Raw genomic sequence first — 72089 nt, forward strand, 5'->3', positions numbered from 1 at the left:
TGTGGTTTGAAATAATTGAATTCATCTCTCGAAGATATTGCTTCTTGGAATGTTTTGGGATCATCCTCAACTTGAAGAGCCATAGGTTATTTCCATGTGACTTCTTCAAGGTTTCCATCTACTAGGTAGAGTGTCTCCACTTTAGAACATGTCTTATTTGATCCCAATTCCTTAAGTCGTACGCTTCTCTGGGGCAATATTAGATTGCTCATCAACCTTTGGATCTTTCTCTTTAAGACATTCTCCAACACTTGTGGGTTCTTGAGAATTCCTATCACAATATAACATATTCTCAAAGAACTCCACTTCTCTTTATTCAATTATCACATTAGACTCTAAGTTTAATAGCCTTTAGGCCTTGATATTTGAGGCATAGAAAAAAAATGCACACTTTAAGGCCCTTGGACCCATCTTGGTCCTTTTAGGCTTCGTGCTCTTGAAATAAGCAAGGCACCCCCACACTTTAAGATTATAACGACCCAAAATCACTAATATGGCTTAACGGCCTTGATTAGTGTGTCGGGAGGGCATAATTGGTTTATGTGTGAATTTATTGATTTAATGCATGATTGTATGATAAGCATGCTTGTGTGATTATATGAATGTAAGTGTGGTTATATGTTATATCTGTGAGAACCACATTATTATGTGGGTAGATCTGCAGAGTGCGACTTGAGGCGATCCTAGGGAGCTAGATAGCGGGAAAGTCACAACGGGGCTTAATATTTGACTTTGGACAAGTCAGGGGTAGTTCAGGTATCGGGTGGTTATTTAGACTATCGGGTTATGGAAATAAATATATGGAGATATATTTGAGGTTAGGAAGCTTAAGCGGGAATTTTGGGGAATTTTACCATTTTGCCCTCAGGGACGTTTCCGGTACCCCGAGCCTTGTGATTAGCTGAATCACTTAAGGATAGACTTAAGAGGCTTTAGAAAGCAGTAGAAAAAATTAGACCGATACTTTTCTCTTCCTCTCTTTCTCTCTCAAAGGAAAAATACATAACCTAGAAATTGTAGCTGAAATTCTGAGGATTGAAGCTGGGATTTAGAGGATTAGCTCAAGGGTTAATTGGGGATTCAATCAGGGACTAAGGTAAGGATTGATTCCCACTCTCTGTTGTTTAAATTCTATGATTTTGGTTGTGTTCTAAGTGTTTTTTGGGTTTTGGATTTGAAGATTAAATTGAAGCTAGAACCTTGGAAGTTAGCCCAGAAATCTTTTGGAGGATTGATTCTGCATTTAAGGTAAGCTCGAATTTATGGTTTAACGGCTGAATTTTGATGTTTCCATGGCTGGTTTTTGTGTTCTTAAGTTAATAAGTTTCAGAGATTGAAATAGATTTTTGATGGGTTTCTAATCTAGATTTCAGCTAGGTTGTGTTACTGGAATTATGTGGGAAGTCTTTGGGTAATTGAGTTGTGGAGTTTCAGTAGTTTAGGAGGAGTTTGAGTGAGGTTTGAGAGTAAAAAATGGAGGTTTTTTTAGGCACAAAGGGTTGGGCCGCGACTCTGTTCTAGAGCGCTGCGACCCTATGAAGCAAAGGAGCCAGGGAGGCTCGGTCGAAGGGGAGCGCCGCAGCACCACAGGGCAGGGCCGCGGTGCATGTCTGCCCTCTAAGGGGCTTGGTTTCTATTTTAGGGGCGGGCCGCGACTAGGTTTCAGGGGCTGCAACCCTTAGGTGCATCTTTGGTCTTTTGGGAATTTTAAGCGCGGGAATCTAACCTAGGGTGCTCGGGATCGATTCCACCCCTGTGTTTGGTGGAATTTGATGACCCGGAAGCTAGCATTGTACCCAGAAACGTTTATTTGAATATTAATGGAATCCATTACCCTGGTTGTGACTAGGTGTTAAGCTAGGGCTCGGGAAACGGATCGTGCTCGAGAGTCGTCGCTCGTAGTCGGTGAACGTGGAAATTAAAGGTAAGAAAAATGCACCCGGTTGTGTATTTGTAGTGGGACTAAGGGTTCCCTAATATGTATACTTTGAAAGGATGGTATTATGCCATGTAAATAGTAAACCACGACCTAAGAGTGCCCAAGGTTACCCTAGCGCACAGGGTGCGGCTCGACCACAGGTAGCCGAGGACAGCTTATTATGCACTGAGCTCGGTTTAAGCGGGTCGGAGTCAGTGGGGTAAACAGAGGGTGCGGCCTAAGTTTTCGGCCCTGATAGTCACGTAACTTGATTGTTATTAATGCTTGGTTGCATCTTTGATTCTGAATACATGGTTTGTGGTTAATATGAATGCTAAGTGTTCGATCATGCTTATAGGGCTATTCATCTGTTATTGTTGTTTGTGATGCATATTATGTTTTCTTGCTGGGCCTTGGCTCACGGGTGCTACGTGGTGCAGGTAAAGGCAAGGGAAAAATTGATCAGCCCTGACTTGGAGGGCTCTGTGAGCTGAATGTACATGACCAGCTGCTCAACCGCCATGGTTGTGAGGACGACAGGAACATGAGAGCTATAAACATCTGTTTTGCCTTAGAATGGTTGATAGTTGTCTGTATTTTGGAGATTCTGTAAACCGTCTTTTAAACACTATTTCTTTTTGGGATCCCATGTGTAAAACTGTTTAATTATATAAGATGTATCTTTTGAGAACAAGCCCTTTTAAACCCTAGCACATTTATTGTTAGTGACACGTTTCTAACTAAATGACTTGATTAGCAAGTCCTGCACCTTTATAAGTACATAGTGTAGCGGGCCTGGCTATCCAGGGCGTTACAAAGATAGCCTGAATTAGGCTTCTTTCCTCTCCATAACTCATATGGATACACATTATTCTTTTTCATAGGAAGTTGATTCAATATATGACACGCAGCAAGCAAGGCTTCACCCCACAAATTATAACACAATTTAGCATGTAAAAGCATAGAGTTAATCAACTAAGATAAGTCTTGTTCTTTCTTTTAGCTATTCCATTGGGTTGTGGAGTGTATGGTGTAGTGAATTCATGTATAATGTCATGTTGTTCACAAAACACATTGAAATCATTTGAAAAGTATTCAACACCTCTATCACTTCTAAGAGTCTTTATGTTCCTTTCCAATTGATTTTCTACGTCAACTTTATAGATTTTAAATGCATTAAAAGCCTTATCCTTACTCTTAAGTAAGTACACATAAGTATACCTAGAGCAATCATCTATAAAAGTTATGAAGTATCTATTTCCTCCTCTAGTCAACATGCCATTCAATTCACATAAATCATTATGTATTAAATCTAGTAAGTTTGAACATCTATCGACACTTGGAAAAGGTTTCTTTACCATTTTGCATGTAACACATTAATCACATTTACCATGCTCATTCACATCATAATTAATCAATCCACATTAAACAACTCTTTTAATTGTGCTATAACCTATATGAGCAAGTCTATTATGCCACAAAGTAATAGAATTAGAATTAATGACATTGCAAGATTTATATGTCATATCATTATTGTCACTATCAAGAGCACAAAGTTTGATAATTCCATCACATGTATAACCCTTTCCCACAAAAGTGCCCAATTTAGTCAAAGTGAGTTTACAAAATTCAAACTCCTTTTTGATATCAAATTTATTCAATATAATTCCACTTATAATGTTTCTAGTCATATCGGGAACATAGAAAACATTAATTAGGGTCACTTTCTTTCCATCAGTGAAGAATACATTAATGCAGCCCCTTCCAAGTACCATGGATCTCTTTTCATTTCCCATTGGGACTTCAAGTCCCACCTTTCCACTTTCAAAGGTTTTGAAAAGAGTTTTGTCATAGTTTGCATGAATGGTGGCACAAGTATCATACCACCATCCTTGCAACTTTCCTTGGATTGCATTAACTTCACTGAATGATGCAATGATCTCAACATCAAATGCATTGGCCTTGGTATCTTTACTTATGTTTTCAATGATCTCAACATCAAATGCATTGACCTTAGTATATTCACTTTCTTTTGCAATGATTTCATCATCAATTCCACAAACATGTTCACCTTCTCTTACGGTTGCATTAGTCTAATCACTTCATGCATGAACTATGTCAATTCTCTTTAGGGTTATCATACATTCCTCATTGAATGCATCAAATTAAATTAAGGTCACAAAGATCTCATCATCAATTGTATTGAGCCCATTCTAATTATTGTTAATTTTGCAATTACCATATCTCACATGATGATCAATAATTTTACAAACAAAACAAGTACATTAATAACCCATGAATTATTTATTAACATTCACCATTGTACTCTTAATATAAATAATGATCTCAAACTCACAAAAATATGGCAGAAAACACATTTCATTCAAATTCTTGAAATCTACACATTTAGAAATAAAGAACTTGATGATACTAATCTCGTTAAGCATGTAATCCCATTGAGTTGTCTCATCATTTGTTGATGAAGAATTTGAATCCATATCCACATTCATGTAGAACATTTCCAAATAGAACATTCTTTGATCTTTCATGGTTATATGTCCAAAAAAAAAAACCAAATCTTGAAACAAGGATTTGAAGGTTGTAGAAGATGAACTTCCCTCGTTGTTTATTATGCAAAACACAACATGAAAGTAATTGGAATAGAGATTTTTTATTGTTGGGAATATATGGCTTTACTCTTTGCAAATCAACAGTGAATAATGATAATAATGCAATATTCCAAACCCTAGATGTTAATCAATATTCAAATTTAAAGTATGAGTGCAATTCTTGATAATCAAAGAAAACACGTTCATGATATGAATATAAAATGATTAAATGAATAAGATAAACTTAGATACATTTAATCATCTATACCAATAATGAAAAACATAATAGAATGACAAAATACAAGATTAGGGTTAGGGAAATACAACCTTTCTATTTAGCAACTTGAATCTTCAAACTTGGAGAACTTCTAAGGCTTATACATAATATGAATATTCTTGTCCGAAATCTCTATTCGAATGCTTCCCAATTGCTTGAAGCGTCAACTAAGTAGAATAAGATTTGGGATTGAACAACCCTTGAAACTCATGCAAGTCAAGCAAGCTTGGTGAGTTTCTTGGAGAAATTTTTTGTCTTAGAAAGCAAGGGAGAGAATGAGTTTGAGAGAGAGAGTTGGAAAGTGTGATCAAGGCTTCTCAACTCTAATAACCCATATATATAGTGTAGGCATCATCATTAGTCTAACCAATAGGTTAGAGCATTTAAAACACATCATTTGGAGCATTTTACGTAAACTGTATGACACTAAAAGACCACCCAGGCAACGTATCACCTATATGCAAGCGATATATCGCCTGTCAGGCTTAAGCGATACGTTTCCTACACATCGCCTACTAGTAGGCGATGCATCGCATGCTAGGGCTTTTGAAGCCCTTCGCATTTAGGCGATGTTGCGACACTTAGGGGGCGATGTATTGCCACCCTCTGTGACTTTGTACCACTCCAATGGTCCTAAAATTGCTCCAAATTCTACCAAATTTTTTGAGAATGTTTGGATATCTCATTGTATCACTTTAGACCCATAAAAGTCAATGTTAGTTGCCTTCTACACAATCTCATGTTTTCACTTTTCTTTAAGTGAAATATGTTAAGTGTTTTGCACTTCAACGTGTAAACTTCTTAACCATTATATTTAACCAATCTCAACATCTTATATATTACATCTCTCATCTCCAAGGATACTTATGTGAAACACATACTGCCAATGTAAATTGAAATTGTCAAAGAATATAAGAAAGAACAAAAACAAAGTGCTTGGCAAGATAGATCCCATCAACCACTTGGGAGGTTTTATACCCAGACTCAACAGGGACCTAGCCATGTGGAAAATAGGTGCCTAGCCATGTGCAAAATAGGCACCTAGCCTCAAAAGATTAAACAGGGATCTAGCCATGTGGAAAATAGACGTCCAGCCTCAACGGGCACCTAGACATGTGAAAAATAGGTCCTTAGCCTCGCATGCCTCAACAGGGACCTAGCCATATCAAAAAATTGTTGTCTAGACTCATGAGCCTTAACGAGCGCCTCGCCATGTGCAAAACAGGTGCCTAGCCTCATAAGATATATATGAAAATACTTACGATATATATATGTATGAGCAGTGAACCTTATAAGACAACATTCAGATCTATAAGGACAAGCTACCCTTATAGAGTATGTGAAAGTAAAAAGGTCCCTCAAAAGTGACTTCCTCACAAACACACCAACCCTACAAAGGGATCACGTCTTAGAAGACAATAGGGGAGCCAAATGAGATCCCTTCTTCTAGATCGACCTAGTCGCCTTACTAAGGGAAAATGGGCCATGAAAATAAGTGTTGGCGAGGATTAACAAGTACTATTTCCCTATAAATGTCCCGACCCAAGGGGAGATCACATTAGGGACCAAAAATGCCCCGCATAATATTCCCAGGTCGACTAAGGACACCTAGCCTGAAAAGGGTCCCAAAGAAGACAATTGCGGAAAGGATCTCAAAGAAAACCCTTGCAAAAAGGGTCTTAAAGATGACGCTTGCAAAAATAGCACTATGCCTAATAACTGGAATGACGCTTCTCGCTAAAAATAAAAAGTCAAAAGCATGCATATGACAAGTATAAAAAAAAAAGAAAGAGGATGGGAGATAACCAAAGGGTCAACACATCCTTAAAATAAAGCAACACGCATACATAAGTGGAGTTCAAATGCTCTTCCAATGAGCATGGAACACTAACGATATGCCAATTGTGTTTCTTCAACGAGCAGGTACTGGTAGACCTCGTAGTTGAGTCGACCTGCTACTCTGATAGTGGAGAGGAAGCCAACAAGAAGAAAGGATCACAAGAAATAATTGTTAAAGCGCTCTTCACTTAGAAATCTGACAAGTGCTGAATACATGTACAACACCCAGGGCAACATCTTAAGAGCACCACACGAGAGCTCACATTGTCCAGACGATACTTCTTAGGCCCCTTTTGGTAGTGTGCCTCAAGCTCCTTCATGCGGCCCGATGTTTTGTGCAGCAATGACACCAGTGGGATTTGTACAAAAAATTATTGCAATGATTAAATTTCAAAGGAGTCCTGAGGATCAACACTTATGAGGTATGTTTCTCCATATCTCTTAAAAAAAAAACACACTTATACATTGCATGTCATAAACATGGCACAAAACGAGTCTATATGAACACCTAAATGACCTCTCATACACTGAGGGCAAGTGTGGACGCCAAAATATTTTTACACCTAAGAGATCTTCAGTATGTTTCCCTTAAGGCGTCAAATAAGTTTAAGGAGCAGAAGGATACCACTCGACAAAAAGCATACCTTGCAAGTCACCATGCACAGCCCTTCATGATCCCGTGAGGCCCCACATCTGCGAGGTTCGCGTGCCTTGCGAGACCCTCTAGCTTTGTGCATTGCTACCATGATGCACCCCCGCAAGGCCCGCTTGCCTCGCGATACCCTATTGCCTCGAACGCTGCCACCATGTCGTGCCCCCACGAGGCCCGCGTGCCTCCTGAGACCCTCTTGCCACGTGCGTTGCCACCATGCTATGCCCCTGGGAGGCCCGCGTGCCTCGCGAGACCCTTTCACCTCGCACGTTGCCACCATGTCCTGCCCCCGCGAAGTACACTTGCCTCATGCAACCACCTCGCCTCGCCTGTGGCCACCATGTCGTGGCCCTGCAAGGCCTATGTGCCTCGTGCGACATTCTCACCTTGCGTGTTGCCACAATGCTACAACCTCGTAAGGCTCACGTGCCTCGCAAGAGCCTTTCGCCTTGCAAGCTGCCACCATGTTGCTTGCAAGGGGCCTCACATCGAGAGACCCTTCATTAAGGGCCTCGCTATGTGAGGCCGGGTGTGCAAGGTGCCCGTGCTTGGTTGTCGACAAGGGACAAGGGGCCTCGTGTTGAGACACCTTTCATTGAGGGCCTCGCTATGTGTGGTCGGGTGTGCGAGGCACCCACACCTGGATGCCACCGTGGGACAAGGGGCCTAGCGCCTAGATGCAAGGTGTCCTTCATTGATGGACTCGCTATGCGAGACTGGGTGTGCAAGGCATCCACGGCTGGATACCACAAAGGGACAAGGGGCTTCACCCTTAGATGCAAGGCACCCTTCATGGAGGGCCTTTCTATGTGATGCCGGGTGTGCAAGGCATCCGGGCCTGGGTGTCCCTGAGGGTGATGGGCCTCGAGCCTAGATATCATCGAGGAGCTACGAGACTCACATAGAGCAGATAAGACACCATTATGCACAAGGGTATGGCTATGCAAGGCTAGACAACCCTCTATGCATCAACGAGACCCATGCTACCACGCTAAAGAATCCATAAGTCATTTAACACTTAGTCAAAGATAATGAAACTTGGAACAATGGTGTATCTTAGACATGTGAGAAAACTATCAAGCACGGGGTACACGTAGGGGCATGGGATGTACGACCATAAGGAGGACAGAGGTGTGACTCTGCATCCATATCACACATGTAGTGGTGGTACGAATTAGTAGAAAGGGTGGAGGCACTACTTGCACTCCTCTGACCATATACCAAGGCTTACACCATAGCCTCCTGCACTACTACGTCTTGTGCCTCTGCCCTGACAATGTAGTTATGTACAATCTTGTCTCCGGGGACCACAATGTATCAGGAACCATTAGAGCTCCACTATAAATAGATCTTCACCCCTTCAACAAAGTGGTTAAAAAATTCATTATGTACTAAGGGTATTGAGTAATATACAAGCATATCTTCTCCATTGTTGTTCAAAACTTTTCTTCTTCAAATTTTTTCTAAGTTCATCATTTTCCTAGATATATCTTAGAGATTTCTAACCTTATATCGTTGACGAGTTCTGACCATCAACACAAGCAAAGTCAATGGTGTCAATTGCATATGATAATTGCCATGATGTTCCTGCTGCAACTTTATAGAATGTGTTGAAAGATGTAAATGTAATATTCTTAGACTGAAGGAAATCTTTTAAACTTGTAGATTATTATTTGTACTAACTTGTATTGTTAAACTTTGTAGCTAGTTTTTCATCTTAACGAGGGAATGAGAAAGGAAGTGATGAGTTCAGTAGGAATCAAGTGGAGAGCATTCAATAAAAATTTTACTAGAAGATTTGTAGCTCCTTTCATTAACAACCAACAATTATTTGAAGAAAATCTCACTACATTTGATGTGCCTCCAAAAGGATATAGCATTCTTGAGGAGGAATGGAAAAACTCTGTCACCAAAAGAAAAAGTAAAGAACTTCAAGCAAGTGTACAATACCAAGTTTCAATTTTTTTTATTAATATATTAATTTATTGAAAAATTAAATTGTTCCAATTGAATTAGGATTTTAATAAAAAACAAAAAGAGAGGCGCGTTTCTTTGGAGTATCCTCATAGTTCATCACAACGCAGTTATAAAGAAATAGAAATTGACCTTGTAAGTGAGCTTTTATTGTTGTGTTTAGCTTTTGTAATGATTTATATATAACTAATTGAGTTTTATTTTGTTATGGAAAACTAAAATGGGCACAGATGAGCCAACAGACCGATCTATACTTTGGAAAGAGACAAGGAAAGATGCATCTGGAAATTATGTAAATGAACGCGACAAACTTATAGGAGATGCCATTGTATGCTCTAAATTATTATGAACTAGGATTTTTTTTATCCTTCATTATATTTTATTTCTATATTTATAAAATTGACTATTGCAGGATGACCTCCTAGATAAGAGAAAAGAGGGGGCACTTGTAAAAGTTGGGACAAACAATATATTGACACAAGTGTTAGGGAATGGTGGACATCCTGGTAGAGTAAGAGGCCAAAGTCATGGCATTACACAAAAATACTACTTTTTGAAGCCAGTAGAAGGTTTTAGTGTACTTCAACCATATTAGTTTCAATTTCAACAACACCAATCAGAAAAATACTTAGATAAATTTAAAAAGTTAGAGCAATCCTTTGAGCAAAGACTACGTAGTTAAGCTGAACAGTTTGTAGTAGAACGAAAACAAGAAAGAGAAGAACGAGAAGGAGAAGGAGAGTTGTTTTGACAAAGTTCACAAAATTAGCAACTCAAATTTCATCAATAAAAGGAAGTGAAGTGAGTTTGCCAACAAGTGAGGCCCCTATGCCAATGGAGGTTGTAAATGAGTCTTTAGTTTGTTCAAAGGTAATTTCTTTTTCAACTCTTCATAATATTATCGAAGAAAATATCTATTATGACCCATATACTATTTTTTCCTCATCTTGAGCCTGCACAATAATCAGAAGTCTAGATTATTGGAAAAAAATTGTGATACTGTTGCTACTGGATGAATAATGACAACAAGCTAAAAAATTCATTATATTGACTTAAGAAATGGTAACTATCGTGGGCTATTGGATGAGTGATGCAATGACGATGCTAAGCTTATTTTTCCTATTAGGGATGAGATCGTTTTAGTACGTCATGATGTCGGCTACTATGTTGAGTGGCCATCTAATCTGATCGTTCCTTACATTTCAGATTTGGTAAGATATAGACAAACAATAATATTTAGTTTTGAAATTATTTTTCATGACTAACATGTGTTACATTCATGTTGAAGCCCCCTAAGAAGAAAAAGAATTAAAAAAAGATTGGTTCACCAATACCTATTGCCCCAATGACAAAAGAGAAGCCTCATCATTCCCAACGACTTCCTAGTCAAAATGAAGTAGTATCAAGTAAAGCTAGTGCCCCTATAGTCTTCAAGATTCATAGAGGGGTTCCTCACGCTCTCATTTTTCTATTAACTACTTTGAAGTATGTGGAGTCAAGTTTCATAGTCAAAGTTTTGATGGAATTTGAGATATTAGGTCATGAAGATGAATTATACATCTCACAAGAAGAAATAGTCAAATTTTTCTTAATGGAGGAGATTGGAGTATCATGTTTATTGTTATATATCAAGTAAGATTTTTAAAATAATTATAAGTTTGTAGATCACTTTTTTTTTCCTATAAATTTAACAAAGATATATTTTTCTTATGTAGGAATTTATACTTCCAATTATTGAAAAGATAGATCAGTGACTTTTTTTGTTTTGTTAAGCCAATTTGGTTATCAAATATTGGCTCCATTGAAGAAGAACGAGTTGAATGGGAATCAAAGTGTATGATTGATTCAAATCTGGGTTAGATGTGGTTGTTCCCATATCATTTGGGGTATGTTTTTTTACTTTTAGTATTTTTTTAGTGATGATACAAAATATTAATTATGAAATATTTTTGTGTTTCTGTTAGAAAGCATTGGTTGCTTATAATAATTGATTTTGATCACCAATTGTGCTATTTCTTGTATTCTCTTGACAATTTTCCACTAGATGAAATCAAATCTCTTATTTCTCGGTAATAATCTAACCTATTAACTATATACTCTTAAATTCATTTAAAAACTAACATCATTTAAATGTTTATGTTTTTATTGCATAGTGTCTTTCAACATTTGCACACAAATAATGCAAAAACTAAAGAAGACGCATGGAGAACCATTATGTTTCCTAGTCAACCATTAAAACCAATACAATATGGACTCTATGTTATGAGGATGATGAAAGACATCCTGACAAAAGAGTTTTCATTGCGATTGCTAACTAGTAACATAAGTGATAATATTTATTAATAAAAAATTTCTAGCTTTAGCTCAAGATTTAGTATATTAATTCAACTCATGTAAAGAATTTTGTTTTAGTGTACGAAAAGAACTCTTACACAAAGGATGAGATCAATGAAGTACATGAAGAATGGGCATAATGCGCCATGGATTTCATGAGTACAACATAGGCCCGCTAACTTTTGTTAACATAGACTTTCTAGGAGATATACACACTTTTGTTGTCTAACTATAGTTACAATCCTTATATGAGTCATTTTTAATTAACTTAAGACTCATTATTTTGGATACTTAGTTCAAATTATAGTATTTTATATTATTGTGATATTTTTTGTTTTGTTCAATTTGTTTGGGCATAATACTATTTTTTCATGAAAAAAAAACACTATAAGTCGTTGTTGAATTGACTTATCATGTTTTACACAAGAGGTCGGTGTGCCACACCGACCTACCTGTAGGAAATACATATAATAGGATCTTTATTTATTTTAGTATAATTTACATATTATCAAACAAACATGTGAATTCGTAGAACATGCTTCTATGAAATTGATACAAAACAGAGTAAAGTAAAGAAACTTACATTACCCAGCAAAACTGGAACAACTCCTATCTTCAATCTTTCTAACCCTTGATTCATTTCTGTAGCAGAGTATTATCAAGATATTGAACTAGATCAACAACACCATCTTCCTCACCAAGCCTTTGATCATCTTGGAACTAGTGTGGGCTGATTCTCAACATATGTGATAGAGATCTAGAAGAAAAGAAGAAGAGAGTGAGTGGCCAAGAAAGGATTAGAATGGCTAGGTTTTAACTTACCCAATGAATCTACTGAGAATTACTTAATAAAACCCTAGATATCATATTTCTTATATTGGCAACTTAATGTGCTTTATTTAAATTTAAATTAATTAAAAATAATAAACAAAAAAAAAATCAAAGCCTTGGGATCCCACCAATGGACATGGGTCCAATCTCTTTGTTTTGAATTTAAATCCCAATTGGGTCTAAATTCAAAACTTTTTTATTTATTTATCTTTTAATTAATTAATTAAATCTTTATTCAAATTAACTAATTATAATTTGAAATTTGATTTAATATTATTTACTTAAACTGACACCAATTTATCAATATTAATAAATTTTCCTAATGATTCTCTTTTATTCGCTAAATCTCTTATCTTTGCAAAATTTTCCAAAGATGACCTAATCTACTTTAAAAATCCTAATTGATAATTAAATCAATTAATTGAGACATTCTAGATGATTTACTTAAATATGATGCGGAGACCATGGATCCATGAAATCAAGCTCTAATAAGTTACCGTTAATTTATTTACGAATAATTTCACTACCTTATTAATTCCTCGTGATTCCACTATAGAATCAAAATTGAACTCTTGAATTCATAGATCGTATTTTCCAAACCACAAATACGTTATCGATTGTTATAACCATTACAGTCAGTCAATCATCTATCGATGACTTACTAACTAGTTGGATGCAAATTACCGTTATAACCCTCATCAATATTTTATCCTTAACTCCCACTAAGTTCCTTATAAATGATATTTCCATGAACTTAATCATAGAAATGAGATTTCAATCATTTAATCATTTGAACATAGCAATTAAAGAAATCATATTTTCACTTCTAATATAGAAGATATAGATTTCATATCAATGAATAATACTCCAACTCAATTACACCACTAAATCTACAAGATGAAAGTATGGGCTAGACCATAAGGTAAGCTGGTAATGAACAAGTCAAAAGATTTAAATAATATAATTAGTAGAATATTATAACTCAGAATTAAGATCGACTTGACCTATAGTCACGTTGTGACATTCATTAAATTTGATAACAACAATACTTATTTATCTATCAATAATCAATATCGGTCCTAGTCCGATGTAACCAAATACATCCAATCTTATCTACTTGGTCAATGCCTTGGACAAGACATCACACGCCAAATGCGTAAGTAGATCATATCCTAGATTGCATAATATGTGAAAATCCAATGCATTAATCTATTCTTAAGACTCGTTCTTTTGAACATATAATTACAACTATAATCCCTTGTGACCTAGTCACTATAATTTTTACTATCCATATGTTTAGGAGTTTATAACTGTTTGTATTATTCAAACAATCATGTAATAAAACAAGCAAGCAACACGGTTGTCAAACTAAATGATTTCTACTACTTTTATAGACAATATAAAATCGCGTTACATGTCCGACATGGTTTTATGAGGGCATAAAACCCAACAAACTCCCATATGACCTTTTAAAACAAATGGGACATGTTTTTTAAAATCATTCATTCCACGTGCTTCACAATTATGCTCTCTGCTTATACTTTGTAAAGGGATACGAAAGATTGCCTTCAAATGCCATCTTAATCAACTTCACATCACGTTTTTGCCACACATCCTCGATAATGTTTACTTTCTCTCTATATGCTTTGCTCTTTTGTGGCTTAGAGGTTCTTTCGAATTAATTATTGCCTCATTATTGTCACAAGACAAAATAAGTGGTTTATCCATTTTTGGAATAACTCAGAGATCCATATAGATCTTCCTCGGCCAAACTATTTCCTTAGCTACCATAGATGCAGCTATGTACTCAACCTCCAAGGTTGAATCTGAAATGGCAGATAGCCTAACACTTTTCCAAATCATAACTACTGAGATGGCAGACAATTATGCATGTTTAAGGATATTAAATTTGCTTATAGGTCTGTTTCTCTTAAAAAGAGCAGTTTCTTAATTTTAACCCAATAAGGGTATAATTTTCATTATATTGTGTTATGTGATTGAGATCACTTTATTATGTGGATATATATAAGTTATTCGGTACGAGAAGATCCTAATGACCAAATTAGCAGAAAAGTCACAATGTAGTTAAATACCCGACACGGGGTGAGCCTAGGGGTATTTTAGTAATTTAGAACATTACCTGGACTTATCGGGTAATGGGAGGTAATTTGGTGAGTATTGGGTTTGATGGATTGAGTTGGGAACCTTTAGCGGTTAGTAGAAATTTCGGGAAATGACTAAAATACCCTTGAGTTTGCTTTGAGTATAAGTTTACGGTAAGGGGTAAATTGGTCTTTTGGCCATGTGCTAGATAATTGAACCAAGGTTGAGTCACATACTGAGTACCTCTCCCTAGTACACATTATCTCCCTCTCTCTCTTGCTCTCTTGGATCCTTTCTCTTGGGGTTTTAGGGTCACGCTTTTGGCTTATTGAGTTGTGATCTTTCGTGGTGGACAGAAAGGTGAGAAAAGTTTTAGGAAGGGAATTATAAGAAATTAAGGGCACCTTCAACTTGATGGTTTCAGATTCTTCATAGAGGTATGAACTTTAAACTTGCTTAACTTCTTGTTCTTGAGTTCTAGAGGTAGAAAACTTTATGTTTGGTATGAATTTGTGGTTGGATTGGAGATTTTGTGAAGTAATATATGTTTAATTATGTCTTTTGAGGTTTAGTTGTACTTTGTGGTGTTCTGGTGGCTGGATTGTTTGGGTTTGGGTCGGATTGCCATGTTTTGGTTAGGAGAAAAACATTAGAATTATGGGTTAGTGGGGTTACGTCGTGCACTATTCTCGGAGTGCCGTGACCTACATCAACTCAGAGGCGCTGTGGTTCTTCTGAACCACCATGGCGTCACGACGCATGTACTGTGCCTTTGTGGCATGAGGCTATCTTCATAGAGTTTCGCCATGACTCTTTAGTGGCAGGTTATGGCTCTAATTAAGGAAATGGCCAAATAAGGTTTTGAGTTGCGGGGACTCAAACCTTTGAGCTCAGGAAGGATTCTACTACCTGTTTTTGTAGAATTCGAGATCCCTGAGACTAGGACTCGATTCAAAAGCCTTTCTTCATTCATTATTAATGGTTATTCATGATTATGGTTGTGGCTAGGGTTCACCGCTAGACTCGTAGGGGGGGGGGGAGATCATGATTGGGGTTGCCTTGCCTCACTACTTAGGACCTGAGGTAAGAAAACTTTACTTGGATTGTGATTAGGGCTTGAGCCCCAGTTATCAAACATGATTATAACCGTGCTTAGAATGCTTTTTTAAACATGTGTTGACTATTTTGTTCATATATGTATTAAGTGATGTCTGCTTACTGGTTATATTTGAATATAGAAGGTCGGCCTATAAGCCAAGGGCGACAATAGAGTGCGGAACGCAGGCCTGAATGATAGGGCCAATAGAGCAGCTTGGATGATAAGCTCAGGGAGTCAATAGCATGTGGAACGCAGGCCGTAATTGTAGGGCCTGTATAGTAGCTCGACTTATAAGCTGAGGGCGGCAAAATGTGTGGAATGATGTTCATTAAGAGGAGTCCAGTGTGAGTGTGCAGTCCCTACTCCCCAGATGAACCGTGAGCTAAGTGCCTGAGTATGCATCTTACTCGGTTGGGCTGCTCAGCAAGACTATTTCCTAAGCTGTGTAATTTAAGTGAAGTATAGTTAAAGGTGTGGTCCCCACTTTCTTGGCATGAACCGCGAGTTGAGTGCCTGAGTAAGCATCTCGCTCGGATGGGTCATTCGATAGGATTGTTTTCCCTAGTCTGCGTAATTGATTATAGGATTATAATGAATATCTTTGTAAATTGTGGAATGTGTTTACAAGTTATTCGATTGATATAAATATACCTGAATGTTTGTGAAGCATGTGCTTATTGTTTTTCATTATATGAATTATTGTTGTACTTGTGAGGTTTTCTTTTTGGGCCTCAGCTCACGGGTGCTCTATGGTGCATGTAAAGGCAAAGAATAGCTAGACCAACCACGAGATGGAGGTCTTCGGGGCATTGTATACATGTTCGGCCTGCTCGACCACCATGACCGAGATCACTTGTTGGAACTAAGGTTGAACCCTGATTTTGCCGCTTAGGCGGGCCCTTTGTATTTTTTTTATGTTTCAGTTTATATACTCATTTTGGGATCCCGGGCACAGAGTTAGACCTTTTTAATGAAATGATTACTATTTGACCAAAAATTTTAATACCTAATCGTCGAGTTAGTTTTAATTACACATTTAAAGTTCGAACGACTCGTTTAGTTAGTTAAGCACTATTTTAAATACACAGTGTAACAATCCTAGATTAGTTGGGTGTTATAACTTTGTATCAGAGCGTTCTAGGTTCAAGGTTTCCTGAAGACTAACTAGGCATGTACACTTGTTGCTAAAGATAAGCTCGACTCAGGGTTTGGTAATCATTGATGTGGTTATGTGTTTAACTGCTTAATGGAAAAGTATATGCCTTATATGCATGCTAGAATGGCGAGCTTGGTAATTACATTGTTAAGAGCAAGGCTTATATGAGTAGCATGTGCATGTATACTAGCATTATTCTTGTATGTGGATGTCGTGTTGTTTGGTTTTTCTTGTGAGCTAGATTCTGGATATGATTATCACGCCTGATAGGTCAAGTCATTGACTGCTGACAAATTCGAAAGTTATGTACCCAAGGCAGTCAGTGGGACCAGTCGATATTTATATCAAGGTTGGAAATAATAATCAAGGCCAGAACCCTCAACCTGTTCCTTGGAATTCGCAGCAGGTGTTTGCAGATATGCAAGCAAGATTGCAGAGGGAAGAGGAAGAGATCACGTGGTTGAGAGAATAGGTTTTGCCAAAGAACGCTGCTTCATTTGTATTGCTAGGGGTGGCACTAGATTTTGTTCAACCAGGGCTTGAGAAAAGATGGGAACTGTTGTACGTGGGATTGAAGTAACAATACCGTCCAACTTTTCAGGGAGGCCTAGATCCATTCAGGGCTGAGTAGTCGATGGGCATGATTAGCTCCATCATCGATTATATGGGGGTGGTAGGCAATGACAGAGTAATCTATGCCACATATATGCCATGGGATGATGCCCGAACTTTGTGGGGAGTTGTATCCCAGACTCGAAATGTTGTTACGATGGGCTGCGAAGAACTCATACATTTGTTCAATGAGAAATATTACAGTGACGCATATAGGACTACGACGTCGAATGAATTTATAAATTTGGTTCAGGAGAACGTGACAATGACAAAGTATGTTAATAAATTTGATGGGTTGGCCAAATGCTCTTTTGACTTGGTGTCAACGGATGTGGCTCGGAAAGAGCGATTATCCGAGGATTTAAATTTTGGATAGCTCAGGGCATCAGGATCACTTCAGCGCATGAGATCTCTACGTATGCTCATGTGGTAGGGAGGGCCTTTGCTAATGAGGGCATAGGGAACAAGATATGGAGGGAGAGTGTCGTGGGGTGCGAGGCTCAAATAGGGATACCCCTATTTACTTGGTCGGACAAGGGCGGAGGTGCCATCTAGGAGTATGTCGAGTGAGGTCATGCTTCTTATGTTAGGTGGTTGGGCACCTCAGGAAGGATTACCCAAGACTAAGGAAGAAAGAACCAAAGAGGGTGGACAACTGGACTCCAGCTGGAGTGTTTACTCTGACACAATAAGAGGGTGAGACTAGCCCCTCAGTTGTGACATGTGAACTTTCTAATTCTGGTTCTTCTTATACTATGCTGGTTGGTTTCGGTATTGTGTATTTCTTTGTATCTAGTAGAGGCATAGATAGATTGTTCAAATTATGTGATTATTACATTATGGGGTTGGTGTTGGGGTTTTATGCCCTAATTAAAACCCAATTTCTTTTTAATCTCATTTTATTATAATAAAAGAATAGAAATCAATTTTTGACTTGGTCAATCACTTTGCTCACATGTTTTGTTTTCATGATTATTTGTTTAATATGAACTTCTATTAAATTCTGAGCATATAACTAATCATATTTATAGTGATGTAATCACAGTAGAATATAAATATGATTATATGTTCAAAAATAAGTTAGTCCTAAGATTGGTCAGTGCACAGGATTTACACTGACTTGCCAATCTACGATATAATCTACTTACACATTGTAGTGTTATTTTCTTTCTAGAACATTAGCAAAGTAGATAAGATCAGATGTATTTTTTACATTGAACTGGATAGATATTGACAGTAGATAGGATAAGTAAACATACTGTTATTATGTATTCTAGTCATATAATATAGTTGACAATAGGTCAATTCAATCTAAATTCATAGTTATTAGTATTCTAACTGGTTGCATTATTTGAGCTCTTTGACTTTTTTATTACCAGCTTACCCTACAAACTAGCCCATACTTATATCTTGGGAACTCGGTAGTACAATTGAGTGGGAGTATTTATCGTAGATATGAACATCTATAGCTTCTGATGAAAAAGTAAAATGATGGTTTCCTTTTAGTTTGGTTCGAGTTGCTAAATGATAGAGATCTCATTTCAATAATTAATATTAGTTTCCTTAAATGTCATTTAAAAGGAACTAAGTGTTTTAAGGATAAAATATAATGAGGGGTAAAACAGTATTTTATTCCCATCTCATTGTAGACCATCTATAAAGAATTGAGTGATAATCATGGTTGTAACAATGGATAACTAATAAATTATCTATATTGCATATAGAGTGTTCTATGAACTCAAGAATGCAATTCCGAGTCTTTAGTGGAGTCACGAGGAATTAATAATTTATTAAATTTATGATAACTTATTGAAGCTTAATTTCATAGGCCCATGGTCCCCACCGTACCTTGCATTAAATAATCTAGATAGTCACATTTAATTGATTTAATTATCAATTAGAGTTATCAAAGTTGACCATGTCAATTTTGTAGTTTCACAGAGTTATGAAATTTAGACAATAAAAGAGATTTTAGGGCATATTTATTAATTAAGATAAATTGGTGTCTAAAATTATAAATAAGTTTAAATCAATGTTAAAATTATAAAAAATTAATTTGATAAAGGATTTAAATAATTATTTAATTAATTAATCAATAGAAAACAATACGCCCTTGATTTTAAGTCCAGCAGACTTATAATTAAATGGGAAATTTCACGAGCCTAAAGCCATTGATAATTTTGACCTAATGGCTGATATTATCTATTATATTATTGATTTTTTAATTAAAATAAGTGACCTAATTGAGCCTATAAAAGTAATGCTAAGTGGGAGTTAAAATCAGAAGATCTGGAGATGCACAAATGATCTTAAGACCTTGTTTTGATGCTTTAGGGTTTGACTCTCTCTACAGCAAAAGTCATTTTCTAAGCCTCAATATTCTTTTCTATTGTTCTCTTTGTATTTGTCTCATGTGTTGAGAATTGCTCACTCTAGACTAGGTGATTCTAAGGATACTATGGAGGATTCTGAAGAAATTTGAAGACTGGTTCAATTTCTCTGTGATGCCATGCGACAAAAAGGAATCAATGGTTAGAGAAACTGAAGAAATGACTTATTCATTCCTATGCACATAATGTAAGTGTTCTTATCATTAGCTTTGTTTAAATTCAATTATAGAAACATGTTCTAGGTTTTTCTTATATTATTTTGTTTAATATATGATTTACATGAAAATAAATAAGATCCTGTATTATTTTTCCCAACAGTTGGGACCCTTTTTCCTTCTTAAAATTGGTAGTCTCTATGAGATGGATGAAATTATTAGTAGTAAGGGGCTATTAGTTGATTTGATTGGGCTGGTTATAGAAGATCTTGATATGATGCTGGGCATGGATTGACCAACCTAGTTTGGGGCAACCATAGACTGTAAGAAAAGGTGGTGACCTTTCATTTTAAAAGAAAGGACCAGTTAGCGTTCACGGGATTCCTAGCTATTGTGGTGGATACCACCTGGATTGTATCAATTAGACCAGAGAGGGCTAGATTGGCCAGTGAGGCTTCAGATGGGTTTTCCAAGAATCTACTGAGATTGCTATCACGTTGGGAGATTGAGTCAACTACAGAACTGACAATGGATAGAACTGATATATGAGGCATTGTACAGAATAACTCCAACAGAGTGGATAGAATTGAAAGTATGGTTATAAAAAAATTATGGATATGGGGTTTATAGGATCTAGATTCTCACCATGAGATACATGAGTTTGGAGTTGTGAAGAAAAAGAAGGATAAGATATTGAGGATGTGCGCAAAATACAGATAGTTGACCAAGTTGACTATCTAGACTGTTGACGGTGAAATCTCGTCAACGAAATAAGATCGGAAAATTCAAATATAAGTCAAGTGATATTCAGATGAGAACATAGAACGGACTTATGGAAGGATGAACACATATCAACAATGGAGTAAAAATTGTATATTGCTTAACAGCTTCAACTTACAATGAATTTTCCAACCACTTTTCTAGAGGGGTAATGATCTATTTATATTGGAGCTCTAATGGCTCCTCATACATTGTGGTCCCAGGGGACAAGACTTTACATAGGTACATTGTCTAGGTAGTGGCACAGGTTGTGGTGGAGCAGAAGGTCATGGTGTCGGTCTGGTACATGGTCAGAGGCATGCAGATAGTGCTTCCACTCTCTGTACGAATCTGTACCTCCACTACCTGCGTGATACAGATGGCAGGGTCACGCTTCTGTCCTCCTCATGGTCGTACATCCTACACCCGTACACGTACGAGTACTTTGTACCTAATGGTTATGTTGGTGCGAGGCACCTTGGGGGGCCGCGGGACCGTGATGGTTTGAGGCCCTAGCATATGGGTGCGCGAGGCCATGATGGGGCGAGGCACCTTGGCGGGCCACTGGACCATAGTGGTGTGAGGCCCTAGCACAAGGGTGCACGAGGCCATGATGGTGCGAGGAACCTTGGGGAGCCGCGGGCCCATGTAGATACGAGGTCCTAGCATATGGGTGCGCGAGGCCATGATGGTTCGAGGCACCTTGGGGGGCCACCGGACCATGGTGGTGTGAGGCCCTAGCACATGGGTGCGCTAGGCCATGATGGTGCGAGGCACCTTGGGGGGTCGCGGGACCATGTAGATGCGAGGTCCTAGCGTATGGGTGCATAAGACCATGATGTGCGGGTGCCCCTAATGGTGTCGCGTGGCGTCCGTGGGTGCGAGGCCCTGATGCGCGGGTGCACGAGGCAGGCGCATGAGGATCCCAGGCGCGCGAGGCCTTGCTAGCCGATGTTCCTGGGCATGCGAAGCCCAGCTGGCCGAGGCTCCTGGGCACGTGAGGCCCTGCTAGCCGAAGTTCTTAGGCAGGCGAGGGCCTGCTGGCCAAAGCTCCTGGGCACGCGAGGCCCTGCTGGTCGAAGCTCCTAGGCACGCCAGGCCCTGTTGGCCGAAGCTCCTGGGCACGCCAGGCCCTGTTGGCCGAAGCTCCTGGGCATGCGAGGCCCTGCTGGCCGAAGCTTCTGGGCATGCGAGGCCCTTCTAGCCGAGGCTTCAGTACGCGGGGCTCACGGAGGTGGAACATGGTGGCACTTGTGCGTGAGGTGATTTAGTCCTTAGAAAGGCGGTGACTTACGGGGCATTGAGTGGGCAGAGTGTGGTCTCGTGAGACCTATTGGAACGAGCCCGATAATATGGCTAAGTGACCCTCAACCATGTGTTTCGGGTAGGGATTAGAGAATTTTTTCTTGGTAGATTTTTTGCATCCACACTTGCCCCCCAGTCTATAAGGAGGCCTTTAGGCATTCTTGTAGAGTCTTCCTTTTTTTTCATTCATTTTTTTTTTGTATTTATCATGCTCGAGGTCCTTTGGAGCCCACGGGAAAGGGGGTTCGATAGGTCTCTCTTTCGTGCACCTTGATCGTATCTATAAGGATATATTGACCCCTTGGGTTCTAGTTATCCTTTTATATATTTTCGCGCGCGCTTATTATTTCTTGCAAGAAGCATCCTTCTCGTCATTAGGCATAGTACTATTTTTGCAAGCGTCTTCTTTGAGACCCTTTTTGCAAGCGTCTTCTTTGAGACCCTTTTTGGAAGCGTCTACTTTGAGACCCTTTTTCCAAGCGTCTACTTTTGAGACCCTTTTTGTAAGCATCTACTTTGGAGACCCTTTTTGCAGGCGTCTACTTTTGAGATCCTTTTTGCAGGCGTCTACTTTGGAGACCCTTTTTCCAAGCGTCTACTTTTGAGACCCCTTTTTGCAGGCGTCTACTTTTGAGACCCTTTTTGCAGGCATCTACTTTTGAGAACCTTTTTGCAATTTTTGAGGTGATCTCTCCTCAGGTCTGGACTTTCATGGTTAGATGGTCATAGTTCAATCTCAAACTTGGTCAGCGACCCCTCTAACACGACACCCCCTTCTATATGGAATCCTCAGACGTATTGGTAGTTGGGCGACTGGAGGAAGGTTCGCTTTCTTCAACATTCGAGTTCTTATGGCCCTCTTCCACATGAATGTACTTCTGTGCTCTCTCAAAGAAGTCATCCAAATTTGAAACTTCTGTTTTGAGCATGTTACTCCATAACCTGCTTCCTGGTCGTAGTCCAGCTATAATAGCCATCTTGAGCTCTGCTTTGGTTAAGCTCCCCACCTTCGTTGCTTCTATATTGAACCTATGGATATAGTTCTTCAGACTTTTATTCTCGCCTTGTTTTATGTTAGCGAGGCTGGTAATTGGCATGACGTAATCACAGGCTGCATGGTGTTGCTGAAGAAATTCATCAGAGAATTGCTGCCATGATTTGATTGTTCCTGGCCTTAACCTCTTGAACCACTTGTACGCCACTCCTTTAAGCGTAACGATAAAGCAATGGCACTTTGCCCTGTTGTTGACCCCTCCTAACCTCACCAAGTTATTGAAGGAGTCTAAGTGATATTTTGGGTCTGTAGTACCCTCGTATGGAGTCATGTGAGGCTCTCTGAAGCCAGTGGGCATTTGCTCAACTTGGATCTCCCTTGTGAAGGGCGAATCACGGTCAAATTCTTCATCATCTATGTGCCCCCCAAGCACAGTGGTAATCTTGCCCTGAGGGCTTCGCTATTATGCAATTGTGGAACTTTGCTATTAATGCTTAATGCTAATTGAAGTTTATTCATTCAAGTAATTTTCATGCTTAATATTTACTACTGCTTGATCACCTTTAGTAAATGATTGAAATAATTGAGATTGTTGAAAAGGATTATAATTATTAGACAAAAGACTTGAATGGTGCCAGATTAATTTCTTTGATTCTAATTTTGTAAGGGTATAGACATATATCTTTGCCTTGCATAATCTAATAGAATTGGTGCTTGATATGAAATTCTTGATATTAAATTGGCTTAGACATAAGTAATTTAATTAGAGAATTAAACTCATTTGATTTCGATGGAAACTTATGGACTTGATTAAAATTCTTGATTAGTAAACTATCATTGTGCCACAACATTCTCATAGCATTGTTTCCTACAATTGCATAATAGGGGGAATTAATTATCCTAGCTTACCATTTCATTATCAACTACTTTTCATATTTCATTCGATTAATTTAGATTTTCATTTCAGCTGTTAGTTATTTTTAATTGCATAAAAAAAACTTCCAATTTAATTTGAGTTTGGTTCTTTTATTTTTAATCATTTTGCTAGATTTTAATTTCACAATTTTAAGCTTAAAAACAATCCTTGTGGACACGATATTGGTTTCTTATCACCATTACTTGTTGACAGTGTACACTTGCATTTAGTATCTTTTTGGCACAACAAGTTTTTGGCGCCGTTGCCGGGGATTTTTTAAAGTTATTTATTGTGAAATTAAGTATCTCGCAATTTGGTTTAAATTATTTTATGCTAACTTGGGTGATTCTCGTGCAATTCATGTTTACACAGTGTAGACAAGAATCAAGACCCTGAACTACTTCCCATTGATCTTGAAATCGAGCGTACCTTTAGAAGAAGGTGAAAGATACAAAAGTAAAAAAGGGAAGTAGTAGTGATGGATGTTGAGCAAGGGGCTCAACAGGAAGATGCTCAAAGGGCAAGAAATCTACCAAGAGTTGCTCAAAGGGAGAAAAATCTAGCAGGAGTCGCTCAAAGGGCGGCAAATCTAGCAGGAGTCGCTCATGATCCACCAGGAAATCTAGTAGGAGCTGCTCAATATCGAGTGGCTCAAGGGGGAGTAGCTGCCAGCAATGGGAAAAATGCAGTTATTGTGGTTGATGACAGAGATCGTGCTATCAGGAAATATTCTCTCCCCCTCTTCAATGAGCTCAATCCGGGCATCGTTAGACAAGAGATTGAGGCAGCACAGTTTGAATTGAAGCCAGTCATGTTCCAGATGATTCAAACTGTGGGCCAGTTTAGTGGGATGCCAACAGAGGATCCTCACCTCCATCTTTGATTGTTCATTGAAGTGAGTGATTCATTCAAGCTGCCTGGAGTGATAGAGGATGCACTGAGATTAAAGTTGTTCCCATACTCCTTGAGAGACAGAGCTAAAGCTTGGTTGAAGTCTTTGCCATCTGATTTTGTGACTGCTTGGCAAGAGTTGGCTGAGCGGTTTTTGATGAAGTATTTTCCTCCCACTAAAAATGCAAAGCTCCACAATGAGATTACTTCATTCCAACAACTTGATGAAGAATCTTTATATGAGGCATGGGAGCAATTTAAGGAGTTGTTATGAAAATGTCCTCACCGTGGCATTCCTCATTGCATCCAGATGGAGACCTTCTATAGCGGTCTCGACGCTCATACTAGGATGGTGGTTGATACTTCAGCAAATGGGGCTCTTCTTGCTAAGTCCTATAATGAGGCATATGAAATCCTTGAGAGAATATCCAACAACAACTTTTAGTGGCCCACTTCAAGATTATCTACAGGTAGAAAGGTGGTCGGTATTCATGATGTAGATGCCATCACTTCTTTGGCAGCCCAAGTGTCCTCTATTTCTAATATGCTCAAGACAATGAATATGGGGATGAATCAATCAATGGGGCAGCCTATGAGGACACAAATGGGACCCATGGAGAACATTTCTTGTGTGTATTATGGTGAGGGCCATACTTTAGACAACTGTCCTTCCAATCCAGCAGCTGTGTGTTACATGGGGAACCAAAATAGGAATGATCCTTATTCTAATTCCTACAACCCATCATGGAGGCAACATCCCAACTTCTCGTGGTGTAATCAAGGGGCTGGCCCTAGAAATTCTTCTATGCCTCCAAGACCAAATTTCCCACCGGGTTATCCCCACAAGCACCACAACGAAGGCCACAACAACAAGCAATGCAAACTAGCTCTCTTGAGAACATGTTGAAGGAGTATATAGTGAAGAACGAAGCCATGATCCAAAGCCAAGCTGCATCATTGAGAAACTTAGAAAACCAAGTTGGGCAGCTAGCTAATGAGCTTAGAAATAGAGCCCATGGTACATTACCAAGTGACATCGAGAATCCAAGAAATGGGGGCAAAGAACATTGTAAAGCCGTCACTTTGAGAAGTGGGATGGAGTTGGAGAATTCCAAGGAAAATTCTGGGCATGAGGGTGAGCCCTCTTCAATCCAAATAAATGAAGAAATTCAAAAAGACGCTGAAATTCCTAGTGTAGAAAAATCTGCCTCTGCCCAGAATGCTGCAGGAATGCCACAACATCAGCTCCCAGATAGCTCAAGTACAAGGCAGCCACCTCCATTTCCCCAACGGTTTAAGAAGCAAAAGTTGGACTCTCAATTTAAAAAGTTCCTAGACATTTTGAGGTAGCTACATATTAACATTCCCCTTGTCGAAGCCCTACAGCAAATGCCTAACTATGCGAAGTTCATGAAAGACATCCTTACAAAGAATAAAAGATTGGGGGAATTTGAGACAATGGCTCTTACCAAAGAGTGTAGCTCATTCTTGCAAAACAAGCTGCCACCGAAGATGAAAGATCCTGGGAGTTTCACCATTCCATGCACCATTGGTAATTCTTATTGTGGCATGGCTTTATGCGATTTGGGTGCAAGTATTAACTTGATGCCAATGTCTATTTTCAAGAAATTGGGGATTAGAGAAGTTAGGCCTACTACAGTTACTCTTCAACTAGCAGATTGATCTCTTGCTCATCCGGATGGGAAGATTGAAGATGTATTGGTAAGGGTAGACAAATTCATATTCCCTGCTGATTTTATTGTGTTAGACTATGAGGCAGACAAAGAGGTGCCCATTATCTTGGGGAGGCCATTTCTTGTGACAAGAAGAACTTTAATAAATGTGCAGAAGGGGGAGCTGACTATGAGAGTCCAAGATGAAAAGGTGACTTTTAATGTTTTTAAAGCTATGAGATTTCCTGATGAGGTTGAGGAATGCTCATTGGTTTCAGTGGTAGATTCTTTGGCATCAAGGGAGTTTGAGACTAATAATGTTGGCGATCCATTAGAGAGGTTATTGTTGTTTGATTCACACAATGAGGAAGATGAGGAGGAGTACTTAGCTTGGTTGGAGGCTAACTCTCAAGGGTTAAGAACAAGAAACAGATTTGATTCATTGGAGTTGTCGTCTACGGAGTTCAAAGCTCCTAAACCATCCATTGAAGAGCCACCTGAGTTGGAGTTGAAAGTCTTGCCATCGCATTTGTGATATGCCTACTTGGGTCCATCATCCACATTACATGTCATTATTTCAGCGGAGTTCAGCCATGATCAAGAAGAAAAGTTGCTTAAAGTATTCAGAAAGTTCAAAAAGGCCATTGGGTGGACTATTATAGATATTCGAGGTATTAGTCCTTCTTTGTGTATGCATAAGATCTTGCTTGAAGATAGTGAAAAAAGTTCTGTTGAGGGGCAAAGAAGACTAAATCCTATCATGAAGGAAGTAGTGAAGAAAGAAATCATCAAGTGGTTGGATGTTGGCATTATTTATCCTATCTCTGACAGTTCATGGGTGAGTCCTGTACAGTGTTTACCTAAGAAGGGTGGGATCACAGTGGTGAAGAATGAAGATAATGAGTTGACTCCTACTAGAACTGTGACTGGATGGAGGATTTGCATGGACTACAGGAAGTTAAACAAGGCCACTAGGAAGGATTATTTCCCTTCCTTTCGTTGATCAGATGCTAGATAGACTTGCTGGGTGAGAGTACTATTGCTTCCTTGATGGGTACTCTGGTTACAATCAGATAGCAGTGGCCCCAGAAGATCAGCACAAGACTACATTCACTTGCCCCTATGGTACCTTCGCATTCAGAAGAATGCCCTTCGGTTGATGCAATGCTTCTTCTACGTTTCAGCGATGTATGATGTCTATCTTTACTGATATGGTTGAGCAGTTTCTAGAGGTGTTCATGGATGATTTTTCAGTCCTCAGGGATTCTTATGATGATTGCCTGAATAACTTGTCTAAGGTGTTGAAGAGATGTGAAGAGACAAACGTAGTCCATAACTGGGAAAAGTGTCACTTTATGGTTGAGGAAGGTATTGTTTTGGGGCATAAGGTATCTAAGCAAGGGATTGAAGTTGATAAGGCGAAAATTGAAGTTATTGAGAAGCTACCACCTCCTAACTCAGTGAAGAAAATTAGGAGCTTTCTTGGGCATGCCAATTTCTAACTCAGTGAAGAACATTAGGAGCTTTCTTGGGCATGCCAGTTTCTATAGAAGGTTCATCAAGGACTTCTGTAAGATCTCCAAACCACTTTGCAATCTTTTAGAGAAGGATACACCTTTCCATTTCGATGTAGCATGTTTGAAGGCTTTTCAAGAGTTGAAAGAGAGATTAATTTCAGCCCCTATCACTATTGCACCGGACTAGAGTTTGCCCTTTGAATTAATGTGTGATGCTAGCGATTATGCCATTGGGGCTATGATGGGGCAGCGAAGGAACAAGGTGTTTCACTCCATTTATTACGCCACCTTGACAAGAGCTCAATTGAATTACTCTATAACTGAGAAGGAGCTACTAGCCATTGTCTTTGCTTTTGACAAGTTTCGCTCCTATCTTGTGGGAACTAAAGTGATTGTCTACACTAATCACTCAGCCATAAAGTATTTGATTGCTAAGAAGGATCAAAGCCAAGATTGATTCAGTGGGTCCTTTTGCTTCAAGAGTTTGATGTTGAGATTCATGATAGAAAAGGGGTAGAAAATCAAGTGGCTGACCACTTATGAAGAATGGAGCGTAAAGAAGATTCCAACTCTCTTGTCCCCATCAAAGAAACATTCCCTGATGAACAAGTGTTTGGGGTCGACCATTCTCATGTGCTTCCTTGGTTTGCTGATTTTGCTAATTATTTGGCTAGTGGGTTGATGCCACGAGAGATAACTAGCCAACAAAGGAAGAAATTCTTGCAAGATGTGAAGTCTTATCTTTGGGAGGAGCTCTTTCTATTCAAGCAATGTGCAGATCAAATGATTAGAAGATGTGTTGCTGAACATGAGGTGGAGGGTATTCTGTTTCATTGTCATTCATCCCATTGTGGTGGTCATTTTGGGGGAGCACGTACCGCTGCCAAAGTTTTACAATCCGGGTTCTTTTGGCCTTATCTATTTAAGGATGCTCATGCTTATGCCGCTAGCTGTGATTGTTGCAAAAGGGTTGGAAGTATCTCAAAAAGACATGAAATGCCCCTAACCAATATACTAGAAGTCGAATTGTTTGATGTTTGGGGGATTGAAATCATGGGCCCCTTTCCACCCTCATATGGCATCTTGTATATCTTTGTGGCTGTTGATTATGTCTCTAAGTGGGTTGAAGTCACTGCCTATCCGACTAATGATTCCAAGGTGGTCATGAGGTTTTTACACAAGCATATTTTCACTAGATTTGGGACTCTAAGGGCTATCATAAGTGATGAGGGAACCCATTTTGTGAACAAAGTATTGGCAAGTTTATTGGCTAAGTATAGTGTGAAACATGAGGTGGATACAACATACCATCCTCAAACCAATGGCCAAGCGGAATTGTCTAACAGAGAAATAAAGGGTGTGCTTGAAAAGGTGGTGAATCCAAATCACAAGGATTGGTCTAAGAGGCTGGATGATGCTTTATGGGCCTATCGAACGACATTAAAAACTCCATTGGGGATGTCTCCTTATTGCCTATTGTTTGGAAAAGGATGTCACTTGCCAGTAGAACTTGAACATATAGCTTATTGGGCACTCCAACAACTCAATCTAGACTTGCAACTTGTGGGAGAGAAAAGAACAACTTGACGAGTTGGAAGAAATGTGGTTGTTTTCATATGAAAATGCAAAGCTTTATAAGGAAAAGACCAAGAGGTGGCATGACAAGCATATCCAACCCCGTTCATTTGAGGAAGGGCAGCAAGTTTTATTAATCAATTCTAGACCCAAGTAGTTTCCTGAGAAGCTCAAGTCTAGGTGGTCTGGGCCGTTCACTATTACCAAGGTGTATCCTCATGGGGCTATGGAATTGAGCGGAAATGAAGGAGGTGAATTCAAAGTCAATGGGCAGAGGTTGAAACACTATTAGGGTGGTGAGGTTGAGTGCAGCAAGACCTCGCTCACCTTAGTTGATCCTTGAGAAATCATGTTCTTGAGCTACTATGCTTAATGTTACATTTGGAGAGCAGTTAAATTATACATATAATTATATATATAATATATTGTGTTTCATTTCTTTTGTTCTTGTATTTTTTCACCTCTGGCCTTCATTGTCTATGTTCTGGATTTGAATAAAGTCAGGTATGGGGTCTCTGTGAGGATTCAGGTAGTTCTATGGGTCAATTGCAGTGTAGTTGGACATGTTTCAGGCCGGGACTTGGTGATATTGATGGCTGGTTTGCGAATTATTTGAATTTTGGAAAGTCTGGAAGTAATGCTGCAGCATTGGAGATAGGCGAAAATCTGGGAAAATTTTAAGCTCTGAGACTTTTTAAGAAAATCTGAGAAAATTTAGAAATTACCCCCCTAATAAAAAAATATTTTCTTTTACATATCCCTAATTTCACCATCACTTCCAGCCACAACCTGAAACCCACCTCTCAGCTGCACCTCACGGCCGAAGCCCATCTCCCGAACCCCCCCCCCCCCCCCCCCCCTAAGCCCATCTCATTTCTCAGTCATCTCCTGCCTCCGCCTCATACAACCTCGAGCAACCAAACTAGAGACCCCCAGCCACCATAACCCCTCCCAACAATCCAACCCCGATCTCCTCCACCATAACTCCCAGCCACCACGAACCAATGACCGTGGCTCCCACCACCCCTTGCCAACCCAACCTAGCCGACCCACATACCCAGCCACTCTCACAACCCACAGCCCACAGCCCGACCCACAACCCACCTGCTGTCACAACCCGAAACCCATCTCCATCTCACTAACCCGAACCCAGCAACTACGGAACCCACGACCCACCTAGCCCTGATGGCCAGCGAAGCCCCACTCTAGCATCCACGCTTCACCTTGTTCAAGTTTGTCCACCTCGAGAGACTCACAGCCTCCAGCTCCACCATATATATTTCAGGGTACTCTCTTCTATTTTGGCTCACACTAGCCTTCTTGGCCGAAATTATTGTGTACTTTTCATGGAGTTTGGTACTTTGAGATGCTAATCTTCTGTTATACTATATTGTGATCTACTGTGAAGAATTTCTCTTTATGGGGCGGCAATTATTTGAGTTCAGTTCTACTTGAGATTTTAGGCTGGTTTGTTGCTGTTGGCTTGTGGGGTTGAAATTTTGTGGCATTATTGGTAAAGTTCCAGAACAATGGTGATAATTTCTTGGGGTTTTATTGTGTTTCATGGTCGATATCATGCCGAAAACTAAAGGATCCAAGGCTGCCAAGGCTCAACCGCCCAAGAATTTCCACTGTGATGAAGCTGAGCAACGCTTCCATGATTTATTTGCCACTAAACAGTTGATGTGTGAACGAGGTTTTCGGGTTTCTAGCTCTAATTCAGAAGCTTTGCCGAATTATGTCACCAATGTGATACCTCAGAAAAATTGGACAGCTTTTTGTCAACAACAATCTAATCCAAATGAAGAAGTGGTTTGCGATTCAATGCTAATCTTATTTCATTAGACTAAGTGACTGTTATGGTGCATGAAAAGCTTGTCCCGTTCTCTGCTGTTGCCATTAAACAACTATTCAGATTAGAAGATATGGAAGATGACTATTCTGCATTCTTAAATAACGAGGACAATGGCTTGAGATCCCAAGTACTGAAAGTCATTGCTGCTCCTGGTAGCAAGTGGAAAATTCTTCTAGAAGGAGCTCATAAGTGCAAGCATCGCGATTTAATCCCCGCTGCTGCGGTATGCTTCTATTTCATTCGGTACAGCTTCATGCCTACAACCCATACCTCCCACTTGTCGTTCTCACACTCTCTACTCCATTACTATTTGTTGGCTGGAAAAACAATCAATGTGGGGCACATACTTGAGCAACAAATTAGGGAGCGCTCTCAAAAGCGTGCTGGAGAATTATACTTGCCTTGCTTGATCTCTAACTTATGTTTGCAAGCAGAGGTGCCCTTTTCAACTTCTGTTGGTCCCAGCTACCGTAAAGACATTAGTCCTGCTTGCATTCGGAAAATACTTCATCTGAGTAGTCACTCTACTTCAGCGCCAGCCTCCTCTAGTTCGGCCCCTAGCGTTAGTCCATCGAACACTCAAGTGATGGACCTGCTGCATACAATCTATGCCAATCAGCAGACCTACTAGAAGTATGTTAAGGTGCGAGATGAATCCTTTCAGGGTGCGATAGAGAGACAATTTCCTCACGCCTTGCGCACCTTGTTTTCGTTCCACGAGTATATTCTGAACCCTCATGAAGAGGTTGGCAGCCAGGAGGACGATGATTCTGATGCAGAAACTGCTGCAGGCAGGGACTAGTGTGGGAAGGAGTTTCTCTTTACCCTTTCTGTTTATGCTCTTTATGTTATTTTTCTTTGTTTATTTTGATATTTGTCTTCAGTTTCTGTCTTGTTTATTGTTTTTTTTTTTTTGTTAGTGTTTGGCGGCAATGAGGACATTGCTTTCCTCTAAGTTTGGGGGGAGTGTGTTTGATTTGCCGTTATATGTTTTACTTTATGTTATTTTCTTAATTTCTATGTGTGGTTTAAGTATAGTTTTTCTAGAATCTAGAGTCTAGGGTTGAATGGAATCAATGAATGTAGTGTTGTGCAAAAGTTTGGGGGTTGCTCGATGATAAAAATTCAAAATTAAAAAAATGATGTAATGTTGTAACTTTTGTGTGTAAATGAGTTGTTAGTTCTTAAAGTTTTTGATGCTAACTAAATTTTAGTGAGAGTGTGAATTCCATTTAATGCACATATTCAACCATGAAAACTCCAAATTCCTTAGAGAAGAACTAAGCATGCATGAATGTTCAAACTTTTAAAATTGGCTTAATAATTCTCTTGAGGCAAAATCCTAGTTGGCTTAGCAAGTTAGATAGGATTTAGGCATTTTCTTGGACCGTTTGAGCTTTTTGAGCCTACCTTAGTGAAAATTATCCCTAGTTGAACCACTTTGAGCTTAATGGCCTCAACATTTTGTTGATGAACCGTGAAATTGAATTGCCCATCCCTTTGTGAATATCCTTTGTTTTTCTTCTCTTCCAAACAGTAAGCTTAGCTTGTCTTGGATATAATCTTGATTAAGTTTGGGAGAGTAAAGGAGTATATTTCTCTCTTGGGGTGATCACAGTTAATATTCATACACATTTATATGCTCAGGTCCTTGTAGTTATGATTTTGTTCTTTTTATTTTAGTGTTATTTGTTGTTTTATTCATTGAAAAAAAAATGAGAAAAAAAAATGAAAAAGAAAAGAATATATATATAAGAATTTTTTTTTTAAAAAAGTTGTAAATAAATAAAAGTTTTTATAGTTGCATTTGTAATTGTATTAGTTGAGCATATACTTTGTGTTCAAAACAAAAAAGAGCGGGACTTGTTGGGTGATTTTAAGGGCTCATTATAATTGTACATAGGGGTAAAAGGTGATGTGTTTTATGGGGTCCAAGGCAAGCTAGGTTGAAGGTTTTAGCTTAAAAATATTTACCTACATCCGTACCTTTAGCCTAGCCAACATTACAACCTATGAAAGACCTATTGATCTAAATTGCTTAGCCAACTAAATTAGTGGAGAGGGTTTATTACGTCCAACATATGAGATCATGAAGTGAACCTTATGATTGTGGTTTAGCTTGATCTAGGGAATATGAGTTGATTGGAAAGAATTATTCACACACTCACGGGAATAGCATTCAAATCTTGATTTTGTTAGCATCTTAATACTTGTGGAATTTGGCTTGTGAGATCATTGGAGTTATCATTTGCATAATAAATTTGAGAGCTTTATCCCCCTACTTTGGCATGATCTTTGAAAGAATTGGTTCCATTTGTTTGTTGTGTCTTGTTCTATTGTTGTGTTTGCGTCCGTTAGAATTTTGTTTATTTGTTGTGTTGTTTGGATTGTGTTCTTAGGTTCAATAGTGTCATCACTCAAGACAAGAAATGAATTAAGTTTGGGGGTGTGATAACTCTAGGATATAGAGTTATTTTACCATTGTTAAAATAACATTTTGAGCAAAAATTGTGCCTCTCAAGTGATTTACAATTATTTTAAATGTAGTTTTTGTTAATTTGCTAATTAGAGCTATTAAATGTTAATATTTGTAAATTGATGAAAAGAGGCTCATAAATGCTATGTTTGTTTTTGAAGTTGAGCAAGAGATCTAGTGGAAGCTGTAGAGAAGATTTGGAGTTGAATGGAGAAGTAAATGATTAGATTTCTGCAGCATTTTCACAGTATTTCGATGAGGCAACATTAGGATTTTCACATTTTTTGGTCTGCCACTTCATAAATTACTGAGGCTTTGTATTTCATTAATATTTATTTTGGGCTGAAGGTTGGGCTTTTATTAATTGGAGGTCCAAGAAAAGCTGGAGAAAGAGACAAAAATATAGGCTTGCACGTGAGAAGCGGAGCCCTAGCTCATGTGACTCAAGTGATGATCATCATCTTCTCTTTTGGGTAGAAGACAAGGGACACAAAGAAAGGGGCAGCTGCCTGGTGCAAGAAAAATACCCATTTTTGGCAGCCATTAAAAGAAGAGAGAAGGAAGGAGAGAGGATTCTAAGGAAGAAGACAAAAAGAGAAGGGTTATTTCGGGGACACTCCATAATATTCTTCGCTTGCTTTCTTCCCCTTCTCTCTTAGAACTTAATTCTTTCTTGCATTTTATTTTGAGTTATGGATGATTATAAGTTGGGTTATTTTGTGTTTGAAGCTATGAACTAATTCTCTGAAAGTTAGGATAATTAAGAAACTTTATTATGCAATTGTGGAACTTTGCTATTAATGCTTAATGCTAATTGAGGTTTATTCATTCAAGTAATTTTCATGCTTAATATTTACTACTGCTTGATCACCTTTAGTAAATGATTGAAATATTTGAGATTGGTGAAAATGATTATAATTATTGGACAAAAGACTTGAATGGTGCCAGATTAATTTCTTTGATTTTAATTTTGTAACGGTATAGACATATATCTTTTCCTTGCATAATCTAATAGAATTGGTGCTTGATATGAAATTCTTGAAATTAAATTGGCTTAGACATAAGTAATTTAATTAGAGAATTAAACCCATTTGATTTCGACGGAAACTTATGGACTTGATTAAAATTCTTGATTAGTAAACTGTGAGTGTGCCACAACATTCTAATAGCATTGTTTCCAATAATTGCATAATAGGGGGAATTAATTATCCTAGCTTACCATTTCATTATCAACTACTTTTCATATTGCATTCCATTAATTTAGATTTTAATTTCAGCTGTTAGTTATTTTTAATTTCATAAAAAAAGGAAAAAGAAAAAAAAAACTACTTCCAATTTTATTTGAGTTTGGTTCTTATATTTTTAATCATTTTGCTAGATTTTAATTTCACAATTTTAAGCTTAAAAAAAATCCTTGTGGACACGATATTGGGTTCTTATCACCTTAATACTTATTGACGGTGTACACTTGCACTTAGTATCTATTGTGCACAACAGAAGACTCGAACTTCAAGGCTCGCGAAGGATACTATTACCTGGTTTAGTAGAATTTGGGGTCCCAGAGGCTAAGACTCCGTCCAGAAGCCTTTATTAGTTCAATATTATGTTTGTGATTAGGGTTCACCACTACGCTTGGGGGGAAATAGATCGTTCTCAGGGTCGCCTCGCCTCTTTTCTTAGGAACTGAGGTAAGAAAACATTAGTTGGACTGTGGTAAGGGATTGAGCCCCGATTATGGAAGATGATTATAACCGTGCTTAGAACGTTTTACTAAACATTTTTTTCTATGCATTGCATATTTGTGTTAAGTAATGTACAACAGCTCACCTTATAAGCTAAGGGCAGCAATAGCGTGAGGACCGCATTCCATAATTGCAGGCCCAATATAGCAACTCGACTTATAAGCTAAGGGCACCAATATCATGTGGAACACATGTTGTTAATGGCAGGGCTAGTATAGTAGCTTGACATATAAGCTGAGGGCTGCAAAGCGTGCGGAACGCAAGTCGTGAAGGTGAATCCAGTGTGAAGGTGTAGTTCCTACTGGCATGGCACGAACCACAAACTGAGTACCTAAGTACGCATCTCACACGAGCCATGTAATTGAAGGCAAGTACAATAAGGGTGTAGTCATCACTTGCCCATCTTGAACCTTGAGCTGAGTGAATTAGTACGCATCATTGTCGGTTAGGCCGTTTGGTAGGACTATTTTTCCTGAGTCGTGTCATTGATTATAGGATTAAAATGGATATCTATATAAACCGTTGAATGTGTTTACAAGTTAAATGATTGAGTTAAATATATCTGAATGTTTATGAAGCATGTGTTTATTGGTTTTCATTATATGAATTATTGTTATACTTGTGAGGTTATCTTGTTGGGCCTCGGCTCACGGGTATTATATGGTGCATGTAAGGGCAAAGAATAGCTGGATTAACAATGAGTTGGAGGATTTCATGGGCGTTGTGTACATATGTGGCCTGCTCGAATACCACCGTCGAGATCACTTGGTGTAACTAGGCTTGAGCCCTGATTTTGTCACCTAGGCCGGCCCTTTGTACTTATTTATGTTTATGTATCATTTCATAAACTTCTTTTAGGATCTCATTTACAGAGTTGAACTTCTTTTAATACCTAATCCTTTTCCAAATACACCAAAGGAAAGAGAGAGAGAGAAAGAGAACCGAGTAGAGGGAGAGAGAGAGATGAGAAAAGGCTGAGAGTTCTTTGTGCTTTCTGGTTAGTTCTAGAGTCCTACCCACGTCTTAGTATATCCTTAGTCTCAAAATGACCAAAATGTCCCTAGGTTAACCCTTAGCCATTTAATGCCTACAAGGGCAATCCCGTCATTTTTCACATTCCCGCTAATTCCTCGATTAGTGTTATAGATCCCCAATTAATCTTGACATACCCAAATAATCGCTAAACCCGTTACCCAAAAATTGTCGAACACATACTACATTCCCAAAATACCCCTAGGCTCACCCTGAGTCGGGTATTCGACCTCGTTGTGACTAATCTGCTAATCCGCTCCCTAGGACCGCCATAGATCACAAATCTAAAATATATCACCACAATATTGTGGTCTTAAGCACAATAAACACACACATAATCACATTTATGCCCTCAACGGGCCAAGATTAAAAGTATGCCCTTAATAACACGAACGGACCCACATGGATATTTAATTCACCTAAACATGCATATTTAGTCATACAATCATTTAATTCAAGTATTCAAGTACTCATACACATATATCACAATTAATCACGTAGTAGTATAATTAGATCAATTATTGCCTTCCTGGCAAGCTAATCAAGGCACCAAGCCTTATTAACAAATCTAGGACGTTACAACTATCCCCACCTTACAGAAATTTTGTCCTCAAAATTTACCTGAATAGCTTGGGGTATCGACCTCGCATATCGGACTCAAGCTACCAAGTTGCCTCTCCCACTTTGTTGTTTCTCCACAACACTTTCATTAAGGCAATGGTCTTGTTCCACAAGACTTTATCGTTCTAGTCTAGGATATGAGCCGTCTTCTCCTCATAAGACAAATCTTGATCCAGCTACAGGTTTTCGTAACTTATCACATGCGTAGAATTTGATACGTACTTCCAAAGTAGAATTTGAAATGCGTTATGAACCCATGATAAAGCGGGAGGCATAGCTAATCTATATGTCACCTCTCCAACTCGTTCCACGATCTCAAAGGGGCCAACAAATCTAGCACTTAGCTTGCCTTTCACTCAAAATCATTTCACTCCTCTCAAAAAGAGAAACTCTGAGAAACACATTATCACCAACTTCACACTCTTCACTCTTATGTTTCATGTTTGAATAACTCTTCTATCGACTCTAGGAGGCGAGCATCCTAGCTCTAATCTTCTCAATCGCCTCATTAGTCCTCTGAATAGCCTCAGGGCCTAAATATCTCCTCTTACCCATCTCATCCCAATGAATGGGCGATCGGAACTTCCGGCCATATAACATTTATGGAGTCACTCTGATAGTCGCCTGATTTTTGTTATTGTAAGAAAACTCAATCAAAGGGAGATACATATGTAAAGATTCCCCAAAGTCTAGCACACATGCCAATAATATATCCTCTAGTTTCTGAATCGTCCTCTCAGACTGTCCATCTGTCTAAGGATGATAGGTAGTACTGAACTACAACTACGTTCCCATAGCCTTCTTTAGGCTCTCCCAAAACATAGAGGTGAAAGTGGGGTCCCTGTCGGACTCTATCGACCTTGGAGCCCCATGGAGTCGCACAATTTCCTTTACATACAACTCAGCATACTGCTCCCCCGTATAAGTTGTTCTAACAGGAAAAAAGTGTGCTGATTTGGTGTGCCTATCCATAATCACCCACACATAATCATGTTGCCGCACTATCCTCGGCAATCCTACCACGAATTCCATGGTAATATCTTCCCACTTCCACTCCGAAATCCCTAAAGGTTGTAGCAACCCTGCTGGCCTTTGATGTTCAGCCTTCACAAGCTAACAGGTTAAACACTTAGCCACATAATGCTTTATGTCCTTCTTCATTCCTAGCCACCAATATAGACTTCTTAATTCTTGGTACATCATCATCATACCTGGATGTAGAAAATAGGGAGTGGTATGAGACTCATCCATAATCTCTCGCTTGATACTAGAAACCACCCGAACGCAAATCCGACCTTTATTCCTCAGCAGATCCACCTCTGAAATAGAAAATTCTTTAGCCAATCAAACTAAGACATCATTTCTTTGTTTCCTCAAATGTGGATCCTCCTTCTGTGCTTCCTTAATCATCTCAAGTAGCCTAAAGTAAAGAGTTATATTGGCTAGCTATCGACTACCAAATCAATTCCTCCTCTCTTCATCTCTTCAACTAACTTTTATGATATCTGCCTCGAACTGAACAACTGCCCTGGGCCCCTCTAACTTAGTGCATTGGCCACCTGATTAGTGCTCAAAAATATCATTTTATTAGTCTTAAAAGTGTAAAATTAATTAAGTTTTAATTAATATTTTCATGGATTTATTGTCATATATTTTATATTTGAAAATATTAATTTTAATTTAATTTTTTTTTAATTTTCAGGAAATAAAATATATATTTGACACAAAGAAAAAGAAATGAGAAAGAAAGAATTAAAATTGAAGAAATCACGAAGAAAATGACATTTTTGAAGATGAAATGGCCCAAAACTAGGCCCAAAATGGAGCCCAAACCCAAGCAAGGGCTGCTCCTAACGCTGCCACATGGCAGCCTGCCATTCGTGCACGCCAGCCGAGCCGAGCTGTTACACCAGCTTGCGACACGTGTCCCACCAGGAGCCTGACAAAGCCGCCGAGCCGAGCCGTCGCCAGCCGCCCCTGACCCGTCTGCCACGTCTGACAGCCTGCCACTGACGCCCTGCTTTGTCTCCCACGGCCCGACCATGATTGATGCCTCCAGCTCAGCAGCGAACCATAGCCCACCACGCGTCCCACTCGTCAGCCCATGCTCCCCAGCACCCGACCACGACCAGTCCGTGTCTCCCATTTTCATCAACTTTTTAAGCCACTTTCCCACTATTTTATACACGGTTTTACACGATTTTGAGTCCTATTTACACTATAAATAGAGTACCAAATGGTGAAAAATCATATCAGATTGTGTAAGGGAATAGTAGAGAGTATTGGAGAGAAAAACACTTAGTTTTTCATATTTTTCTTTTACATTTTTGTGAGTGAAAACAATGCCTATTTTAGGCTAAATTTTCTTGTGGAAAGGGTAGAGTGGAGTTCATGTGTTACATTATATTTTTAATATATTGATTCTTTATTTTGTTCTTCATTTCTATATATTTGTTACAATTAAATTTATTTTCTTCTAATTTTTGTTCTAAATTTATTATTATCTTTTACATAAGTCTAGTCATACTCTTCTTATGTAATTTAGGTTTTTAATTTAATTTAGAATATTTGTTATATTATATGTTTTTTACTGCATTCTGCCATTGGTATTTTGTCTCTCTAAAGTATATAATATGATAGGTTTTAAAATTAGAAGTTAGTATAATTTAATTAAAGAACATATTTTAAGGTGAGCTTTAATATATATATTTTCCAACTATAATTAATGGTGTAGAGTTATAGATGAGTATAATGAATCAATTTTATTAAAATATATATATGTTTGCATGAATGAAACTTATGCCTTCCATACTTTCTTTCTGATTCTAATTCCTCGATTTTATTCATTTAATGTTTATATTCTTTTTCAAATTCACATTTTTCCAAAGTTTATTGTTTTTAATTTACTAATCTTTCTTTTAATTTTGTATTTTACCTCTCTGTGGATACGACATAGCCCGATTACTACTGCGACCGCTTAGGAGTTTATTGGGCGATATCACCACCACATTGGCCTTTCCTAGATGGTACAAGTTCTAAAAATCGTGGTCCTTTACCAATTCAAGCCAATGCCTTTGGCGCATATTCAAACCCTTTTGAGTAAAGAAATACTTCAAACTTTTATGGTCGGTGCATATTTCGCACTTCTCTCCATACAGATAGTGCCTCCTCCATACCTTCAGAATGAATACAATGGCTGAGAGTTCGAAATTAGGAGCGGGATACCTCTGCTCACACTCCTTCAGTTGTCTAGACGCGTAGGCTATCACCTTCCCACCTTGCATCAATACACACCCCATATCCTGCTTCGAGGCATCGGAAGAGACCACAAACTTCTCCTTATCTAATGGAAGACTCAGTACTGGAGCGATGATCAATTGCTACTTTAACTCCTTGAAACTGTTATCACATCTATTTGTCCAGACATTCTTTGTCTTCTTACGCATCAGCTCAGCCAATGATGTGGCTATTCTAGAGAATCCCTCAACGAACTGCAGATAATAATTTGCTAATCCTTAGAAGCTTCTAACCTCTTGTACACTGCTTGGACTCGGCCAATCTTTCACTGCCTCAATCTTGGCTAGGTCCACTAGAATCCCTTCCTATCTCACAATGTGGCCTAGACATGTTACTTGGGGTAACCATAACTCAGATTTACTTAATTTAGCATATAGCCTATGTTCTCGCAGCCATTATAGTACCAATCGAAGATGCTGCTCATGCCCTGTCTCTGATTGGGAGTACACCAGTATATCATCGATGAATATGATCACGAACTTATCCAAGCAATCCCTGAAGACCCTATTCATCAAGTCCATGAAGGTTGCTGCGGTACTAGCTAATCCAAAGGACATGATCATTAATTCAGAATCTCCATACCTCTTATGGAATGTGGTCTTTGGTATGTCCTCCTCCTTAATCCTTAAATGGTGGTAGGCAGACCATAGTTCAATCTTAGAGAACACTGTCTTCCCCTGTAGCTGGTCAAACAAGTCGTCCATCCTCGGTAGTGGATACTTATTCTTAATCGTCAACTTATTCATCTCTATGTAGTCGTTGCATGTAACGCCCTGGTTAGCCAAGACCGTCACACTATGTACTTTAAATAGTTCTTAACTCGCTAAACGAGTCATTAGGCCATAAACGTTCATCTAAGTGTTATTAATGGCCAGGGTTAAAATCTCGGTCAAAAGGAATGGATATATTTTATTTAAAACATTAAAATGTGAATGGGATCCCATAAAAGTGTTTAAAAAGTTTTTTACAATCCAAAATGGTCATTACAGTTCAAAAGTTACAATCGGCCAAACTAAGCAGCAAAAATAGGGTTAAACCCTAAGTCCCCTGAGAAACACCTTGGCCGTGGTGGTCAAGCGGTCCCTTATGTACATGTTGCCACCTAAGCTCTCCACTCAAGGCTGGATAAGCTTTTCATGCCCTTTACCTGCACCACATAACACCCGTGAGCCAAGGCTCAGCAAGAAAACTTATTACTACATGTACACAAATATAAATAAATTTGATGACTGTTAAGTCACCCTTGGATCCTGTCCCCTGCATAAATGACTATTAAGTTATTTTGGGGTCCTGTGGCCTGAATAGATGACTATTAAGTGATTCTGGGGTCATGTGCCCTGAATAGATGACTATTAAGTAATTCTGGGGTCTTGCGCCCTAAGCCATGTGACCATTAAGTCATCTGAGCCTTTTAGCCCTAGCTCTGAGTAACAAGCCATAAACTTTCCAAGCGTTTTAGTTTTCTTTGAACAATAGGTCAGACGAGCATATAATGTTCTTGTTCATTAGATATAATCATATCAACCAACGCTCGTTGCATTATTGCCGTTCTTGATTCATAAGTGAATGCCATATGACCAGTCCTCAGCACCATTGTCGTTCCTGACTAATAAGTCTGAGCTTCACGACCAGCACTCAACACTATTGTCATTTCTGACTAATAAGTTAGTACGTTTCTCAAATAAACAATGCAACCAAGCATTCATGATGCAATAGATATCCATATATGTAGCACTCAACATGTTTTATCAACAATCATGTATGTCACATAATGGGTGTAGTTTTCTTACCTCAGGCTTTAGCGTAAAATAAGTTAAGAACGGCCCATGAGCATGATCCTGACCTTGGGCCCTTAGCAGTAACCTAGTCATAACCAAATATGAAATCCCATCAATAAAATGAGTAATAAAAGATTTCTGGACCAAGTTCTAGCCCCCCGGAACCTTGAATCGTACTAACACAGTTAGTAGATTCGATCCCAAGCCTTAAGGTTCAAAACCGTGCCTAAAACTTAATGAAATTAAGGCTGGCCAAAAACAGACAGGCAGGTCACGACCTGCCCCAAGGGTCGCGGTGCGCCTCCCAGACAGAAAGCCCCTTGTCTGGGTGCCAGGGGCGGGCCACGGCATGTCCATGAGGGTCGCGGTGTGCTATGAAAATAGAGCCCCATCAAGCCCATGGGGTTCGTACGAGCCGCGATGCCTAAGAACAAGGTCGTGGCGCCCCTCTGCGAACCCAGCACCCATGATTTTCCTTCAATCCTAACTCAACAAAAACATTTACCAAACAATCCCAAAATCAATACCAAACCTCAACACAACATAACCACCAATCCAGTAGTGGAACCAAAGCTTCATAACACTTAAAACACCACCAAATACCCAATTCCAAGATCAAACTTCCAAACTCAAAAACAACTAAAACCATAGGGAAAACAAGTCAAAAATAGAATTGAAAGCCTCGCCTAAGCTTTGATCAACACCTCCTAGCTGTTGGAATTCAATCCTAAACCTCAAGCTCTAGAACTCCAAGCTTGAATCCTCTAAGTTAGCATCAAAAATCAAACTAATGGAGAGAGAGAGAGAAAGAATGATCGTGACAGGAGAGAGAGAGAGAGAGAGAGAGAGAGCCTTGTTTCCTGGTTTAATCCACAACCTTTCCTCCTTGGTCAAGTCTATCTAATAACCTTGAATGACTAAAATTCCCCACTACAACAATTTTTCTCAAATATTACATTAAAATATAACATAATTTTAGAAGTGCTATTGATAGGAGACACGGAGAAAAAAAGACACGGGAAAAAAAAATTTAGGCGGCAAATGAAACACTTTTTGCCGCCTGAAATTGACAAAAGAGAAGCAAATGAAAAAAAAAACTTATCCCTAATCTCTCAGTGCATCTCTACCAGCGTGCCTCTCTCTCTCTCAAATCCTCTCTCGCAAATCCCTAATCTCTACCAGCGTGCCTCTCTCTCTCTCAAATTCCTAATCTCTACCAGTCTTTCTCTCATTGCATTTAGCCTCAAATCCCTAATCCCTAATCCCTAATCTCTCAGTGTATTTAGTCTTTCTCTCATTCGCTCTCCCTTGCGCTTTCTCTCATTCGCTCTCTCACATTCTCTCGGCTTTCTAACCCTCGCGCCGTTGAACCACACCACAACCACACCCCTGCTGAAGCCTCCCTCACGCCGGTACTCACGCAACTGAAGCACACCATGACCACACCAACGCCCGTGCTGTAGTCGTTGAGTCTGTCGTCCCCCCCTCTCTGTTTATCTCTCCCGCTGGCTTTGAGCAAGAACTAGAGACCTTCGTTTGTCTCTGTGAGGTAAAATTTGTTTTTATTTTTTTTCAGATTTCAATTTAATATCAAAAAACCATTTTGAATATTATCAATATATATATATGCTTGTGTTTGAATTATTTCTAAAATCCTGACTTTCATATATATAGGCTCGTTTGTCTCTCGAGAGAGCTGTGTTTGTGAGAACTAGTTTTGTAACCAAGTAATTTTAGTTGTGTTCTCTTAATTTCTCTGTTATTTTTCATTTCTGCTTTCATGCTACTTCTTTTGTGTTAAATCTAAGTGTTTTAAATCATGGATTTGGAGTAGCTAATCCTCACAGTGTGCCTTAGAGTTTAGTTGTTGGGACCTGTGGGAAATTTTTCATGTTCTGTATGTCACAGTGTGCCTTAGAGTTTAGTTGCTTTTCCTTAGTTTGAATGCCTCCAGGCACGACTAATATGAAGGGTTAAGTAAGGTATATACTTATTCAAATTACTGGATAGATTGAGATTCTTGACTCACTTTGGAATTAATTCACCGAAAGTAAATGAAACTTTTAGGTAAATGAAGAGTGATTTTAAAATCAATTAATTAATAAATTTATTAACCATATAACTATTGAGTATTCTCTTGCCGGCAACACTTAGTCAATACTTTACAATTTTTATTTGTTAGTGTCTTTAGTTCTGTTAGTATTACTGTTTGGTTTGTTAATATAGACTCTTCCTGTAACTGATTGTAGTTAGTCTCTACCATGGTTAGAATTGCTTGTGTTGGTCTTTTTGTAGTTACCACTCCTTTAGTCCTTTTTGCTGTATTTTTTTTTGTATGAAGTTAGGATTGTCTAGATTTGATTTATGCATGTTCTATTATCTGATTTTATTAAGCTTTTGTTATAAGTGTGATCTGAAGCTCTACTCTCTTAAAGTTAAACTATGATTATTTGCATATCAGTTTTTACAATTGTATTTCATTTGCATATTTTAGGTTCTTGATCACAGAAGTGAAAAGAAATGAAATTAGATTTAAATTTTGCATGTTTTGTAAATTTGTTCTTCTATTTTATTACTTATTTTTTTGCTTGAAATACTATGTTTTGCACACTACCTTTATGTCTTTTTTTGTAATGATGAAATGGAGATCATTGGCACTTGTCTAATTGAGGATACAACCAAATTGGATTGTGAGAATTTGGCCATTTGATAATTGAAAATTCGCTTCCATATGCAGGCAATTTATAAAATTATTGAAACCCGTCGTTCTCATTTGAGAATGCCAAAGTGCTTATCTCCAATTACTCAACATGGTATGTACTCAACTCAGTTTTTTTTTTAGTTTTTTATTCTTTTTCTTAGCCATTGATTTGATATAATATATGGCTTCATTGTATTCTAGTTTCTTGCTTGACCTTTTATTTTCTTGAGTTCTTTTATTTAAGAGTTATTATAAGCACTTATCAATGTTTTGGTAAAAGATGAAAGTATCTTTAGAATGGGTCCATTATTAAGAGTTGATCATTTATGTGCAAATTTCATCTAATATAAATATTCAACTGATTTCTTTTTGACACAGTGGTAATATAATATTTTGTATTGATTGCTTCAATGCTTTTAGCCAGGTCTTAATGAGAAATTAAAATGCATAAAGCAACATTCAATGTTGGAAGTTTCTTTGATTAATATTCAGGTTCAAGGTATTGGAGCTTTCTTACATGGGTTTCTTTATTTATGTATATATTAATCAACTAATGCCTTAAGGTCTTTCTAAGCATTTGGAAAGAGCAACAATAGAATTAGAAAACTAATTTAGAATACAGAGCATAAAAAACAACTAGATGCACATAAAACAGAAAGGAAAAAATGGCAACAGGTCTTCACACGTGATTATATTTTATCTAATTTACTTTGGAGTTTTATCTTCATATATAGCTATTTGTTGATTTGTTTATGAATTCTTCTATTAACTTTCATTCAATTTTTGGTGTCTTATTTATAGGTTAGGAAATCAATTAAAGAGACTGCCTTAATTCTCTCTAATGATGATGTTGATGGTGGCAGGGCTTGGCAAGGCGAGGTGTGGACTCGATGGTACGTATCTCTTCTAACCAGTGATCAAGCTTGGAATTTTTTTAAGGTGCAACCTGTTGGCATCATCCTTTTTGTTGCTATCATCACTACACAAGGCATGATTCTATAGCTTGATTTCTTATAAGTTTTCACCATGTCATTTTAGCTTGTGATGAGTATTTCCATCTGTTATGGTGTATTCAATATTTTCATCTGTTTTCTGTTAATTTTGTTTGCTTGTAGGGTCTACTTTTGTTTACAAAAAGTAACTTTTTTTCTTTGGTTGTCTTTCCAAATATAAATTCCCATTAGGACATTGCATATTATATAAAGGCAGATGCATAGAACTTTTAAAGAGCAGTTACTATGAATTAAGTGTGGTGCGATTATTATTTGGTTGTTATGCTAGTCACTTGTCCCTCCTTAGTGACTCTCATTGTCTATTTTGCCATTTCTGTCCTATTTTTTCTTAAGTTTTCTTAGTTCTGTTTCTGCTCTGATGTTGTTCTATTTTGATGTATTTATTTCATGTATAGGTATTATATATATACAAGGATATATGTACATCTGTTTGTGTCTCCAGATTTAGTTATTTCCCTCTCACCCACGATCTCATTCTCTCTCTTTCTTTCTCTGTTGTTGCAGATGTTAGCATGGAGGTGGGACTGTGGGGATGGTGTTGTAACAGCAGGGACTTCAATGCGACTAGGGTACTGTTGCCGTGAAGAAAATGGTTTATTTTGATTACATCCCCACTTATCTAAAAGGGTAATGATGATTTTTTATTCTTAGGCATCATCTTTGATTATTTTTTAAAATAATTATTATATATTGTTTCTGTTTTAGGGATTTATGCAATTTTTAATATGAATTATTGATGATGTTTCTATTAACTTTAGCTTTTGTTTGTTTGAGGTTTTTGGATTACTAAATTTGGTGGCTTTGAGGTTTGTGGATATGCTGCTAGCTTTGGGTATTCTGTTTTTTATATTGGTTTTAGATTTAGAGTTTTTGTGTTTTATGTTTCTGTATATAGTTTCTGATAGTGGTGTGCTATGCAGCCTAGTTTTGTTTTCTAGTTTGTCTTCTCCTGTATCATTGGCTTAGTAATATAATCCATTTTGTATTCTTTGGTTTGACACACTATAAGCATAAAAATAAAGTAATCAGAATGAGTTTTTTTGTTCTTCAGAATGAGTGGTTTGCTTGATTGGAGAGTAATAGATGGCAAGTGAGGTAGAAAGCCTCTCTGTTTTGACTCAATCCTCATTTCAGATGCCCATTCCTCTCTTCTCGACCTCGTTCGGTATTGAATATTACCAAGTTTTAATATTTATATTGGCTCTCTTTATAAACTCAGTATGTTTTGAATTTGTGTATGAGTTTTTATGAAGCTTGAATCTGTGTTTTCCTTTCTATTTGAATTGGAAAATAATTTTCAACATGGCAAGCAACTTTGTTTAAAACTGTACTACTACATGGCAATAAACATCTCAAATGAAAAGATTAGTACTGCAATTTTACTTTGGATGTGTTTTGGATGCTTCTGAATGGTATTATAAGAGTGCGATTTGGACATCAAATGAATCAATTGGTGTTTTATGGCTGGGCACTATATAACTATCTGATTTATTGGTTTTTGCATGCACATACACAAACTTTACTAGGCTTAGTGCTGAAGTTATTGAACACCTTTGTAGATTTAAATTTCTCATTCTATGTAAATCTTTGCAGACTCACATTACTTTTTCAAAGTTTGTTGTATATTATTTCTAACATTGTGCTGCCATGTTTGCTATATTCAGATTTAACTTGCTGTATTTTTTTTTGTTTTGATATTGTGTTTCCATGATGTTGATATTGGTATTCTAATTGAGGATATAATTTGTCTTAAAGCAGATTCTTTGTTGCTGTGGTGAGGTTTAGATTTTTGTTTGCTTGAGTTTCTTATAAATGTTTTATCTCATTTCTCTATTTTGATTTGGTCTAAAGAAATTGTGGGTTCTATATCCGCTTTTACTATTTATCTTATTTGGAGACAATTATTCTGATCTAGATACAGTTGTATTGTATATATGTATTAAGAACCTTGTAATTTGTGTTCAAAACTGGGATTTTAATATGTTACGACTTTGGAGTATGATTAATGATATATTTTGAAGATTTTTTTTTAAAAATTTGTGGGCTAGTTGGTATTTTGAGGATAAGTGTGAGATATTTATGTGTTTGAATCTGTTTGAATTGCGTTTTATGATCAATTCCCTCCAAATTTTTGTCAGGATCATAGATTGCTTTGTTTTAGTTTAGTTCATAGTGTGCCTTTTGCCTATTTTCTATTGTTTTGTTAGCTCAATTCATAGAATACCTTGTCTCCTTATTTCCATACCAATGTTGTGTTAGTTCAATTCATAGACTACCTTTTGTCTGCTACCTATTTTCAGTTATTATATAATCCAACTTCGATTTGAACTCAAGGATGAAAATAGATACCTTTGGATTCCTGAGAAATTAGTGGAAGATAATGAGTTTTGTATCTCTTTTGATACGCTATTACTCTAGCATTAGAATGAATGACTTTCCTTATGTTTATTCATTATTTTCTCCTCTAAAACTATAGAAGAAGAACACATATAACATCTGTATTCTTTTAGGAGACTTTGAAGTTTAACCCAACTCTATTTACCCCTTGTGATAAGAAGTGGTTTCACTTATGCATATTTCTGATTTCCCCTTTGAAAAATAAGGAAAATTCTCTTCTTCTATTTTGAAATAGTTTATGTTGTACCATTTTTTTTGGATGCTTTCTTTGTTGAAATGGGTTTAAAAGAATTATGTGTCTGAGGCCTATTTGTTGTAGTTAGTGTAATTGCATGGCCAACTTATAAAGTCGAAATGAGGTTATTAACTTTCTTTCTTTTTGTACTCTTTTAGTTTACTATTAACTCTAAGTTTAAGCATTAATTATTTAAACTCTTGTGTAGCTAAGCAAATCAACCTCACAACAAAGACAAGTGCACAATGGAATGGATGATGAATTGGAGGGTGGAGCAAGCTTCATGGTTTACTTTTTGTTTTGTTTTTTACTTTTGAAGCAAAGGATGTGCAAGACTATAGAATTTTATTATGTATGCTTTCAAACTCAAGTTAGAACTAAGAACTTTTGAAGTGGACAGTGTCATGTTTTGAAGTAGTTCGTCTTCAAATGTAAAAATACTCATTGTTTATCATATATATTGAATATTTTAGATTTTTTTTATCTATATAATATTACACTTGTGATCAATTGTGATTTTTTTAATCAAAATACAATAATAAAAACTTTTTACAACAATTAAAAATGCATACTACAAAATAACAAAATGTTATTACTGAGTGAATTTACAATAATTATGGTTGTTTTGTATAATATATTATAATTGAGACAAAAAGTTATTATTTATATAATAGAATGAACTAAAAACGTTATAAAATGATCAAATATAACAATTTTCATAACAGTTGGAAAGTGTTATGCATAAAGTATAAGATTAAACTTCAAATTTATAACTAACTACTCTAACTAAATGTTATTATTTGAATATTATAGCAACTAAAAATGTGTTATTGAATAGTTTAAGATAACATCGAACATAACATTCGAATACTGTTATAGAAAACACAAGACTTTTAATAACAGGAGCTATGTTAGCATTTTCAGAAGCGTTATCAATACTCCCGGTTAACAGTTTTAAAGTGTTATGAATACTGTTTTTTCTTGTATTGCCCCTAGGGCCAACCTAATCCCTCAAAGCCACCCAAGGTGATTTTGTCATTACCACCTACCACGTTAATCATAATTAACATCTCTCAATTCCCATTACTCCCAATATCCTCAAATATTTAACAAATCATTTCCCATTACCCGCTCATTCCTCGTAATGTACTAAGCACCAAATTACCCCTAGGCTCACCCTGAGCCCGGTAATAAACCCCATTATGACTAAACCGCTAGCTTGCTTCCTAGGATTGTCTCATGTTGAATAGCTTAAATATATCCACATAATAATGTGTTCTCACCCATATATCACATACATGCATAAAATACAAATATAGCCATATAAAAATACAACCCACTTAATCATGCATATAATCACATAATAACCATTAAATCAATTATGGCCCTCCTGGCCCCCTAATCTAGGCACTAAGCCTTATTAGGGAATTTGGGACATTACAATGCACATTCTTAAGGACCCATCCTTCTTCTTGAAGAACAACACTTGAGCACCCCATGGTGAAAAACTGGGTCTGATGAATCCTAGATCCAATAACTCCTGCAACTGGATCTTCAGTTCCTTCAATCCTGCTAGATCCATTCTACAAGGTGTCTTTGATACTGGCTCTGCCCCTGGCGCTAAATCTATGAAAAACTTGATCTCTCAATGTGTTGGCAATCCTAGCAAGTCTGCAAGGAATACATCAAGAAACTCACACACTAGTTTGGTCTCATCTGGTCCAACTAAAACAATCCAAGAGGTATCCACTATGTTCGCTAGGAATCCTATGGAACCTTCTTGCAATAGGTCTCTATCCTTCAATACAGAGATCATAGGTACTCGTGGTCCACTCACTATCCCAACAAACACAAAGAGTTCCTCTCCTTCCAGATCAAAAGACACCATCCGACATTAGAAATCTATCATCGCCTGTACTTTGATAACCAATCCATCCCTAGAATCATATCAAAGACTTCCAGCATCAGTTTGATCACATCCACAGACAAATCCCTACTGTCTATCTCTCTGGTAATGCTCTAACCCATCTCCTAGAGACTACCAGTTCCCCAATTGGCAACAAAGTCCTGACTCCCTTAGCATACAAATCACAAGGTCTACACAAATAGTCTAGCACTCAAACAGATACAAACAAATGAGTAGCTCCTGAATCAATCAATGTAGTAAATGAAGAACCGGCACTAGAAATCTGACCTGACATAACCAAGGGACTAGCCTAAGCCTCGTTCTAGGTCAAAGTAAACACTCTGACTGGAGTGAAGCTGTCACTCCTCTTTGGTTGTTATTTTACGGCTTATGGGCTGTAACGCCCTACTACCTTAGAGTCGTTACTAAGTGAGTTTAAAACGTGCATTTAGCTTGCTAAATGAGGTTTTTAGAATAAAAGTGTGGTTAAACAAAAATACAAGGCTGTAATCTTTAAAAGTACACCATTTCACTAAAAGTTCCAAGAGTTTAACATTTGGGATCCCAAAACGGGGTTTGTAAAATATTTACAATTCAAAATAGATTTACAAATGACTAACTATCAAAAACAGAGTTTAGTACAACCATTTCTCAAAATGCCCCCAACCAAGGCAGCCGGGCAGGCCAAACATGTACACACCACCCCCACTTTCTCTGTACTCGTGGCAGGTTGACTTTCTCTTTGCCCTTACCTGCAACACAGAGCACCCGTGAGCTAAAGCCCAGCAAGAAAACTCATATAGCACATAACATATGCATATCACACAATCACTATAGCAGATAACTCACGGTTAATCAGACAATCCATAAGATTTAAACACATATACGGCCATTCTGTCCCAGAAGCGTTACCAAAGCCTGGGTTCTCGGTCCATACTGTAAGGATATCCCATATATCCATTGGGGTCTCACCCTAACCACAAGCACCCCATGTGCTAAATGATATTCCCGGCCCCACTATCGTTCTCGGCCTTCGACGTTCTCGGCCCTTCGCCGTTCCTGGCTCCTTTGTCGTTCTTTTTGCTATAACCACATTTAGCATTCTCAAACAACAGTCAATCATATAATAATTCATTTAGAGCTACATCCTAGCAATGATACAATCTAGGGCCGCGCCCTGCAACAATACTAAGGGCCCAAGCCTTGCTCTACGGGTGCTACAGTTTTCTTACCTGTATCCCGAGCTTTCCGATGCACCAAGATCACAAGCATGGTCCTCTATCACGAGCCTCTCCAAAATCCTATTCACAACACATATAAAACAGTTTTAATACTAACCAATCCCAAAACCACTTCCCGGGACCAATCCTGTACTCTCGGGACCTCTAATTCCCTAAAACAATGCATTGGAACCATCCCCCGAGTCCCCGGGTAAAAGCCCTAAAAAATACAATATTTGGCTGTCAAAAATGGCCTAGGGCAGCGGCACTCCCATCAAGGGCCGCGATGCCTAGAAGCGTCCCCTGATCCTGATGCAAGCCTACGTCGCGACACCAAAGAACAGGGCCGCGACGCCCCTACGCTAACCCAGATTTCTGGGTTTTCTCCTGCATTTTTCCCGAGCCAAAACAAATCCAATTCAACCCAAACAAGTACCTAAGCCCCAAAATCAATTTAAAACCCCAATTGAACCCTTTAACAACCTATAAACATCAAAAACAAACTCAATTACACAATCACACTCAAAATCCAATCTTGAGTTTCAAATTTCTGAAACTTAAACCATGGCTTCCAAGACTTAAACCAGAGCTTGAAAACTATAAATCATGCCTCTAAAATCTTAAACCACATCAGATACGAAAATTTAAACATGCTAGAACTCTTACCTCAATCAAGAATCTAGCTTGAACTCTTCTCAATTCCAGCCTCCAACCTCCTTCCTCTTGATTATCCTAACTGAATTTCCAAGTAAAACCAGCCATATCTCCTTTAAATTCCCACACTCAATCTCTGAAAATTCAGACTTAAATCCAACAAAAACAGAGCACAAATTCTTACCTTTGAACAATCCCTAGCTTAAATTTGGTTTTGGTTGCCTCAAACTCCTTTGAATTTCCTCCTAGGTTTCAAGTTCCAGCCCTCCTCCTTGCTTCCCTTCCTTTCTAGCCTTTTCTTCAAATTCAGCATAAACCAAAATGATAAAGTGTAGAACGTGAATCCTTTTTCCCTCAGCTGAACCTTATCTAACCCTTGCCTAATGACCACTTTACCCTTCCATAAGAATTCCTTCCTAACTAAACCTCAAGGGCACTCTTGTCCTTTCACCTATTTTACAATTCTACCATTTTTCCATCTAAACTTGTTACTCTCAGCAGTTACTAATGGTTACACAAGTTACTCAATCACCAATAACCATTAACCACTAATTCTCTACTCAACTTACAAAATTCCCATAGTACCCCTAGGCTCCTCCCGAGGCGGGTATAAAATCCCATTGTGACTTTTAATTTAACTAGCTCCCTAGGACCGTTTTGGCACGTGCATCACATTAATATCACCACACTCACGTGGTACAAATCACATAATACAATTATCACATTTATGCCCTCAGCGGGCTAAAATTACCAATTTACCCCTATCATGCAAACGGGGTCCACATGCATATTTATACAACCTAAATATGCATTCTAATCACATACTCATTTAAATTCATATATTATCATGTTAATTCACTTATTGCCCTCCAGGCACGATAATCAAGGTCCTAAACCTTATTAACAACTTGGGGTGTTACATGGGCAGTCCTTCCTCAAGTGACTGACACTCTCACAAATGAAGCATGCTCTGACTCTGCACTTTCCTAGATGTCATCGCCTACACCATGGACACTCTGGGAAGCTTCTCCAATTCTCTCCCTTGCCTTGATGGCCACCAAAAGCACCCCGTACCCTCCTATCTAGACTAGGAAGAATAAAAGAATATGGGACCTTTCTCTTTTGCTCACTGGGACCATTACCTCGCCCAGAACCAGTGAAGGGAGGCACTATCCTACGAGCATCGCACCTTGTGGCGCCTTCCTTCCACAATTGATCATTGGCACCCTCTGCAATAAGGGATTTTCCCACTACCTGAGCATAAGTGGTAGTCCTCGGATCCAATAATATCTTGACATCACAGGCTATCATCACATTCAACCCCCGTACAAAGAGATCCCTCCATGCCATATCAGTAGGCACCAAATCCGATGAGAACACCACCAACTAGTCAAACTTCAAATGATATTCTGTGAAGGTCATTCTGTTCTGAGTCAAATTAGTAAACTCATCCACCTTTGCAGTTCAAACTTCAACATTGTAATATTTCTCTTTAAAGACATCTTTGAATTCATCCCAAGTCATAACAGTCACATCTCCCATCTGAGACACAACTTCCCACCAGATGCAGGAGTCCTCCCTCAACATGTAACTGGCACAAGCCACACTCTCATTCCCTTCAACCCTTATGAAGTCTAGGATTGAAGAAGTCATGTTCATGTTGTGAATAGCTCCCTTAAAGAAATTGTGGTTGACTAATGTTTTGAATGAAATAAATAATTGAATTGAATTATTATATATTTTTTGAATATGTCTGATATTATGTTTATAATATTAAGTAAATATTAGAAAATTCCAAAGTTTATCTATGTCGTCTTAATCTCATATTGGTATGAGAGGATCGAGATTAAGATAATAAACTTGAAACAATTCACAATAAAATAAAGTTATGGCATATTTGGATTAATTACTGCTAGTACGGTTCGCTAGTATTATGAATACAAGTGACCTAGATCCGGACCACTAGTGTAGTAGGACACTTTAGTGAAGTTGCTTTATATATAGTGATATATAGAACTAGACCAGATGTGATTTGTTAATATTTTTTTAAACATCGTTTCATAGTATTAATCAAACACATCAAACAATGATCATAAACACGATGATTTTAATCATGAGGTTATTATGAACTCCTATATATGTCATTTGATCCTTTGGTTCATGCGTTAAGGTTTTTCCGAATGATCAGGCTAAGAACAATTGTTTTGGGGACTGAATGATATATAAGGTTGGAAACATAGTTGAACACATATGGAGTTTATAAATTCTTATAGATTGAATAATGTTTCCCTATTTGGTTGAGTTTTCTAACTGAAAAGGTTAGGAACACTCACGTCACAAACTTGTTCTGACACAACCTTCACTAGTAAAGTCAATGGTACACTAGGAACAAGATATATTAAGAAGGGTAAAACGCTAATTTGAATCCCTTTTAATTGTGAACCATTAGTAGAGGATTAACGTTGTATGAAATGATTATATCAATTGATACTTTATTCTTTAATAAAGTACTATGTAAATATATGTCTATAATTATTAAGACTTCAATCACATATTTATAGTGGAGTAATCATGAGATTAATAAATATGATTATTTAATCAAATAACTTTGATTAATAATCTAATATTTATTCTAGCTTGATATTATAGGTCCATAGGTCCTCAGGGTGGCTCTATCAACATCATATCAAGGTAAGAGTTGATACATATGTAAAAAATTATAATTTGAAAATTTGAGAAGAATTTTATTCTTTGGGTTAAATATACAATTACATGATAATTGAGGTTGAATAATTGATTTGGAATTAATTAGTAAATATAAAAAATATGCTTATTAATTTAAATATATATAATTAATTATTTTATTTGAGTGGGAGAAAATAAAAGTGGTAAGTCAAAATAGTTTTTGATTTATTGAATTTTAAAAAGATCTTGATAATGATGATCATCAATTTGAATTTGAATTTTGAATTTAAAATTTAAAATTTGAAATATGGTTGTCTTCTTTTTCCTTAAAAAGATAATACCATATTTTGTGGAATGATTGATTTTAATAAAATAAATAAAGAAAAGAAAAATGTAATATCCCTGAAAAGGGAATACTTCTATTCATGCATGACAAAGTCCAGGGACTGTGCCATGTGTGTAACAGTGTACTGATAAAGTGTCAGTGTTGTTTTTATTTTATTATTTATTTAATTAACAATTTGAAAATAGATATTTTCAAATATTGTAAGTTAGATATTACCTAAATAAATTCATATCATCATTATGATGTTATTATTATTAGGAATAATAAAGTAATATATAATCTCTATAAATATATTATGTAATAATAAGAAGAAAGAAGAAGAAAAAAAAGAGAGTAAAAATTCAGAGAAAAAGTTTCAGAATTTGTCACACAAGTAATTGTCATCATCTTCTTCTATTATTCTAACCCTTCTCAAGACATAATATAAGTTCTCATGTGTTGAGATATACTTGTGATTTCTAAATTATAAACCCATGTTCTCCATGTGCCCAAACACATCTTGAGGTGTAGAGAACACTCTGGAAGATCATGGTTTGAGTACTCAAAGTGTTAGATAGGAAGATCGATATATATATACGAAAAGATTCAAGGACACTTGAGATTCTTCAAGACGAAAATATTTATGTTCTTGAATATTTGTATACATGTGCATGTGATATATATAAGTATGTGTAAATTTAGATATTTGTTGCATGATTAATGATATTGCGTATTAATGTTTCTGTTTGAGTGTTTTCTTTAACATATAAATTGTTTATATGATAAATGAATTTTTTTTGTGTTTACACTGGGCCCACCATATCAATTTTTTTGTGCACTCTCATTGTTTTACCAACGATTAGTACCACAACAGGTCATTAATCTCGGCATATTATTAATTGTTTTGTGGGACTGTGCATTTATATATTATATGTGATATATTTTTTTAATGGATGGATGTTTGCATTCATGATGATAGATTCATAAGGGTTGTTTATAATGGTACTTTTGGGTTTAGGAATTGTTCTTAAAATTTCTAGATGAAAAATGTAAGCCAATTTTTGGCACAGGAAGTTTGTAATTTATTCTTTTAAAATTCTGGATGAAATTCCAAGATGGCCCGAGCCTTGAGCCCGAGCCTTGAGCCCGAGCCTCGAGCCATGCTCCTACACCTATGGATGCATTTGTCCAACCCTGCTCGCCTGTGCAGCCGCACCCTGTTCTCGACTGCTCCCAGCCGCACCCCGCGCCCTGCGCACACGCTGTGCCTGCCGAACGCCTAGGCTGTGCAGCACCACCGCACCCTTAGCACCGCCCCACAATTGTACACACCTAGGGTTTGTAACATAAAAAACCTAATGTATTGTTACCATAATTGTTTTAATTATTCATTTAATTAAAATTTTGAAATTGAATTAAAATAGTTTTAATTTAGATATTTATTTCATTTAAATAATATGGGATATTTGCCGCATAAGTACTCAATGTTTGGGGAAAATACCCTGCATGGACCCAATCTTTTTTTTTATCAGGTAAGGTACCCAAACATCCTAAAACTGTAATTTCGTCCAATTCTATTACTTAGGGCTTTGTTAGTGTCTAGTTAGGGACACGTATAAGGTCCAGATTAAACCACATTTTAATTTCTTTTAAAATATTTTTTAATTACAATTTAATATATTTTTTTATAAAATTAAAAAAACAGGGTACTATTTTGGAATGTTATTAAAGAAAAACCAAAGCTTTGAAGAGGTTACTTTTGTTGTTGATAATCGATGGTACTCTTGCTAGCAAAGATCAGTAAGCTTTATTCCAAGCTAGAGAATCACCACCACCACCACAACCGTAGCAAAATAGAGGCTTTGTCAGCTTCCCTTGAAGGGTTTGAATCCCAAGTATCCAATCTCTTTAAAAACTTTCAATCATTGAAGTCAGAGATCTTGTCCTTTTCATGGATTCAGCAATGTTTTGAGCTCATTTCATTGATCAACAAGGCTTTTGCTAGGCTGGTTGTGGAGATTGAATACCCTGCAAGCAATTAGGAGGCTTCTTCTGTGGATGAATATCTCAAATACCACTTGAATTTGCTTGAATTGTTCAACTCAATCATCTCTTCTCTTTCTCACCTTGCTCAAGCATGACTCTTCTTGTCTCATGGTGTGAACTTAGAGGAGAAATACCCAGCTTTGGCTCTGAAGAATCTCAAGCCAATTTAGCCATTTATCTCCAACAAAGAGTTGGTCAAAGAAGATTCTTGCTCTGGTAAGGAAGAGGCGATCCACCATGCTTTGATGGTTATTGAGGGTTTGGGTTATTGGGTATATGTGGTTGTGTTGTCTGGGGATGATAAGATCTACACTGAGGTGAGAAAATTGGGAATTGTGTTTGTAAAATTTTCTACCATTATTAGACAATTGTCTATGAAGCTATAGTAAAGAAGAAGAGTGGGGTTAAGGAAGTGAAGGAGGCAGTAGCTAAGCTTGATCAGGAGAGATTGTGGCAAGCTGAGGATTGCGACTGAGGAGACCCATATGTAGGCTATGGGTGTGTGATGAAGGAGGGTGGAGGGTGTATCTACTGGAGGCGGGAGCTAGCTGCCTTGAGTTGATGAATAGGCGGAGGCGGCGCTGGGAATCGCCCGTGGGCTGCAGAACCAGTGGGCTTCTGGACCATGTCTCTGGAGTTATTCTTGTTGATGTTGTAGACCGGTGTTGGTATTGGAGATATTGGGGTTAAAGATTCTACTTGTGGGTCTGCAATGTCATGGCCAGTTGTTGCTGCGGTTGAGGTGGAGGAGAAGGAGGAGGCGCGTGGGGCTCTGCTTGGACCTAGGTATTGAAAAATGAAGAGAGGTAGATGGAGAAGATCAGTATTTTTTTTTTTAGATTTTAAATTTCATTTGGTTTATAAAAGCCATAATTTTTTTATTTAATTATTTTGAATTTTATAAAAATAATTTAAAAGAAATTAAAATGTGATTTAATCTGGATCGTACACGTGTCCCTAACAAATCACTAACAGAACCCTTAGTAACAGAACTGGACGAAATTACAGTTTTAGGATGTTTGGGTACTTTACTCGCTAAAAAAAAGATTGGGTCCATGCTGGGTATTTTTCCGAAACATTGGGTACTTATGTCGTAAATATCCCAAATAATATTGATTATTTTCCTTAATTAAAAGTGTTTTAACTATTCTCTTTCATAATTAAAATTGTTTTAATTAAAATATCCAAAATTAAAATTAAATTGTTTAATTTTATTCTTTAATTAAATTAGCCAAATTCAATTTGGGCCTTAGAAACTAGTTGGGTGTTAAAACCCAAAGTATAATTATTTTAAAAGTTTGTTTAAAATAATTAAAAATTTGTATAATTCAAAATTGATTGGAAAAATGGTGGCATTTGCTCAACAAGACTACGTCTCAAGGTTCGAGGTCAAGGTGCTATTCATCAGGCCTTAGATAGTCTAGGTTACATTTTCATGTATTTTTTGCAAGTGTTGTAATTTTTCTAGAAATATCCAAAAGTTACCAACCTGCTTTTATTTACTTATTATAAATGTTTGAATGTAATTAAAATGTTTAATATTTTGTCATGCATTATAACATGCAATTCATATACCCACACAGTATCTAATTAGCATGGATTACATTCGTGTAGAAACATGCTATTAGGAACGTCCTATATTTTCTTATATCTTTATATATGATAATTCATATAATAATAAACTTAGTCTTAATTATTTAAGATGGTGTAGAGTCCAAGAACTTTACTTAGCTAATTGTTTAGTAGTATTATAGTATGTTTAGTGTTATCATTGTTACTTTGGATTTTTGGTTCAGACCGGGAGTTATTTGGACACTCATAGTAGTACTTATAGATTTTCTAAGTTTAACCTATAGTTTAAGAATATTAAGTATAACCTAAGGTTTGATTAATGTGTCTGATATTAAGGATTATATTATTATATTATAAGGTTTAGACATCAACCAATAGGATTTTAAGCACATGTTTTGAATGGTAATTAAGGATTAAGTATTTTTGAGGATTAAATTAAATAAGGGTAAAAGTTTGAATGTATAGGGTCAGTCAGCAGCTTTGAGCACGTTGAGGGCTTAGTCAAGGATGTTTACTCCATTCAAACTCAGCTAAAAATGTGTAAATTCGTGTTTAAATATTCAGCGTATGCCGATATATCGCAGCACGTAGATACGGAAAACACGAATCGATGCACGGTCGCCTCGGGAACAAAGGTCCAGGCGATATATCGCCTATAGGGGGCGATATATCGCCTCCACCAGCATGAATTCAAATACATTTGAATTCTTTTCCCTTCAGCCATTCAAACTCCTTCAACAGTCCAGCATCTTCTGAACGAGTCTTCAGCCTCTGCTGAACGATTATTCAAATGATTTTCACCTAAAAAGCCATTATTTTTATTCAAGTAAAATCAAGATATTTTCATTCCCAAACTCTATAAATAGGACCTAGTACCCAGCCATTATTCACCATTTGCTCTAAGTTCAGAGGCTGCTAGTGTTAAGTGAGTGTGAGAGTGTAAACACTTGGTTTGGGGAAAAACTATAAGCTTAAACATCATAAGCTTATCAAACACTTTGGGAAGTGAGTTCTATAGTATTTCGGTGAAGGTTAGATTGATCTTGCAATCTTTGAGGTAAACCCAAAACTCTAGTTCTTTTCTGTATTTTTATGTTATTTCCTTTCTCAAAACCTTCTACTCAGTCCCCTAACCTTATTCTTATTTTGGTTAGGGAATCCAAGCTTTTAAGCATATAAGTCGGTAAGTATGTTTTCTATGGTTTAGTCTTTCCATCTCTTTCATTTCATCTCCTTTCTTTAGACTTACTCTTTCTTATGGTTTTAGGAGTGTTCCAACAATCCCAACTCAGTCCATAATCTCGGTAACTTTGGTAAGGAAATAGGCTAGAATCAACATGTTATGTGATTATGTTATCTATATGTTTTATGCTATTAAAAGTGTTATGATATATGTGTATGTTTGTAGGCTTGGGCATATGACCCATATGACTAACAAGACCCCAAATGGGTTATGGGCATATGACCTACTTAGCTAGTAGGACCCCACTAATCCCATGGGCATATGCTTGTTTAGTCTATGGGACCCCAAGTAATAATGGCCATTATAATAAGTGTATGTTATATGTATTATGTTAAGTCTTTATGTTTTCTTATGAAATTATGTATGTGACTTTGTGTTAGATTTTCCTTACTGGGCATTAGGCTCACTCCTTTCTGTTTATATGCAGGAAAATAAGTTTAGAGGCGGAAAGATTCGTGACGCTTGGAGAATGTGTATCGATGATGAATGGAGTCAAGGGGCCGAGCGTTATTCGATTCGAGGATATAGTCTCCTTTTATGTTTTTATGGTTTTTATGTGTATTTTCCGCATTATTATGTAATGTCTTTTATTTTAAATCATGTTTTGTTTTAAAAACAATGGGATCCCATAATCCTTCTTAGTATTCTGTTTCTTTGTAAATAACTCTTATTTTCAAGTTACTCAATAAATTATGGTATTTTCGTAAAAATGTAAGTTTTATGTATAGTTTCGATAATGGTCCAATTAGTCTAGATTAGTGGGTCGTTACAGATGGTGAATAAAGCCAAACGGTTCCTTCGCATGAAGTTCTCCTCGATACACATGCTCAAAGCTCCGAATCGGACCGCCAAGTAAGTGTTTAAGTTACAAGTTACAAGTTACTTTGTCTATGTGTATAGCTAACAACTTTAGTGTTTATGTTTCTGTTAAAAATGAATGGAGCTTTAACCTACCAAGATATCCGAGCCATTAAGGCCTTAAAAAGAATAAGGGAGCCAAGAAACACCGTAGGAGCCCTAGAAAGGATTACTCGAAGGTTGCTTTTGTTTCACCAAGCAATAGGTGGCCTTCAAGAGGCTAAACAAATAATGCTAAGATCAACGGAACAATATGTATTAGTGATTAGGTTGTTTAAAGATTTCCATCCTGTAATAGCAGCCTTAGAAGAAATATGGGAAGAAATGAATGATGAGGATGAATCACCATTAGTAATGAGATACTATTTCCTCTTAGTTAGGTTCACCGCAAAATTTGAATTTCAATTCACCAATGAGCAAAAGAATAGGATTCTCACAAACCTTCCTAGAGGGCATTTTGATGCTCATGATAATGATGACTATGAGGCAATAGATGATGATATGTTAGATGACGGATCGGATGTAGAAGATCCCGATTTTTAGATTAGAAGTTTTTAAATGTTTGTTTTATTTTGATTGTAATAAGTGAATTTTTTTTTTTCCAAATGAATAAACATGCTATTTGAATATCATGTGTGAGTTTGAATTTTTTTCAAACATAATAAATACTAAATAAAATGAATAATGACTGAGTTCGGTGAGGGTGGATACAAATCAATGAACCTGGTTTCCTTATTGAGAGTTAGGGGGCCTTAGTAGTGGGAACGATTTTACTGATCCCAGCCCTCCCTCAATATGGTTAACTTTGGAACAAAGATAAGTTTCGAGCCTGAGAATTAAGTCATATAGGATGATTAGAAACACACTTAGAAAATAAAGATGACTTGTTTTTCTAAGTATAGAAACCCACTCTAATAATAAATAAAGACCTATATAATTTTTCATAAAAAGTCATAATAAATAGGTCCGAGATATGTTTGTTTTAGAATAAGTTTTTGCCTTAGAGCCTATTAGGAAAAAGTTCTAACATGTTTCTTTTAACATGTTAGAACTCTGCTACGATGTCTCTCCGAAGATCTGCTCGCACCAACGGGAACGCTTCCAACGATGTTCCAGCGACCAATGCGGTCCCTACCGTTCGCCGAAGGGGAGTGCGTGTTACTGCTCGCCGCAACGCGCCGGCACAGCCAGCTGACAACACTGCAGAGATTGTCAGACTGCGACAGCAAGTCGAGGAACTTCTGCAGCAACAACGCCAACAGGCTCAATCTCAGCCTCAGCCTCCGCCACAGCCGCAGCCGTAGCCGCAGCCACAGCCAATGGCCCCAGCACCCCAACAAGTTGGTCCGTATGGGGGATGGCCTATGACGAACTACGCTCCTTATCCTGTACAGCATATGGAGCCGGTGTACGAAAGGTTCCGCAAGCAGCACGCTCCGAACTTCGAAGGGACTACGGACCCCTTTGAAGCAGAAGAATGGCTAAGGAATGTGGAGCCGATCCTAGCCCACATGAACCTCAATAATGCTGACCGCATATCCTGCGTCTCATCTTTACTCAAGAAAGATGCCAGGATATGGTGGGATTTGGTCCAGCAATCCCACGATGCTGCCACTATGACGTGGACCCGATTTGTGGAGCTCTTCCACAAGAAGTACTACAATTCAGCAGTGCTTGCTACGAGAGTTGAGGAGTTCACCAATCTGAAGCAAGGGAACTTAACAGTGGCGGAATATGCTCGTCAGTTCGATCGCTTAGCGAAGTTCGCAGCAGAGTTGGTTCCAACCGACTATCTAAGGGTGAACAAGTTTGTTAGAGGACTTTGCCCGAAGATCGAGATGGGGGTTAAACTAGCAAACCCGGGAAACACTTCATATGCCGACGTTCTTGAGACGACAATTGAAGTAGAAAGGTTGCAAGCCAACGTGAGCAAAGAAGAAGCCAGCAAGCCGGAACCTAGGCAGCAGAGCCAACCTCAGGCCAGTCGGAACAACAATCAGTCCAGCAACAGTCAGTCCAACAACAACGGTAACGGACAGAAGAGAAGGCATCCTGACAACAAGCAAGCCGACAACAATAAAAGGGCACGACCAAGTAATGGGGGAAATAGGTCGGGCTACGTGGAATACCCGCCATGTGCCAAATGTCAAAAGAAGCACCCCGGAGAATGCCGTGCCAACACCAAGGAGTGTTTCAACTGTGGTCAAGAAGGGCATCATAAAAGAGACTGTCCTCAGCAAAAGCCGGAAAGAAAGAAGGACGAAAAGATGGTTCCTGCTCGGGTTTTTGCTTTAACCCAAGGAGAGGCGGATGCTAGCAACAAGGCGGTCACAGGTCAGGTTTCCATCCTCAATAAATTATGTCATGTATTATTTGATTCGGGAGCCACCCATTCGTATATTTCGTTAGGAATGATAGATAAACTAGACAAACCTAGTGAAAGATTTAGAACTAGGTTTGCAACCGAGTTGCCTTCGGGCAAAGTAGTTCTATCATCACGAATTGTACGAGGCGTACCAATCAAGATTGAGGACAAGGAACTAGAAGGAGACCTGATAGAGCTGGTGATCAAAGACTTCGACGTCATACTAGGCATGGATTGGCTAGCACGGCATGGCGCAACGATCGACTTCAGACGCAAGAAGGTGACATTCGATACTCCTGACGGCCAGAAACTGTGCTTCATGGGACAAGCTTCAGGACTACGCACACCGTTAGTGTCATCTCTCAAAGCTCAGAGAATGATGGAGAAAGGATGCCAAGCATTCTTAGCCAACATCACGAATGTGGAGAAGGAGACATCACTCAAAGTTGGAGATGTTCGAGTTATACAAGAATTTCCAGAAGTTTTCCCCGATGACTTGCCAGGATTGCCGCCAACTAGAGAAATAGACTTCACGATAGAATTAGTACCCGGCACCGAGCCTATCTTTAAGGCACCATACCGGATGGCACCTACGGAACTCAAGGAGTTAAAGACACATCTACAAGAACTCCTAGACTTGGGTTTCATTAGGCCAAGCCATTCACCATGGGGAGCTCCGGTACTATTCGTGAAGAAGAAGGACGGAAGTATGCGCATGTGCATAGACTACCGAGAGCTGAATAAAGTAACAATTAAGAACAAATACCCGCTACCTCGGATTGATGATTTGTTTGATCAACTCCGAGGCGCAACTGTATTTTCTAAGATCGATCTACGGTCCGGGTATCATCAGCTCAAGGTAAAGGGAGGAGATATCCCTAAGACAGCCTTTAGGACTCGTTATGGACATTACGAGTTCTTGGTAATGTCTTTTGGTCTTACTAACGCGCCAGCCGCGTTTATGGACTTAATGAATAGGGTCTTCAAGGACTACTTGGATAAATTCGTCGTTGTGTTCATCGACGACATTTTAATTTACTCCAAGGATGAAGTGGAGCACGAGGAACACTTGAGGATAATTTTGACGCGATTGAAGGAGCACCAACTCTACGCGAAGTTCAAGAAATGCGAGTTTTGGCTCTCACAAGTGGCGTTCCTCGGGCACATCATATCGAAAGACGGAGTTGCAGTAGATCCATCGAAGGTAGAGGCCATGAAAGATTGGCCTAGACCAAAGAACGCGTCGGAAGTAAGAAGCTTCTTAGGGCTAGCAGGTTACTATAGAAAGTTTGTAGAGGGCTTTTCTAAGATAGCCACTCCACTCACCAACCTGACCCGGAAGCAACAAAAGTTTAACTGGAATGATAAGTGTGAGGAAAGCTTCCAGTTGCTTAAGGATAAGCTTTGCTCAACACCAGTACTTAGTGTCCCAACACCCAACGACAAGTTCGTTGTCTACTGTGATGCATCAAAGTTAGGACTGGAATGCGTACTGATGCAGAATGACAAGGTGATAGCCTACGCCTCACGTCAGTTAAAGGAGTATGAACAACGCTATCCAACTCACGATATGGAGTTGGCAGCGGTGGTCTTTGCGTTAAAAATCTGGCGCCATTATCTTTACGGAGAACGGTGCGAGATTTATACGGACCACAAAAGTTTAAAATACTTCTTTACTCAGAAGGAGCTTAACATGAGGCAGCACCGGTGGTTGGAATTAGTAATGGATTACGACTGCGAAATCCTATACCACCCGGGGAAGGCAAACGTAGTTGCTGATGCACTTAGCCGAAAAAGTTATGGGAACTTAGCAGCCTTATCCAGAATAGAAAAGCCGCTACAACAGGAGCTTATCAGTGCCGGAATAGAAGTGGTTGTAGGCAAGCTGGCTAACTTGTCTATCCAATCGAATCTGCTAGAAGACATACGGAATGGTCAGAGACATGATGATTCGCTATCAACGCACATGGATGCAGTCAGAGAAGGCAAGACTACAGATTTCTCAATATCCAGTCAAGGTTTATTGAGATATAAGGATCGGGTATGCGTGCCAGACGATCAAAGTATTAAGAAGACGATCCTAGAAGAAGCGCACAGCACCCCATATTCGGTTCATCCAGGGTCTACCAAGATGACTCATGACATCAAGGCAGTCTATTGGTGGCCAGGGATGAAGAAGGACATAGCGGAGTATGTATCTAAGTGTCTGGTATGCCAGCAAGTGAAGGCGGAGCATCAGCGGCCTGCAGGATTATTGCAACCGCTTAGCATACCGGAGTGGAAGTGGGACGATATAGCCATGGACTTCGTGACGGGTCTGCCAAAGACAAATAAGCAGCATGATTCTGCTTGGATAGTCATAGATAGACTAACCAAGTCGGCTCATTTTCTGCCTGTTAAGACTTCTTATACGGCAGACCAATATGCAGACATCTACATCCAAGAGATTGTATGATTGCATGGAATCCCCAAGACGATAGTATCAGATAGAGGATCAGTGTTTACGTCAAGATTTTGGAAAAGCTTACAGCAAGCCATGGGTACTAAGTTAAGTCTTAGTACAGCTTTCCATCCTCAGACAGATGGGCAGTCAGAGCGCACGATTCAGATCTTAGAGGATATGCTACGCGCATGTGTACTTGACTTTGGAGGATCGTGGAACAAGTACTTACCGCTAATCGAGTTCTCGTACAACAACAGCTACCAGTCGACGATCGAGATACCACCTTATGAGTTTCTATATGGAAGAAGGTGCCGATCACCGTTGCACTGGGACGAGGTAGGAGAAAGGCAGCTTCTAGGGCCCGAAGCTGTTAGGCAAGCTCAAGAAGCAGTAACGCTTATTAGACAGCGTATGCTTGCTGCTCAAAACCGACAGAAAAGCTATGCAGATACCAAGCGACGCGATGTGGAGTTCCAAGTTGGAGATCAAGTCTTCCTGAAGATATCTCCTATGAAGGGTGTCAAGCGGTTCGGGAAGAAAGGCAAGCTCAGTCCCCGATTCTTAGGTCCTTTTGAGATATTGGACAAAGTGGGACCAGTTGCGTATAGACTAGCCCTACCGCCAGCACTAGCCGATAGTCACAACGTCTTCCACATCTCGATGTTACGCAAGTATGTGTCAGACCCATCTCACGTCCTCAAGTACGATACCATAGCGCTCCAGAAGGACTTAAGTTACGAGGAACGACCGGTTAGCATCCTAGATAGGGGGATGAAGCAGTTACGGTCCAAGAGCTTTCCTATAGTTAAAGTCCTATGGAGCAATAGTTCTGAACGCGAGGCAACGTGGGAGTTGGAAGAGGACATGCAGAGCCGGTATCCAGAATTATTTGGTAAGTAAATTTCGAGGACGAAATTCTTTTTAGTAGGGGAGAATTGTAGAGTCCAAGAACTTTACTTAGCTAATTGTTTAGTAGTATTATAGTATGTTTAGTGTTATCATTGTTACTTTGGATTTTTGGTTCAGACCGGGAGTTATTTGGACACTCATAGTAGTACTTATAGATTTTCTAAGTTTAACCTATAGTTTAAGAATATTAAGTATAACCTAAGGTTTGATTAATGTGTCTGATATTAAGGATTATATTATTATATTATAAGGTTTAGACATCAACCAATAGGATTTTAAGCACATGTTTTGAATGGTAATTAAGGATTAAGTATTTTTGAGGATTAAATTAAATAAGGGTAAAAGTTTGAATGTATAGGGTCAGTCAGCAGCTTTGAGCACGTTGAGGGCTTAGTCAAGGATGTTTACTCCATTCAAACTCAGCTAAAAATGTGTAAATTCGTGTTTAAATATTCAGCGTATGCCGATATATCGCAGCACGTAGATACGGAAAACACGAATCGATGCACGGTCGCCTCGGGAACAAAGGTCCAGGCGATATATCGCCTATAGGGGGCGATATATCGCCTCCACCAGCATGAATTCAAATACATTTGAATTCTTTTCCCTTCAGCCATTCAAACTCCTTCAACAGTCCAGCATCTTCTGAACGAGTCTTCAGCCTCTGCTGAACGATTATTCAAATGATTTTCACCTAAAAAGCCATTATTTTTATTCAAGTAAAATCAAGATATTTTCATTCCCAAACTCTATAAATAGGACCTAGTACCCAGCCATTATTCACCATTTGCTCTAAGTTCAGAGGCTGCTAGTGTTAAGTGAGTGTGAGAGTGTAAACACTTGGTTTGGGGAAAAACTATAAGCTTAAACATCATAAGCTTATCAAACACTTTGGGAAGTGAGTTCTATAGTATTTCGGTGAAGGTTAGATTGATCTTGCAATCTTTGAGGTAAACCCAAAACTCTAGTTCTTTTCTGTATTTTTATGTTATTTCCTTTCTCAAAACCTTCTACTCAGTCCCCTAACCTTATTCTTATTTTGGTTAGGGAATCCAAGCTTTTAAGCATATAAGTCGGTAAGTATGTTTTCTATGGTTTAGTCTTTCCATCTCTTTCATTTCATCTCCTTTCTTTAGACTTACTCTTTCTTATGGTTTTAGGAGTGTTCCAACAATCCCAACTCAGTCCATAATCTCGGTAACTTTGGTAAGGAAATAGGCTAGAATCAACATGTTATGTGATTATGTTATCTATATGTTTTATGCTATTAAAAGTGTTATGATATATGTGTATGTTTGTAGGCTTGGGCATATGACCCATATGACTAACAAGACCCCAAATGGGTTATGGGCATATGACCTACTTAGCTAGTAGGACCCCACTAATCCCATGGGCATATGCTTGTTTAGTCTATGGGACCCCAAGTAATAATGGCCATTATAATAAGTGTATGTTATATGTATTATGTTAAGTCTTTATGTTTTCTTATGAAATTATGTATGTGACTTTGTGTTAGATTTTCCTTACTGGGCATTAGGCTCACTCCTTTCTGTTTATATGCAGAAAAATAAGTTTAGAGGCGGAAAGATTCGTGACGCTTGGAGAATGTGTATCGATGATGAATGGAGTCAAGGGGCCGAGCGTTATTCGATTCGAGGATATAGTCTCCTTTTATGTTTTTATGGTCTTTATGTGTATTTTCCGCATTATTATGTAATGTCTTTTATTTTAAATCATGTTTTGTTTTAAAAACAATGGGATCCCATAATCCTTCTTAGTATTCTGTTTCTTTGTAAATAACTCTTATTTTCAAGTTACTCAATAAATTATGGTATTTTCGTAAAAATGTAAGTTTTATGTATAGTTTCGATAATGGTCCAATTAGTCTAGATTAGTGGGTCGTTACAGATGGTGAATCAAAAAATTAAAGTTGTTTAATTTGTTAATTTAATGAAAAATATTTTATTAAAATAAAAAAATGATATTCTCTTAATTAAAGCAAAATTAAAATTAGAATTAAGGGCACAATTTTTTATTTTTTGGTTAATTGGATTAGTAATTATTAGAATATCATTTGGTAAATATAATTAAATTTATTTTTACAACTAAATTAAAAAATATTGATTTTGAGAAAAATACACTTTTCCAAAATAGGGAGTGGGAGATGGCAGTTATGACAATAAGTCTCATGATCTCCACTATTGGTTGAACACTGAGAGTCATAGGAAGGGCCTCATGTCGCCTCCGTTTGGGGCCTCCCTAAGGAAAGGCTTCTGAATATGTTTATTTTATCTCAAGGTTGACTTCTCTTAAGAAAATATAATTAGTGATGTATTTCAAGTTTGACTAACCCTAAGGCACACTCTTGAGTTAAGTCATTAATTGAAAATAATGGGTTACACTCCAAAGGTGTATCTAGGCTTTCAAGCATGACTAGTGCATCTTGACCAAAGTAGCGGTGGTTCATAAGTCAAAAGAGAAAAAGCTGTTTTTAAGTTTTAACTTATGAAATTGAGATTTGTCTAGTTGGAGTTAGTTTGACCTACCCTAAGGCTGGTCCATTAATTTTCAAATTAATTTATCGTTGATTAGTATATAATTTTTTAAATGTAATAATATTAGAGTGCCCCCCTCCTCCGATAGTCCATGAGATAAAAGTTTTACCCATTCTGGTTTGTAACCCAGAGCCGATCATACTAGTTTCCTCCTCCACCTCGGAGTGCAGGGTTCTTGCTCTATTCTTTTCCTTGCATTACCCTCACTAACTATTTCTTGTATCTAATTTTTTTGCTCATCCCTTTGCAGGGGAAGATATGGACTTGAAAGGAGCCTTGAAATCTGGTGGGGTCAGAGCTGGACCCACAATCAAGAAGGCAAGAATATTAAAGAAGAGTGCCTCCCAATCCAGAGTTGCCACCGAATCTTCTGCAAAGGATAAGGGTGCCATCTCCTCTCAGAAACAGCAACAGCAAACACAACCACCAGCTCCAATAATTACAATTACCATTCTTGAGGCTCCTCCTCCTCTTCCTCGCAATGAACTTGTTCCGGTTCAACAAGTTGTTCAAGGCAAAGCCCCATCTCTTCAGCTCCCAGGCAAACCCCTCAAGGTGGCAAGGATCCCAGAAACGCTTTGAGGGACCCTCTACGACATGGCGAACCACATGGTGGGTCATGCTAATAAAGCGAATGTTAAGGACTTGAGGGCCATAGAGGAGCGTTCCCCTGGGATATTCTGGAGTCTGCCTTAGGAATGAACTTGATTGTGAGTCATCTTTCTTCCCCCTATAGTACTTTTTTTTAATTTTTACTTTCGTGAGCTTATGCTGTATTGCGTCTTTCTTTCGTGAGCTCAAATCTGTGGCAACGCTCGGTTCCGAGATGAACGAGAAGAGCTCAAGGCTGCTTCGCCACATCCCAGGAAAATGAGCGAATAGCCAAGGACTAGGTTGTTAAGGTGAGCCAGTGACGAGACCAGCTTCAGGCCGAGTTCGACAACCTTAATAAGAATCTTGAGGAGGTTGATGTAATGAAGAATAATCTATCCGAGGTCGAGGCCAAAACCAAGAAAGATGCTGAGAAGTCGAAGCAACTAGGAAGAGAATTTCTCCTTTATGGAGGTGAAGTTTTTCGGGCGTTTTCTTGCCAATTTCCAAAGTCGATACTCACAAGAGCCCTCCAGGACCGCAGATACTTTTGGAGCTGCTGAAGGGGATGGTGAAGATGTGTCATCACATGTGCAAGTTATCGGAACTCAGTGATGTTTTAGTGTGACCTCATCTTTCTTTTTCTTATTCCTTTTTTTTTCTTTCTTTGTAATTATGCTCTTATAACTGAAACAATCGCCTTCAGGCTTAACTCGAGGTTATTTATCCTTGTGATAATCATATACATATTAGTACATGTTTATTAGTTTATGATCTATTTTTGTTCCCCTTAATCTATTATCTTGTTATGCTTATGAATTTTAAATTCTTGAACACTCGCAATCATAGGGGTTATCTTTAGATTGAGATAGGCTTCTGATGACTTGACCAAACAAATCTGGTCAATATCCTAGTTATACCCAGGAATTTTCCTGCCTAATAGTGTTGTTCCTATTAGGAATTAGGCCTGGGACTTGGTTATGTCCTATAGTTTGTCCACCTAATAGCTTTATAACTGTAAGGAATCAAGCCTTTGACCTGGTTATCTAAGGAATTTGTCCGCTTAATAGCATTATACCTGTTAGGAATCAGGCCTTGGACCTGGTTATGTCCAGGAGTTCTTCTGCTTAAAAGCATTATCCTTGTTAGGAATTAGGCCTCAGACCCGGTTATATCCAGGATTCCCTAGTTGACTTCTAAGTTTTGTGTTTGTTTTTTAATTTTCCTAACTTAGTTCGTATTTGGAATTGCTTTAAAAATTCGAGCTTTAAAAATCCCTTGGATAATCAATTTTCCAAATTCTATGTTTAAAATTTTCTCCAAATATGCTAAATGTTTTTAAAAGATCTTCGAGGGTTATATGTGTTCAGTAATATTGTGGTATATTTGTTTATCTGTATTCAGTTATGGTACATACCACGTGTACAGTTATTCTTTATTCTCTCTTGTATAGATTATATATACCTCAGTGAACAGTTTTACCAATATATAGAATACACACAATTTTCCCAAACTCTCTATCTCCCTTTACATGGTATCAGAGCCGCTATGGCTTTTTCCCCTAAGATTTCTAGTTCTTCTTCCTCAGCTCCGAAAATCACCATCACCACCCAGTTCCCTTCACCCTAAATACTTTTTCCACCTCTTCTTCCAAAAATACCTTTTTTCCTTCCGTATATCAACCTCTTTCTATGAAACTTGATGAAACAAATTTCCTAGTTTAGAAAATCAATTCCTCAACGTCATTGTAGCTCATGGGCTCAAAGATTTTCTGGATGGTACTTGCCCGTGCCCAGCCAATTACTCGGATGAAGCTCACCTACCACCTAACCCAAATTTTACCCAATGACACAGATAAAACAGATTGCTAATGAGCTTGTTATATGCATCCTTGAGTGATAATATGCTCACCCAAATAGTCAAGTATACCACGGCTCAACAGATCTGGGAGGCGCTCGAGGAAATCTACACATCGGCGTCCATGGTGCACA

At 38.1% G+C, this 72089-nt stretch overlaps 1 long non-coding RNA gene and 1 other non-coding gene across 2 annotated transcripts; one reads left to right on the forward strand and one right to left on the reverse strand.

Moving 5' to 3' along the window:
- Nucleotides 1-25001: 25001 nt before the first annotated feature.
- On the reverse strand, nt 25002-25108 carry LOC133780865 (small nucleolar RNA R71). Its single transcript, XR_009869674.1, has one exon. It is a non-coding gene; the product is annotated as a small nucleolar RNA R71 (small nucleolar RNA).
- Nucleotides 25109-46672: 21564 nt separating this feature from the next.
- LOC133780563 (uncharacterized) lies at nt 46673-49207 on the forward strand. The gene is made up of 2 exons (XR_009869410.1): nt 46673-46721; nt 48935-49207. It is a non-coding gene; the product is annotated as an uncharacterized LOC133780563 (long non-coding RNA).
- The last annotated feature ends 22882 nt before the right edge of the window (nt 49208-72089 follow it).

This window comes from Humulus lupulus, chromosome 5 (genome assembly GCF_963169125.1).
Source record: "Humulus lupulus chromosome 5, drHumLupu1.1, whole genome shotgun sequence".
Classification (NCBI taxonomy): Eukaryota; Viridiplantae; Streptophyta; class Magnoliopsida; order Rosales; family Cannabaceae; genus Humulus; species Humulus lupulus.